The 71,256-nt window shown below is 43.9% G+C and overlaps 1 protein-coding gene across 4 annotated transcripts; it reads left to right on the top strand.

Moving 5' to 3' along the window:
• Window positions 1-25,946: 25,946 nt before the first annotated feature.
• On the top strand, window positions 25,947-68,806 carry PELI1 (pellino E3 ubiquitin protein ligase 1). 4 transcript variants are annotated; one of them, XM_071424638.1, is made up of 8 exons: window positions 25,950-26,228; window positions 38,320-38,482; window positions 60,825-60,966; window positions 61,209-61,338; window positions 62,853-62,954; window positions 64,938-65,135; window positions 65,248-65,436; window positions 66,390-68,806. In XM_071424638.1, the coding sequence occupies exons 2-8, from the start codon at window positions 38,428-38,430 to the stop codon at window positions 66,954-66,956; spliced, it is 1,383 nt and encodes a 460-aa protein (XP_071280739.1). In that variant the 5' UTR covers window positions 25,950-26,228; window positions 38,320-38,427; the 3' UTR covers window positions 66,957-68,806. The 4 variants fall into 4 exon arrangements, with proteins under 4 accessions (XP_071280768.1, XP_071280739.1, XP_071280749.1 ...); XM_071424667.1 differs by lacking the exon at window positions 38,320-38,482 and having other exon boundaries at window positions 25,947-26,081; XM_071424648.1 differs by lacking the exon at window positions 38,320-38,482.
• Window positions 68,807-71,256: the final 2,450 nt, after the last annotated feature.

The following is a 71,256-nucleotide window of genomic DNA, read 5'->3' as shown; positions in this document are numbered from 1 at the left end:
CCAGATAACCTGCATGTTACTTCTGTTTCCCAAAATTCTGAGTAACTCTCTTCATTCTGGGGGGCTGAGTGGATGTTTCTCTCCCTGGAGGTGGTGGTGTTCTGCTGCTCACCCACTTCCAGCCATCACGGGAATGCAACATGTACCCTCAAACTTGCTTCTTTTCCCACCGCCTCGCGGCCTTTTTCCTTTCTGCTGGTGGCAGGGTGGGAAAGAGACAGGAGCACATCCCGGTTTCCCCCTCCCCAAACCTCTTTCTTCCCAGGACTTTTCCCCTTTGACACCCATCTGGCCAGTTATGGATACAGGGACAACACAGAGATGCTGAGCCAGGCACCAAACTCCAGCATGGTAGAAACTCCTGCTGGTAGCAAAGCCTTGGAGCTGGCTGAGGACAGCAGGGACCAAGACAGTTTTCCTAAAATATTCCAAAACCAACCAATCACAAGAGCCCTCACCAATCCCATTAGCTGCTGGTGCTCAAAGGCACCGCAGCTACGTTGGGATTGGGGATTTGCTAGTGATCCACACTGAAATGGAGTGCCATGGTGGCTTTTCTTCTGCTTGGAGACAACCTTGAGGCAGAGTGAATCTGAAGTCATGGTGAAAATATCTTTCTGGATCAGATGTTTTCTGGGCTGCTGGGGCTGTGCACCCCCTTCTTGCATACAGGCAAGTCTGTGGAAATCTGCTCTTATGTCAAGACTTATTTTGATCACAGTGAACTTTGCTCCCTCTTGATTTCCTCTGCAGGAAGCAAAGTCCCTTGGGTCAAAAGGTCTCCTTGTTTTACGCAGGGGAAGTCTTGTGGCAGCGTAGATATACAGCCTTGCCATGCAGACTCAACTGTTTTTTTCTTGGAAAAATGATTGATACTTAAATTACATCAGGAGTCTTGCGTTAGCAGCTGAGCCTGCCCTGAAGTTGTTAAGGGCAAGATGAATCTCAGCAGTCAGTGATGACTGAAGGCAAAGGCTGCTCAGCCCTTTAGGTTGGGCATTTTCTGCTCATGGAGATGCCTATTTCAAGCCAAGTAACTGCAGAAATGTCTGTCATGTTACAAAACAGCAAAAGGTGCACTTGATTTTTCTTCCAGACTGGACTAATTGGTTTCTGCATCCCAGAGGGTGACAGGAATCTGCTGAGACAGCAATAAGTGCATTTTGAGGAAATTGGAAAGCACAATTTTCTAATTTTCCTAGTTGACAAAACTTCTATATGTACTGGATATATGACCTTACCTCTCCTCCTTACCCCAAGCTGTCCCTCCAATGCCTGGGACAGGTTTGTGGGGTGCCACCATGGCACCCTTGTCCCAGCCTCTGTCTTGGTCAGTCTTTCCACCACATTAAATAGGCTGCTCTCAACATTTTCCTTGATTTTAGGCAGAATTGCAAAGGCATCAGAGTTCACCCCATTCCTAGGTCTCATCCCCCAGAACCTCCTGTGTCAGATGGGACTCCTGTGCCAGCCTTTCAGGAGAGGTCATGCTTGAACGTGATGGTCAAAGAAGAGTTTAGGACTCTTTAGCCTGACTCATTTCTTTTACCTGCTCCTCATGAATCAGATTTAGTTCTTTTTGCTGTGGTGCCTGAAGCTGCTGTGGGCTGAGGTTGCTGCAGAGAGCTGGGCATGCGAGCACTTGCCCTGAAACTGGGGGACCTTGATGCCTCCCTGGGTGGCTGCCTCCTGCACAGCACCTTGGGCCACACCAGTGGTGCTGTTTTGTGTCATCTCATTTTAACACACCACCAAGAGTCTCTTCTGGCTGTGTCCTGTGGAGACTGGAGGCAGAGGGAGGCTGGCTTTTGCCAGAGGGGTGCTGCTTCCCACACGGGCAGGTCAGTGCAAGGCACTGGTGCAGCCTGGAGGTGCCAGAGCACCCCGGCCTAGCAACGTCTCTGCTCAGTTACTGGGATGCTTCAGGGAGAGAAGCTTGCCCCTTCACTTCTTTTGCCTGTTATCCTCCTTTTGTGAACATCTATGGAATCTAGACAGAGCTGGGACCCACACAGAGAGCTCCCCTTCATTTTTAGCTGTCTGGATGAAAGTCATGAGTGCTCCATGACTCACCTTGCTCCCTTGCATGAGGAGGAAACTTTCCTTTATGGCTTCCCTCTGTGATATCTTCATGTAAAATGAGTCCTCCTGGTATACACCAAATCCCTGTTTCATGGGATATGCTGTGTGGGGCATCCTGCAAGCTCCCTTTGTCTGGTTTTCTTTCCCCCCTGTTGCATCTGCACCACATCTCTGCTCCATAGGGGCACTGGAGGCCACGCTGTGGTACCAGTGTTGCTGGAGTTTCGTCTGCATCTGAAAGAGAAATCAGTTGTAGGAGTAACAATGAAGAAGAAGATGAAGAAAAAGGAGGAGGAGAAGAACAGCCACAACAATGAGAAGGAGAAGAATACAAGAGAAAGACCTGGCGTGAAACAGCGAAGGAACACAGCGCACTTGGGTGAAGTTGTGTTTTAGCCCCTCTCAATTTATCCTCCATCATTTCTATTATTGATCTTGGAAAGAAAAAGAGGAGAAGTGTGAATCTGAATTTGAGGTGCTTTACAGGAGTGACCTGCTCAGTGTGCCCAAAAGCCTGGTTTTCATCAGCTCTTTCATGTGGATTCTCTGATGTCTGATGTGGGATGGGGTAACCCACAGCCAGAGCCATCAGCAGGATTATTTTTTAATTTTATAATGACTCACCATTCTTTGTGAAAAAACTATGGAGTCTTAATAACAGTCTTGGAGGGTTCTACCCTCTGAAATGGCCTGCTGAAATTGGGAAAGAAGTGTCCCTACTCAACGGAGACTGCAGGACTGTGCCATCCAGTACACGCCAATAAACAAATCTTAAAAGTGTCACAGTCCCTCCTAGGAAAAGTAGAATAAAAGAGTCCAAACTCTAGGGGTTTTGGGCAGAAGTGGATTCAGCAGCATGGTAATGCCTGATATTCATTACAACTTTAAATCAGTGCTTTAAAAATAGGTACTGTGATGATGAAACATGCTGTCAGGAAATGTCACTCACCTTGTGACATGGCAGTTGGAGATTTATATGGTAACACCTAATGATTTTAAGGGGTTCTGCCTAAAATGGGACTTGGTGCTAAAATTCAAACTGTACAAGGTCACAGCAAGTGTTGGGCTACTGCTGGCAGAGCCCTGTGAACAGAGGAAATTCTGTGGTGAGCACTTGGCGACAGCACTGAGACACTGCAGCAGTAAAACCTCAAAGCACATCTCCAAAATGCAGTGTGGGGCTGTGCATGAAAGACTTCAGGGCTGTCCTGGGCAGGATGAGCCCGTGGCACCCTGAGGGTCTGGCATGGGGACACGTATGGCTCCCATTCCTCCAGTGATGTTGCAAAGAAAGGATTAAGAAAAGACTTATTTTGGTTGCAGACAAACCACTAGCAACTGAAAATAAACAGGCAAGACATCAGCTCCAACTGAGCTTTGAATAAAATGCAGGATTTGAAAACAATAGTTGTTTGTTTCAAGCACAGCTTCAAGGAAGGCAGAAAAACCTTTGATCTCCTGAGCCCCTCTGCTGTGTAGCTTTCAGTTTTAGATGTGTGTCTTGTTGGGTGCAGATCTTAATATAGCTATTATCTTACAAGTTGGATGAAAAAAAGAAAAAGCTTGCTGGTCATGGCTTTTGTGCAAGACATCTGGGTGCCAGAGAGCTTGAGAGGTGATGGAGGAAGTGGTCCAGCAGCACTCAGGAATTTTTCCTTTGAGACGTGTTGCTTCACCCCTTCCTACCCTCTCTGCACTTCCCAATGCCTTGGGAAGCTGGACCCTCCAATGTCAGGGAGCCCTGACACCCCTAAGGACTGATTTTCAGAGGAGAGACAAGAGGGATGGATTTTTTTCCAAAAAACTTCTGGTTCAAAGGGATGCCACTGAGCAATGGAATAATTTTGAGCTCAGTTTTTTCTCTCCTTCTAAATCTCTGATTTCAAAGCCTTTGTTTTTCCCTTTAAACAGACATAGATAGCTTTAAAGACAGAGCAGTATTTCCCTGCTTGGCTAATTAAAGCCCCAGAATCTGCCTTTGTGCAGTGGGGCTGTCTGGTCCTCAGTGAGCCCAGAGATAACTCTGCTGCAGCACTTTGATCATGCCTGGACACAACTGCACCTGCTCCCACTGCCCTGGAGCCACTCCAGGCACCCAGGGAGGGAGAGAACCTCTGGCACATAAAAGGGATCCCACCTTGGTTAAAGGGTGTGGTGGGTGCAATTCCTGCACAGTTGGTTGGTGGTGACCAGCCCTGGGTGAGCAAAAGGGAGCTGGGGGAACGTTCTGCCTTGGTGGATGGAGGAACAGGTGATCCCAGCTGGAATGCCACCAGTCCAAAGCTGCACCTTCCCTATTCCCCTTCACTTCCTACCACGCCATTCTGTGCATGATTCCTGCAATTTCTCCTCCCAAACACGCCTCCTGTCTCTCTACATGTGATTTTTTGGGGGTGACACTCTTGAGAAAAGGGTTCAGGGTGTGTAGCAGTGCCATCTGTACCTGTATGCTGAGAGCACTCAGGTTTTTACCCAGCAGGGTAGGAGACAGAAGCAGATCTGTCTCAGCTGAAGGGATAATTCCTTTGGCCACAAAGAATGTGAGTTGTGCATGCCCAAGGGGACATGGCATGTGTGGGACCTCAGGCACACCTCATAACCATATGGAGGAGGAAGAGATGTGGATGTAATGGGAACAAGGAAGAGGGAAGGTGGCAGTGACAGGTTTTAGGGACCTGGGTGGTTGAAGCTGCAGGTGGAGTGACCACAGTTCTGTGTTTGGGTTGATGTCATAAACACCACCCTTCAGACATCCATCAGCAGGGTTAGACCATGGCACCAGGGTTTTTTGGACAGGAGGCTTTAGTGGGGAAAAGAGGAGCATGTAGAGGAAGGAGGAGAGTAAAAAAAATTGTTGCATGAAAAGAAATTAATGGGGATAAATTAAATATGACCTGAAGAAGTCACCAGAAACATTGTCTGAGGGAGCTTCGAGGGTGGAGGGATGAGACAGAGAGCCCATCACTGCTAAAGACAGCACTGAGGGAGCAAGACTTTGGCTTAGCCCTCTACAAAATCACTTTGCACCAGGACTTGCCCTGACTGGCTGTGCTGAGGCTCCTGGTGTGCAGAGAGATGCCTGGGTCAATAAAACAAGAAAGGTCCATGGACACCTCTCTGTCCTGCTGCTCCTTGTGCCTGCAGCACTGCCCCAGTTTCCAGCCCGCAGTGGTCATTTCATGAGGCCCAGGTGAGTAATTCATTCATCAGCCTTCAAAGCTCCTCCCCGGCCTGAGCCCACATCAGTGGCAGCAAGCAGAGCTCAGCTCCACATCACCTCCAGCTTTTCTCGCTCCAACCCAGTCTGGTTTGCACTGATGCAAGAAAAAAGTTGCACAAAGTTGCTCAGAAACAGGCCCCTCCGGTTATTTCCAGCTCCTCCAGAACTGTTTGAAACCCTACACCAAGACCTCCCAGTGCTGCTTTCTCCCTGTGCTCCTATTCTTTTGTCCTTGCCTCCACCTCGGTGGCTGAGGTTTCTACCCAGCCACACACCCAGAGCTGCTGGGAGGAGGCAGCAACCACTGCAGCCCCAAATTCCCACCCAGCTCCTTCTCAGCCAGGCTGCAGCACTGGAAGTCGAGCCCTGTAGCAGCAGTGCCAGCAGGGAGGCAGCAGTAGCAGCTGCTGTACCTTCAACAAAAATCAGCAAATTCCCTGCTAAAATGGAGAATTAGTTCCCCCTGCTTGACTGCTTCTGTCAACTATAATAGTAACAACATATTATCAATATTTATTATTACTATTAAGTCCAAGAATGATGTCACTTCACTCTTGCATTACTACCTGTCCCTTCACAGCATCCCTTGGTGTTGCAGGCACCTCTCACCCCTCCCATGTGAGCCACCTCTGGCGCAGCTGGTGGATCCTGGGAGCTGTTTTTGGGGTGTCTAAGCTAAGAGCTGGCAGGGCCATGAGCAGGGCTTGCTGCTGTGGAGGACAAGCTGCTGCCTCCAGGGTCCCCATGGGGCGATGTGTGCGTGCTTGGGCTGGGGTTGAAGATGCTCCAGTGACCACAGCATCAGCAAGGCATCCAGAAGAAAGCTTCACCACTGGCTTTGGATTTGCCTCTGGGTGCCTTCCACCTCCCATCCTGCCACTGGGTCTGAAAACTCAGCTAAAATAGCTGTAGTTGCCCACCAATGCTTGTGACTCAGTGCTTGGCAAACTTGAGCACTGGTTGCTGCTTGTCTCTTGAGGAGTCCCAGAACCTGTGAGTGGGGAAATCTGCATGATCCCATGTACCAAGGGGTCTCCTTCCTTCACTAAGGAGTAGGAAAACACTCATAAAAAAACATATGTCTGATGTAGGCATAAATTGTACAGATGCTTTGTGCTCCCTCTTTCTCAAGCCCCTTTATTCTGGAGGTTAAGAAATACTGTGTTATAATCTTCTCTGCTGTCTTCTCCCTCTCCTTCTTGGCCTCAGACCAGCAGCCTGCCCTAATAAATAATGTAACATCTGAAGGGGCAGTTTGTGATCTGATCTTATCTGATGGATGGTGTCAATGGAAGGGCTGAGCCAAACCTGCTCTGCTCTCTCCCACGTGGGAGATCTATTCCAGTGTCCCCTGGGAGAGGTGCTCTGTTCAGGTATTGATCCTGTACCAGGGCTATCAGAAGGCTAAAGCAACATTTTCCTCCTCTGTGCAGGAGCATCCTGGCTCAGCATGTGGAGAAAGTGTACATGGCTTAAGGGAATAAAAGCTCAGGGATTTAAGTATAGGCCTAAGGTTTTACAAGTGCCTGAGTGTGTTCCTGAGCTGGGGCCTGAGGGAATGGTGTTATTGTATTACCCAGCCTTTATGGGATTGCCATGGACTGGTGGGAGCAGCCAGGCAACCGTGGAGATTTCCTGGGGCACTGGGCACACGGCCCGTTTGAATTCCCTTCAGTATTAGCTGGGTTGGGTTGGTCTCTCAGGACAAAGAAAGCACAAGGAAGCCTGCACTAGAGATCTTCTCATGGCCAGAACTGTATTGCATAAGTCAAAATCTTGCCTTATTTCCCAATGCTCCCTCTGTGGTCGGGGGGAAATGGACTCACACCTGCATCAGAGCAACAAAAATCATCTTTTTGGGCTGTGTTTGAGGAAATGCAAAGCTGCCCCTATGGCAAAGGTGTATTTTCATATAGGTGGGGCTCCTTTAACAGGCCTCTTTACCTATGAATTCCCACTGAATGCTGAGAGCCCCCTACTCCCAGCCAAAAGGACACCAGGGTCAGGTCATAGGATTCAGTCCTAAATTTCAGAAACGCTGTCTACAAAATAAATCCTTCTCACCTTGAGAAAGCAGCAAAATTATGTACCACATACACATGGGCACATACCCCCTGTGGGAGAGGAAAAAGCCATCTGGGCTCAGAGGGCTGGAGGAGCAGAGGAAACCCCACACTGGCCAGGCTCTTCTTGCACAGGACTCCCCCAAACCTCCATACTCCTCCTCCTGTCATTTGTGCCTCACAGACACAGCAGCCTTCTTTCCAATGATGCACAACTTATACTGATAATTTCCATAATAAAACAATCTTGGAAAAAAGCCACCCCAAATTATCAAAATAAAAACATTTCTAAACAGTTGAAATATTAAAAATATTTCTAAATAACTTTGCTTTTGAAATTATCTTTGATTTTAAAAATTACTTCAGTCCTAATTGAAAATGAGGAGTAAGTTTATTTTCAAGAGTTAAATGACTTGGAAACAGAGTGAAACAACTTTGCTTCAAGTTGTCAGGCACACAACTGCCTGAGCTGAAACAAAAAAAAAAAAAAAAAAAAAAAAAAAAAGGAGGGGGAAGGGATTGCATCCTAAAAACTAAACTAAGCCCAAGATGGGAATTGTGGGTTCTCTTCCTGCAATACCAGAGGAAGAGGAGGAAGGAGAGGCTCCAATGCAATAAACTCCAGTGGCTGCAAACTCAACTCAACTCCAATCACCTTTTAAACATTTTATCTGCTGTCCTGACATGCATCTTTTGTTGCCAGAGCTCTTGTAAAAACGTTTTTAAGCCTATCCTACTGAGCAGATCACCAGCTGAGTGGTTCAGCATTGTGGCAAGAGGAACACGTGCTCGTGAGCCCTCTTAAATCCATAAGGAATATCAGCCCTTCCTCTGGAAAGGCTCTTTTGGAATCGTTTCAGTCTTCAGCAAAGGCAGGAGGAATGGGAGAATTGCACATGTGGATATCTCATGGCTGGACAGATCTATTTAAAGATCTATTTATTAAGATCTAAGAGCAAGAACAAAGTTCATCTTGATCCTGTCTCTCCCTAAAGGGAAGGGTGAAAATCAATCACACCCCATCCATGGTGAAATGATGGATAGTGTTTGTGATAGCTGTTCTTGTGAAAGTCATTTGAAGTATCTCTCCTTTTATTGCAGCTGAGATCACCCCAATGGCTTGAGCTTTAAATTCAGTTCTGGAGCAGCAGCAAGGCCCTCTCAGGACCCACCAACCTGTGCAGGGACCATCTTCCTGGGGCCACAGACAATTTTTTAAGTCTCATCTGTTATTACACAGCTCTTCAATCCTTCCTCAGAGGACATGTTTGCCTCAGAGTACTCAAGTTTTCCTCCTCACACCTGATGAATTATTTTGGCATCCACAGCCCTATTACCTTCTAGTGTTTGGTGGCCTCTGAATAAGAAGCCACCACCACTGCTTTGCAAGTCCTTTCATGCTCTTTCCACACATCAGGCTTTCTTGTGCATGCAGCATTACTGGGCCTGCCTGGCCTCCAGATGCTTGTGTATATTAATGTGTATGAAGATGTCTCCTTACTCAGAGAAGAAAGTGCAGCAAGAAATACCTGTTCTGGCAAGCTCTGAGCGCTTCCTGAGGAGCTGTTTGAGGAGATGCCACACGAGGCAGCACCAGACTCTTCTTCTGGTCCTTGTCAGGATTCTCAGTGGCTGTGTCAAGCAGGAAATATTTCAGAAGCATATGAAAATGGTTCCTGAAACTTCAGTGCATGCTTGAAGCATGTGATTTTTCCTACCAAATACTTTCCTCAGCCACCTCCTCTTGAAATGCCAGCTAATCCTGTCTCCAGGCAAAGCAACCCCCTCCCGCTGCCTTTTGCAATGGGAGGCAGATCCCTGCCTGCCCTCAGACTTCCTCCATTACCATAACTCCTCTCTTCCCATTAAAGCTGTTTTCTTTAAACACAGTGAAAAAAGCCTTTGTGTTTGGCTCACCCATCCCTCATGGTCAGTTTTCCCCAAATGCTCATTCCCAGGGAGTCAGAGACTGCTCCATGCAGGGCATGGTGGCCAGGGACAAGGGACTGGCTGGGGACAAGGGACATGCTGTGTCCTGCCATGGTGCACCAGGTGCTCCTCAAGGCTTGGCTGAGGCTGCTCAGTGACTTCCCTCAGTGGTGTCACAGGGCTTTGAGAAACTGCCCAAAGAAATCTGTGGGTTTGGGGACAAAGTGCTGGTGGTGTCAGGCAGGAGCACACCTGGATGCTCTGGCTGCAGGTTTTGTAGGTGTGGAGATAAATACAGGCAGCCTGTTGAGCAATGCCCATGTACAGGAATTCATCCCTGGGCATTCACACCGTTACCCTGCCACGAGGTGTCCTTATGAACATGGTGTATTTATGGCTTCTGTCAACCATTTTCAGAGCCATAGAAGAAATTGTTTTGGGATGCTTCAAGCTGAAGTCTGCTTCTCCATGGTGATAATTTCACATTCCTGCTGTGCTCAGTGATCCTGCCTTTGAAATTATCCCAGTTTCCAGACAGAGGCTCCCTGTGTTTCTATCTGTGATGGGGTGGGTTGAGTGTGTCCTGGTGGTGCTGTCACCTGAGGGATGAGTTTGGAAGCTGTGCTCTGTGCCCAGCTGCGAGTGCTGCCACCTGAGTGCTGCCCCTTGAGTCAGGTCCTAGCTCGCACTCAGCTCAGTGGGATTAAGGGTATCAGTGTTGTGGTGCATTGCTCACTCAGAACAGTGAGTTGGGCACCTTGCACAGCTCATGAGAAGATGCAGACCAAGCCTTGAGGAGGTTCCACTCTGCAGCCCCAGCTTTGCTTGGTGTCAGCAGCTACCTGCCATAATTTGGCTCACTTGTCCTGCTGAGAGGACACCGGACTTTTGCTAACAGACTAAGCCTCCAGGACCCTCAAACCTCCCCAGCCAGGCAGATCTGCACCAGAGATACCTCTGGGTAAACAAGACAATTCCTCACCCTTAAAGTCCAATGAGCACCAGGTGTCTCAATCCCAACACTTCCACTCTTGGAGAGCTGGCACTGGGAGAGCCACCAAAGATCAGTGTCCCTATGTCACACTGACAGAGGCTCACATGCCAAATCCCTCAGAGGGTGTGGTGGCTGTGCTCCATGCTGGAGGACAGGCTCCAGAAAGAAGCTGTACGTGAGTGGTGTGACTTGGATCATTCCAGTTCCTTCCCCCTTCCAGCTTCTTGGAGCTGCATTAGCACCCCTGGATTTCCATGTCGTGACTCTGCAAGCATCTGCAATGACAGCTGCCAAGCAAGGTGCTAACTAACACGACTAAAGGAATTCATTGCTGGCCCTGGGATTGCCAAATCTCTGCTTTTGACTAGAAACATGTAATGTTTTTCACCAGTGTCATGTGCCCATGGAAAATATCACCCATAATCAGATACTTCAACCCCTTCTTGCCCCTCCCTCACCAGCCTGTGAGGATTTCAGGAGCCTTGGGACTCAAAAGTGGCTGATGAAACCCCAGGAGCATGACCTAAAGCACAGGCTGTGGGATGCTGGGGCTGTATTTGCAGGCACAGCACTGTGGGGAGGGGGAAGGAGAAGCCAAACAGCCCAAAGTCAGAGCTCACCCACTGCTGATGGGCTGTGCCAGGCTGTGCCGTGCAGCCCCTGCTCAGCTGGGTGCAAACAGAGAGGTCTCCTGCTCCTATGCAAGAGCATCCTATGCTCTCATGCATGAGCATACAGTGAGCCCCTGCTTTCACATCCAAAGCAATTTGCACCTGAGTGCTCGATTCACTTGCACATGAGCAGCTGAACAACCTACACATGAGCATAAAGAGTCATTAACAAGTGTTCTCTGCAGAAGGTGGGCAACCAACCCTTCCTAGCACTGAGCTGGAGAGCTGGAGCAGGAAAAATGAAGTTGGTGACTTGGGACAGCAGAGCTCTGAGAACACAGATGGAAAAATTGTTACATTTGAACTGCCCTAATGTTCTTTTCTTGCAGGCACAAGGCCTGACATTTGTAATGGGTGCAAGGGCTGGGGTTTGTTATTTTTCAGACTGCTGTGACCTTCCTGGCTAAGTGTTTTGCAGGTATGAGTGCTTGCAATAAGTATTGCATCCAGGTTTTTACAACATTAATTCCTCCAACCTTGTCCTCGGGGACAATGGGTGAAGTCACAAGTACGTATATTTGGGCTTTGATAATGTTGACCCTGTTATTCTAGTCCATGGTGTAAGGGGTGGAGTTCATAACATACAAAAAACTGGGGTTGTAATGTTGATAACTCCCAGGCTCTCTGGTCCCCAGGGGCAAGGAGTGAAATTTTAGTGCATATGCACACATTGTTTCAGTATTAACCCCTCTGTCTGGTGTGCAGGAAGCAAGAAAGGAGCTTGGTATTAGGATTGTGATGATGTTGAAGGGAAAGTTGATAATGGATTTGTGTTCAAATGGCTTTTAAGGATGATCTTCAGGGAGAGGAGTGAGCTGGGCATGAACTGCAGGGGTTACTGCACGTGGGTAACTTGCTCACAAGAACACCCATGGGTTCTAGTGAGCTCACACAGGAGCACCCAACAGGTTCCTGCCTGAGCAGCTGATGAGCGCCTGCATGAGCACCCTGTTAATTCATGCATGAGTTCCCAAACAATGCCTGCCGAGATCATCCCTGGGCAGCACCTCCATGCCCCATGACTGCCTGACCAGTTCACACACGGCAAGCCCTTCTGTCCATGCATGAGCACCCACATGAGTCACGCAGCAGCGCCTGGCTTGCTCACACATGGGCACCCAGTTAATCCTTGGAGCAGCACCAGGTTCATTTATGCATTGTCACCCAACCGGTTCATGCCTGAGCACCCAAACAGCTCAGGAAAGGGTGAGGAGAAGGTTGTGTTCCCTGGTACTGACAGAAATGGAGGCAGAACTCCCCAGGCTGGGACTGTTTCACCTGCAGTGCTGCTGAGTTCCTGATCACACAGCAGCAGGGTCACACAGGACCTGTCTCTGGGCCATGGGAGGGAGCTGGAAGGAGGGAGGCAAGGGCAGGTTTTGTCCTGTTGGTGATGCTGAGATCATTGCCTGACATGCTGTGTAAAGGGACTCCTACAGCCCCACAGCTGGGGACAGGACCTTTGGGAAAATCCCCTTCTGTGTGCTTTTTTTTTACCCCTCTAAGCAGCTCCCAGGAGGAGTTTTGTGGCACATTCTGTGGTCTGAAAGGCTTTGCCAGCCTTCTCTGTCTGGACTTCTAGGGGAGTAGAAACTCCACCTGCAGGCAAATAGTATGTTCTTCAGACAAAAGCTGTGGGGTTTTCTGACTGCTGACTTTTAATTGCTTTTCAGTGAGCACATCAATAGGGGATAACCTGTCACCACCCAGCCACTCAGAAACTGGCCACTGGGCTAAGATCTGAGTTTTAGATACTGTGGTTTCTACCTCACAGGGCCAGAGCATCATGACTGTGACTGCCTCTGCTGCCCAAGCATCTTATGGGTGTTGGGGATTCCACCTGGGGCTTTCTGCCCAGCAAAAAACACAGCACAGGATCCTCCACCAAGGCAGGGGTTGGGTCAGATGGCCAGCCACTTTCTCATTCTCTGCAGGCACACAGAGGGTGAAACTGCTGGCTCAGGCAAATGGCCACCCACAGCCAACCATTGCCTCTATTCAGCTGTTTGGGTGTTACTGCAGATGCTACTTATTTGGTTGTCTTTTTGTTGTGCATTGCATGACCCAGCAAACACAAATAATTGACTGTTGCAGGGTTGAATGACAAATAATAATCAGGTAAGCACAGGCATATTTGCACAAGAAAGAGACAAAGTAGGTGGTGCCGGGGTTGGAGGCATTAAATCAGTTTAGGAACAAACTCAGCAGAAATCCCCACTTATTTCCTTTACTTCCACATGGACCTGATTTCCACTGATCTCAGGTAACTCAGTGAAACCCAGCTTAACCTTAGCAAAGCACGCACAGATCTTCACAGGACAAATTTCAAAGCTCACACCTCCAGAACCACGGAGTGCTCATTGCACACATGGACCCTGGAGGCCAAATCCTTCTTTGGACTTTGCTCCTGGACAGGGAAAACCAGTTTGGTGTGGTTGGGTCTGTGAGTGTCTCTGCCAGAGTGCCCAGCTGAACACAGCAAAGTGATGGAGTTCATACAGGGGGCAGGGGGTGTGGGGGTGATGGCCACTCTGAGGTGTCCCCAGCCATCCATCCCTGCCTGGCCATGGATGGAGCTGCCTTGCCCTGGCATGGTTGTCTTGGGACTGGTACTTCAAGGGAAGATGCACTTAAACCCACCTGGCAAATGGAGGTTGACACTGGGAGGATGGGATGGACTCAGTGCTCCTCATCCAGCTCAAATGATACATCCATCTCACATTCTGGGGGGAATTCTTCTCTCACACATCTGCTGCCCACCTGGGATGCTGGAAAAAACTCCACTCTTTTTCTCTGCCCTTTTCTAATCTTTGTCATAGGAGAAAAAATGTGACTTCCAAAAAAAGGGGATGGGGAAGCCTAGCCTTTAGAAAATATTTAAAAATAAATATAAAGAAAAAGTTGTTTTCTCTTCCCAAAGCCTAAACTACAATGCTTTGCTGGCTTTTTTGTTGGTTTTGTTTTTGGTTTTTATTTGGGGGGGGGGGGGGGGGGGGAGGGAGGGGGAGGTGAGCGAGGTAATTTTTTGGTTTTTTTTTTTTTAATTTAGGCAGCTGCCCTGTCCCAGATAGACATGAGCTGGCCACAAGGGCTGAACTACCTCCCACAGCAACTCCTCAGCACCAGGATGGAGCCTGGGCAGGCAGGAGGCTCTGCTTTGCATGGACACCCCGGTATCTGCCAAACACCCCTCCTATGGCTGAGGTCGAGCAGAGCCAGCAAAAAATTTTCTCTTCCTCAATCCAGATTTGCAACTGCTCTGCTCCAGGTTTGCCAAGCACCATGGCAGCAAGAGCTGGCAAACCTTTCCCAAAACAAAAGCTCCGTGGGGCTGGGTGAAGCTGAGAAGGGTCCTAAATTAATAAATGTAAAAGTAGAAGAAACCCACACCAGGGCAGTTACTTTAATGGAAATAAGCCTCTTGATTTTGCCCTTGAAAGTTTATGGCGTTTGAAACAATTGTAAACATGTCAGTGTACATGGATACGGTTTCTATAGCAGCACAGCAACAGTTAAGGGCTTGCTCCCAAACATACCCCAAAGGACACTAAAAATAGTGCGTCTGTTGGATCAAAATCTGTATACATATTCGGGAAGACATACAGAAACTAGGATTTGTGAGCCTCCATTGTTTTTTTCAATTTTTTCCCTTATTTCCTCCCCCGTTTCTGAAGGCGCTGGAAGGAGGGTGCCGAGTTGAGCAGCAGAACGTGGGGAGGGAGGGGTGTGCCCAATGCCGGCAATCCTGTGCCAGTCCTTCCCAGGCGCTGCCAAGCCGCCAGGATGCCGTGTCCTCTCCCCACCCTGACACACACAGACCCATCAACCGGGGCTTGAGGAGATACCTCCTCCTCCTCCTCCTCCTCCTCCTCCTCCTCCTCCTCTCCCCTCTGCTCTGTCCTCACGGTTGCCTGGTTGCAAGCAATGCCTGCGTGTTCCCGCTCTGCCGCCGCCTCTGCCGCAGCCGGGAGCCAGCGGAGCTGCTGCTCTCCCCTGGCAGCTCCGAGAGCTCCAGGGACATGCGAACACCGCGTCCCCCTCCCTTCCTGCGGCGGGGCAGGCTGCAGAGAGGGTGCGATCCTGCCCATCCCTGCTGCTGGGTGTGAGCTCGATTGGATTTAGGACTCGGGGAAGTTTACTCCCGCCTTTGAAGCTGATTAAAACCAGCTCAGGAAGCTGGATACTCTGCAGGGCAGGACCCTGCTGGGGCAGAAGTGCCTCCTTCCCCAGCCAGCCTGGCCCAGGCACCCGTGTCCATTCCTAGGGTGGCTTTTGCCCACCACCATCTGCTCTGGCAACCCAAGGCTGCCTTTGAAGCAGAGGGAGCTTTGCTCATGTGGTTTGGCAGTGGGAAAAAGGCCTTTCTGGAAAGGAGGGTGTGTGCTCCTCAAGAGGAGCATTCAGAAACACTCCTGTGGCTGCCTGGGAAGGGCCTGCAGTGACAACATCCTTCGGACAGAGAGTGCAAAAGTCCATTGTGTTCCTCAGAGATGCGTGTCACAGCAAAAGCCAAGATGTGCAGCAGAGAAACCAGCCAAAATATACAGCAGATACAGCACAACAGAGCCAGCACTGAGAAATCTAGCTTGATGCAAAACAAGGACTTTCAGGGAACAGGAGGAGCACTCAGGACATGCCGTGGGCAATCTCCCTCCAAAGAACAGGGTCTTAATATTACCTTTTCTTCAACACACTTTCACACTCAGGAAAATGCCAGTTATAAATGCTGACTGAAGGAACACTTAAAATCCCTTTGAAGTGTGTCACATCTTCCTTATTCTCTTTTTTAAAAAGCATCAGTCCTCTCATGACAAAGCATCAAAGCTCTAATGGCATTTAAGTGTTCAGCTACCCCACGGCAGGAGCGCCATACCCAGTGCATTGTTCATAAATCCAGCATCCCAGCAATGGTTTCAGGAGGGATGCAGGCACAGAGAGCATTACTCCTGTCTCTTATCTCAAACAGCTCTACTCATGCTAAAACGATGCTGCTTTTACAACATAAAAGTTTTATGCATTTTATTTTTTCTGAATTACAAACAGGTGCCTTCCTGTGTTTTGGACATGTTGCATGCTGCAGCAGTTAATGAGTGACGGGTCCCTGCTAATAAAATCTGCACAAGTGGATTTATTGTGGGCATTAGTTTGCAAAATTATACCTTCATAAAGAAACATTGCAGGGTCAGTATTGGGGAAATTGCTTGCTAGCAGGTTGACATCATCATCCTGTTCAGTTTTTTGGGGCTGATAATTGAGATCTCTCAGATAAAAGTGAAAAATGGCATTTAGCATGGCTGCAGCATCTTTAACTACAAAGCAATAGTATCTCACCTCTCTCTCTGTTTTTGTTCTGCAGAGCTCAGAGCTCTGTTTTGACAAATGGCATCGCTGAAAGTTCTGTCTGTGTTCCCTGAGCAATATTCCTAGTAAAATGATAATCACAAGCTGGAAACAGCACAACAAACCATAAGGAAGGAAAACCGAAGCAGCTGCATCACAACACCTAATTGTCTTTGTGATCTGCCTGGGACTTTGTGATTTTCCTACATTTCCTCTGGTTTAAGGCAAGCAAAGCACACAGCTAGCAAGGGCAGCGTGGCCACAACAAGGGCCTCAGAGCTGTGGGACAGGGTCCAGCTGCTCTCTGGCTGTGCAGCCCTGTGCTTTGAAGGATGGCTGTGGCACCACGTGTCCTCCTGCCTTTTGCTTTGTCCTTCCAGCTGTCCTGTCCCCTGACTTTAGGATATGACTACCCTCAGTGTGACCTGAACTGCTGTTTGTTTGGGGACAATGGGCACTGGGGCAAAAAAACCCTTGGACTGAAGCCTGGCTATGGCATGAGCTATTTGTTTATGCAACAGAAGGTGTAGTGCTGACACCATTCCCAAGGCAACTGGGAAGATGGTGCCAGGGTCTGGACCTCTTGACTTCACTTAGTCTTTCCTTGCACATCACCCCCACTCTCCCCTTCCACTCTGCCATTGCTCTCAGTGCCAAAGAGGAAAGGTCTCCCCAACCCAAGCCATCAAGAGAAGGATCATGCCTATGCTCAGCCAGAGTTAAACTGCAGTTTTGGCTTCAGTCTTGCATTCCCAACCACCTCCATGCAGGCTATGCCAGAGGAGAGCCCAGACACACTGTCTCCCAGCTGATTTTACTCATGGGTTATTTAAAGCAGACATTGATAGCTCTGAAGTCGCAGCAGCTGAGCGTGGCTGCCAGTGGCTAATGAAGGTGAATGTCAGGAGTCATCATCAAAGTGATTAGTATAATTAAACTGAGCTGTGAAATGCCAGTGCCAGCAGCAGGGAAGTCCCTCTGAGGTTTACTTCACTGGATTGAAAACTTGGTGCTTCCTTTGGATCCCCTGATGCACTATCTGGTTTTCCTTTGGTTTTCCTTTGCATCAGCTCTCCAGTTCTGAGGCAGTTGCTGAGCACTACTCTCATGTTGGCAGCTGCTTGTGCTGTGACTACAGACAAAATGCTGCTTTTTTTTTTCTTGTGGTCTCACTTCTCAAGCTGTAAAGCACAGGTGAAAATATTTAGCTGCCTACCTGACAAGGCTGATGTGCAGATTAATTAGTATTTCTCAAGTGCCCTGAAATTTGCCAAGTATTATTGCTACATAACAACTGTTGCTAAGTAGTGAAAATTGCTGCCACCAGAACCAGGCGTGGACACCGCACCTACATTTCCTGGCCTCACAGGGGTCAAAGCCCAGCTTTGCTATGAGTCCGTATCCAAAAAAAAATCCTTCTTTTCACCTCTCTGATGCTTTGCTCATGTTGCTTCTGCAGTTTTTGTCATTCCCTTTGGTTTGTTGGACAGTACAGGACAACACTAGCGGGTGCCTCTGGGTGCCCCATCCCGGAGCAGCACAAGGGATGGGATGTGCCAAGGCCAGGGGTGGGCAGCAGCTGGTCCTGGCATGGCTGGGCTGCTGTACCCAGGAGCAGTGTCAACACCCAGCCCTGAGAAACTGCTTGGCTCCAGCCGTGGAGGCAGCAAGGCAAGGGTGGATCTGTCAAGCTCTGTGATACCACACCTTAGTGTCTGAGTGACTCACGAGGCATTCCATGACTGCTCCATTTCTCTTCCCCTTTTGCTCAACTGGGGGATGAGGTTTTAAAAAACAACATGTTTGCCCTTCCACTTTCTAGTTTTCCTCCTGGGAAAGCCTTGTTTCCAATGGCTATGAACCTTGGCTTGGTGAGCATCATATTGGTTACTCCTCCCGAGGAGCATCAGTGTTGCTAGCACTGAGGTGGAGCATGAGCTTGGGTTACACCAGTGGCTTTTGGGCCATCATCAAGCCCCAAAGACAACAAAGATAATAAATAATAAAAAATCATAATAATAAATCAAGTGTGTTGTGCATGGCTCCTCAGTCCTGAGTCCAGCTGGCAATGTCTTGCTGCTGTCAAAGCTGCTGCAGCCCCAGACAAGGTAACCCCATCCAAAGTGCTGCCTCTGAGTGGTCTCCAGCTCACACCACTTCCTACCCATGTCTGGTCAGTACCTGAGGTCACCAGCCTGCTCAAAGTGGTGCTGAGGCACTGGAATGGGTTATTTTATTGTCATAGACACAGCCACTATGAATTAGGGGCCATTCATCACCAAGCCATTAGAGGCCATTTGGTCGTGGTGGGGTTCTGGCAAAGACCACCAGGAGTGGGTTGAATGCTGTTGCATCTTCCTCAGGATGATGCTGGACACAGTGGAGCCCCCAGAGTCGTGGCTGGTGGGCAGGCAGAGCTGAGCACTTGCTAGGAAGGTGGGATGCTGGCTCCTGCTAGCGAGCCTGTGCTTTCACAGCTCTGATTCATTTTGGGTTGCAGCAGGCTGCCATACCCCAAGCCTGCAGGCATCTTCAGAACAGGGCTTTTTCCTCTACAACACCCCAGTGATTTCCTTCAGGAGAGCCCAAGTAAAACTGAGGGGCTGAAGGGGGGAAGCTTTCCCAGCTGAAAGGACAAGATCATGCCAAATGAAGTTCAGTGACTGTAAATACAAATTAAAGAGCATTGCCAGGAAATGTTTTGATCCTTCTGCTGAGAGCAAAGGGTTTTGATATCAGTCATGTTAGTCCAGGAAACATGGCTATGAATGGCCAAATACTGACTCCAAAATCCAGCAGTATCCTTAAAAGCAAAGAGAAACTCCAAACCATTTGGTAGGATCCAGATGCAGGCCCCAGAGGAGGAGCAAACACAGTGGACGCTGGCAGGTCTAGAGAAGAAACATCAAGAGCTGCTTGTAGCCCTGTCCCATAGGACCCCCAGTTAAATGGGGAACATGAGAGATTTGAAATGCTCAGAATACAACACTGGAAGCTCATTGCCCAGCACCTCTGTAGTTGGTAGGAGCCTTTCAGTTCCTCCCCCAAAAATGTTACCCATGTCACTAGTGGTGTCCAAGCCTCCCTTTGGGTGCTTCTGGAGCTGCCCAGGAAACACCAGGTGAGCCCAGCCACAGCCAGGCCACTGTGGGACTTGCTGTAGGCATCTCACAACCCTCAAAAAGAAGGGTTGAAGGTGGCTGTGCCAGCCTGGCCTCAGGGAGACTTTCAATCAGGTCCTGGCTGCAAATCTCCCTGTAGCAATCATTAAACAAGCCTTGTTTTGACAGAGCCCATGGTGGCCTCCTTCCCTTTGACTTTTTCCTTGGATTGACAGACTTAAGCCATCCAGAAAGCACTGTGTTAATCATATTGTTTGAGTGAGAAAGCCGAAGGAAAAGTATTACTCTGTTACCACGCAGCCAGCTCATGTGGCTTAAATCATTGCTACAACAAGCAGGCCTTTTGGCAGATGAGTTCTCAGGCAGAAAGCAGAGGATTTTTCCCATGACATGCAGAGGGGGAGAAAAAAAAGACAAAAAAAAAAAACAAGAAAAAAGAAAAAAAGATATCATTGGCTGGGTAAACTGAATGCAGGCAAAAACTTATATACATCTGTGGTTTTGTGAGCTTTCAAGGACTCGAAATGTGTTTTGTTTCTTCAACCAGCCTATAAACTGGACACATCCTGTGGGTGCTGGGAGCACTCACATGCTGATTATGTACTGATTTTCTTACTACTTCACCCCCCAGACTGATACAGCAGCTGTAGCGAGCGACGCGTGGTGTTTTCATTTTGCCTCATTAAAGGCATTTCAATGTGCCTTGCTCAAGTAACACCTGCCTTCTATATTTTTCAGGCTGTGCTGTGGGTTGGGTGAGGGGGAGATGCTGCCATGTCCCCCTCCCTGGGAAAATGCATGTGTCCTTCCACACGACAGCTTCAGAGATCGTGTTTTAGAGAACAACAAAAGAAAAAGAAGGTGGGGGGAAAGACTTTAATTTTGAGACTGGATATCTGGAAAAGCTGGGATGTGTGTTCACATGATCCATGGGAGGATAGCTGTGATGCTGAGCAGCAGCCATGCACCTTCTCTCACCTGAGCAACCCAAGAGATGCACCTGGGAGCTGCTGGTGGAGGTCTTTCTTACTGCACCAAGTAGGGCACAGCTGGTGGAGAAATCACTGCCAATGCTGAACAAACTTTCCCTCTAGATCCACATTCAAGGACAAGCAATGAAATATATCCCAGAGCCCATGGGGTACAATCCTGTCCTCAGTAAAGGGACAGCAGGAGGCTTCATGTTCTGCTTAAGCCTCCTCTTTTGCAGTTGTATTCAAAGGGACGTCCTCTGAAAGGACTACAATTTTTGTTCCACATAATTAATTAATTCATTTATGTCGGGGGGATTGACACAGGTCCATCCAGGTGGCCACAAAATTAATTCATTCACTTATGTCAGGGAGATTGACACATATATCCATCCAGGTGGCCGACTCCTGTGACATTCCAGCAGCATCCTGACTAAACACTGTGCTGGTACCACAGCTCCTTCCATCCCTCCCTCCCTCCTCGCTGCCGTTGTGAAGTGCCCCTTGATTTTACAGCTCTGTAAATACACTTTGAGAGGGTAGATGTTTGCTTATTAACTTAAGGCAAATTGCATTTCTAAGAACTGGTGGAAGAACATAATTTAATTGGTGCACACGATCGGCCTGATTGATTGTGGATGATTGCACAGCCCCCCTTACTCTGCCTGAGTGCAGTGCAGGTGCCAGTGCCCACCACTGGGCATGGAAAAGAAAGAATCACCTGGAGGCTCAGGGTGCTTCAATTTTTCTACAATGGCTTGATGATTAACCCCTGATGAATCCAAGGCTGAGTTTGTGACAAGGAATTAGCACGCTCCTTTGGAAAAGCCCAGCACCTGATGATCAGGTCTGCGCTCGGGGTGACAGCATCGTGTCTTGTGTTTGACAAGCTCTGATCTCGTGTCCACCAGAGCTAAATATTAATTTCCTCAACCCTTCCAAGAAGGAATTCAGCATCGACTTGTAATCTCAAATATTTTCACGCAACTGACTAATGACTTAATCACAGCTCGTGGCACTGAGCCGCGCTGATTACCCACGCAGGCAGGAATTGCAGCATGTTGTGGCACCAGCAGCTGCCCAGCACCCTGTCATCATGCTCAGTCCCAGCAGCATCAGTCCCCAATGAAATTTGCTTGGGTTTGAATCCCTTGGAATCCCTTGGAACGCTACAGGCTGGATGAGCTTCAGTTTGGTAACCCAGGGAGGCAGCTAGTTTAGAAGTGGAAGGACACCCCTTGGAGACACCCATTCTCCCCCAGGAATGAGGGGCCTCTCCAAGGTTTTGGAGAGTGCTTGGTGAAGTATCCTGGCCAGTTGAACTTGGCAGCCCATGTCTGGAAAACGATCTGGGCATGGCCAGGAGATGCACTGAAGAGTCGTGGCCTGGTCATGGTGCTTTAGCTCATGGATACAGCGTTTAGCAGCATGGCCCTGAGCCCAGCCCAGCCACTCTGGCTGGGGATCATTTTATTTAATGATATAGACAGGGGCAGTGAGGTGTGAATGAACTGTTGCTGTTGGGGCCATATGAAGTTAAGAGCAGCACAGAAACCTGGGCAAGAGCCTTCACTGTTTCCTCTCTGCTGCAGTGAGATCACAGGACGAGACGTGCTCTGATGGGAACATTAGAGGGGACCATGTGTCACTTTATTTTGCATCTGACTCAGAGAGCCTGTTCACACGAACACTGGAACAGTGTGTGGCTGTCAGAAAACAGAAAATAGCTGTTTAAATATCAAAGATTATTTCAGAGCTCCAATTGTCTGAGTCGCAGCTCCAAGTTTCAGTGCTGGGAGGGGAAAACCAGTGTGAAATGAGATGGGACAGCAAAGGTGATGCTCTACCTACCTACCATTCCTTCTCCAATGAATTATCCATGCTACTGGGTCACCTCAGTCCAGCTTGACTTCTCCAAAATATTGAGTATTTTATGTTTCAGTTTCCTGCTGTCTCTCCATGTAGTGGTACAAGCTTATGGTACAAGGGTACATGGCAAGATCAGAGGAAAAAGCAGCCCCCAGGCTTCCTGCCAGCAAGGAGCTGAGTTCTGAAGCCCAGTTTTTAGCACCAGCTTCTCCAGAGGAGAACTTTAAGCCATCAGTGGTGATTGCCCTTTTTCCATAGCAAGGAACATGTGTTAAATATAAGGAAATACCAAAAAGAGTCGCCAAACTCAGCTGTTTCCTTTTTGGGTTTTTTTATAGTAAGGAGAGAAAAGCTTTCTGAAATTTTTTCTCCTACAAGAGGAATGCTTTGTAATGCTGATTTGTCTCTTAAGCTTCCTCTGAAATGTCTTTGAGAAAGAAATGAACCCTGAGGCAGGATCGACATGAAAAGGGAACCGGGAGCAGTGCTGAGCCAGGGGGTTGTGCAAAGGATAAATGCTTGCATGGATATTAGAAGAGATTGGGCCAATTCATGAAACAGAAATCCATCATGGAGGTGCTAATTTAGAGTTAAATAAAAGATGGTCCCTCAGCAATGGGACACAAGCCCTGGTCTGGCCGCAGGTGCTCTCCCAAGACAGGGCCAGGCTCAGCACTGGCATTGCTGGCACCCAGGACTCATCCTGGAGGCAGCTGGGACAAGGCTGCAGCAGGGATGCTGGGATGCTGGAAATCTCTCACTGTTATTTCATCTTCTGCAGAAGGGTGGTATGGCCAGGCAAAATCAGGAAAGAGCCTCCCAAGGGGCAAAGTGATAAACAGATGCTACAGAAGAGCACAGCATGTGACAGCAACCTGGAGCAGCTCTTGGGAGCTGAAGGGGACCCCATTCAACATAGCAAGAGGGATTATTTATTGTGGCAGGACACAAATGCTAGGGGCAAGGCTCTATACTGTGAATACCAAGCTCATCCTGTCCCCCCAGACTTTCCTCACCATATTCCGTGTCTGCTTCTGCCATCTGCACCTAATTCCTATACAGCTTAGTAAAGTGAGCATGGGATGGCAGCGTGAGGTCCTCTGTAATCTGGTCTCAGTACGCCCCAGGCATAATATTCACCTCTCCACACCCCAGTTTCCCCATTAAATTGGATGATGATGAGATCTGTTGCCACTGCCGTGTTACATCACACGTGTGGCGAGTGATTCATTGCACACAGAGCTCCGAGCGCGTCGGGCAGCACGCAGGGCCCCGGCAGCAGCCGCTCATTCCAGCACCATGCCTGGCCATGACTGCAGCCTTTCTCCACCTATCCCTCGCCTTCTTCCCCATCCCATTTCCTTCAGCTTTTGCCCACCATCTCTGGAAAGGAAGCGCCTGGTCCCTGGCCCCTTGAGACATGACTTCCTGGCAGGCGGGACTCCAGGCAGGATTTCCATGTCAGAGCTGGAGCCTGGAGCTTCTCCGCCCATGCCTCTGCACTGCTGTCACCTGCCACCCATCTGCCACGTGCCTGCACGTGTGTTCCGTTCTCCCTGTGCCTGAGTCCCGTGGGAACCTCCAGCAGCTATGGGGAGATGCAGGACATGCTCCTGCTCAGGGGTGAGGGTCTGACTCGCTCCATAGCGAAGGATGCTGGGATCCAGGAACTCAGCAAAGAGGGACTAAAGTGCGCCCCGATCAGAGGGCTGGAAATACCTGGGTTGGAAATATGGCAGGGAATAACGAGCTGCTGAGCATGGAGCACAGAGTTACAGCAAATCCAAAGGCAAACCAATAAATGCTCTGAGGAGAGCTCAGTTTTAACACTGGGCTTTGTTTACAGCATCCACCAAAAGCTGGGGTGTGGTGAATTTACCATCAGGACTATTTTTATCTCAGATGTTTTAAAAGAATACTGCCTTTGAGGAAAAAGCTGTTTCTGGGATGTGCAGGGTTACACCAGAGATCATGAGGGATGATCATCCAGGCGCCTTTTGTTCTTATAATCTAGGAGCTTCAAGTTACATCTCTTAATCTCTTCTTAGAAACCCCAGGGCCAGTGAAACTCAGGTTAATGACTGGTAGAGTTTACACACCCTGGCACCACAAATATTTCTGACTCTGGATAATTCTTCAACAGCTCATGATGGAATGACTATGAAAGCATCTCCATTGATTTTGTGTGTTGTGCCAGGGCAGGACCATGTTGTTTTCTGAATGATGTGGTGGTAAAAATTCCCATTTCCCTTAAAAATCTGTTTCTCACCATGTATTAGAAAAAAATTGAAGACCACATCAAGGATGTGATTTCTCGTAAGCTGTGGAAAATGTAGAGCAAAATCAATTAGTACAGTCTTTATGTGGCTAGAAGGGTCTTTCAGTTGAAATAGATATATATATATATATATATATATATACGCATATATATATGGGCATATATACATACATATGTTTTTCTATATCTGTATGTTGTATACATACACACACATGCACAGATGGAATTGTAGAATTGAAGAGTGGTAAAGATTTGGAAAGGACCTAGAAGATCATCTAGTTCCAACACCCTGCCCTGGGCAGGGACACCTTCCATTAGACCAGGTGGCTCAAGGTCTTCTCCAGCCTGTCTTTGGACACTGCCAGGGTTGGGGCATCCATAACCTCCCTGGGCAGCCTGTTCCAGTGTCTCACCACTCTCACACTAAAAAAATTCTTTCTAATATCCATGCTAAACTTCCTCTCTTTCAGTTTGTACCCATTACTCTTTGTCCTGTTGCTACTCTCTGGCTCCTCTGAAGGTTCCCCTTCAGGTACTGGAAGGTTGCTGTGAGCTCTCCACACAATCTTCTCTGGGCTGAACAGCCCCAACTTTCTCAGCCTGTCTTCATGTGAGAGGCACTCCAGTTCTCTTATCAGCTTCACAGCCCTTCCCTCGGCTTGGTCTGACAGTTCCATGTCCTTCTTATGCTGGGGACACCAGAGCCATAGGCAGTATTCCAGGTGGGGTCACACAAGAGCAGAATAGCTGGAGGGAGCCTGCTGGCAACACTCCTGTAGAGGCAGCCAGGGACTCTGTGGGCCTTCAGTGCTGAGCAGCGCACAAAGAGCAGGAAAGTGGACACACACCTGCACACACACCTGCACACACACACACACACACACCTGCACAGACACACATCTGCACACACACCTGCACACACATACATCTGCACACACACCTGCACACACACACACACACACACACACACCTGCACACACATACATCTGCACACACACCTGCACACACACACACCTGCACACACACACACACACCTGCACACACACACACACACACCTGCACACACACACAGACACACACACCTACACACCTGCACACACACACCTGCACACACACAAACACACACACACAGACACACACACCTACACACACACACACAACTGCACACACACACACCTGCACACACACACACCTGCATACACACACACACACCTGCACACACACCTGCACACACACCTGCACACACGCACACGGGCGCACACACACCTGCACACAGGTGAGCGGGCACGCAGGGACTGGACTACAACTCCCGCCATGCCCCGCGGCGGGTAGGGGGCGTGGCCCGGCTCGGCCCCGCCCCGCCAGTGTGGCGCGCGGTGAGGCGGGGCGGGGGGCGGCGCGCGGCAGTCGGTGTGAGGGCGGCGGAGCTGGCGGCGTCCATCAGCATCGCCTGCTACTCGGCGGCCGCTTCTCGGCAGCTGCTCCCGCTGCTCCCCGCCTGTGGCTCGCAGCACCGACCCGCCGGAGCCCTGCCGGTCGGAGGTGAGCTCTCTGAGGCTTCTCCCCTTGTCGCCCAGTGGGAACTATCGCCCTCCGCGCGGCCGTGAGGAGGCTGAGGCTGCCCCTTCCCCCCCGCTCCCGGCCTGCCGGCGTGGGGTGCCTCTTCTGCGCGTTTCCTTCCTCCCCGCGGTGAGTATCGCGCCTGTCGCGACACAGCCCCATCCGCGCGCCGCTGCCGAAGGGGTGGGGGGCCTGCCCCTTCCCTGCCTCCCCTCCCGCCGCCCTGCGCGCTTTGTACTGCGCCTCGCAGGGCTCCCTTGTTGTGGTTGGTCCTAAAATAATTCTCCGTTCATTTCTTTTTTTTTTTTTCCCCCACCGGGGTTTGGGAAGTTCTTGTCTCCTTTTGTTTTATTTTGCCTTTTTTTTTTTTTTTTTTGGTCTTTTTTTGTTTAATCTTTTTTTTTTTTTGCTTCCCACCCACCCGGAGTTCGCCCCGCTCTGGGGCTGAATGTGCTGGGGAAGCTCTTTGTCATGGAGCGGCTGCCGAGCCGTCTGCCCTCGGGAAAAACATCACTTAAAAAAATAGGAAAAAAAAAAGTCGCTCCATACTTGAACACGAGGGTTCTGTTGAATTCGGGGGTGGATGGGGTTTTTTTTGGCGGGGGCGGTGGTATGTGTGTATTTTTTGGGGGTAAGAACGAGTTCTCCCCCCGCCTCCCCCGCCAAGTCCATTGATCGCAGGCTCCCGTGCCGGAGCGCGGAATGGGAGCAGCACGCAGGCGGGTGACAACAAAACAAAGGGGGATTTTGTTTGGCTGCTGTTAACCTGAAAGATCTTTCTGGGAAAGCTTGCTTCTTTTTCTTTGGATTTTTTTTTTTTAATCCCTAGCTCTTCCAAATTTGATGATGTTTTACTCTGGAAAAATCTAGCTGGGCGGTGGGTAAGTTATGTCTTTAATTTTAAGATTCTTGGGGGAATTGCAGGTTTTCTCTCCCATCTCTTCAGCCTTGGCTCTTTTGTGAGCAGCCCGCCGTCCAGCGCAACTTGTGTCCGGTTTTTCTTTTCACTCTTGTTTTCACCTAGTTAAATAATATGTTTTCACGATCTAGTACGAGGGGGACATTTCTGCCTGCAACAGCTATAGAGAAGATATTCAAAAGGCAGGGAGAGAAGGAGCAGTTGTGTTTTTAGCTGAATAATTTTCCTCTGATAAAGGGTATATTTTAAAGCAGTTACGTTTTTATACCGGAAGCATTTTTCTTACCCCCACCCCTCTTGTTTTTGTTTTAAATGCCACCTCGAAAACTGCAGCTACTTCACCTCTGCAAAATGCAGCTTCTGGAATACATGCGAGCAAAAAGCAGTCTAGCTGTAATGCTGGTGTTTCTGGCCTTACAGGCCACCCCTTTTTGGTATTTTTTTCTGGGACTCCTCTGTCTTGAAAATACTCTACTTGGTAAGGAAAATTACAAAGCTTTTCAGCTAGCTAGAAGCTGGCGCTTCTACATCTGAAGGACGATAGGGTTTTTTTTTGGTTTTTTTTTTTTTTCATTTTGAACGCATATGGGAGGCGGGGGGAGACCCGGGGAAAAAAAAGGCCGTTTCCGGTTTCTGTTCAGCAGCGTTTCGAATTTTTTTTCCCACAAAGAAGCAGCCAGATGACCTGTTGATGACACATCTTCAGTTGCTTTTTGTTCGAGAAGGCGCCTGTAGGTTAGTGGAGATGGACAGGCTGCCCACATCTTCGTTTGCACGTGTTGTTGTGTGGTCTGTGCGGCTTTGTAATGTTTTAGGCCGACAATTTTGGAGTGAGTAATGTGGAGCCAAAGTTTAGACGTCTGCCCAGGACATTTCCCCCTTTCCTCTCCACCACAGTCCTTTCCCCCATGAAAAAGCATGGCTTGCTGAAAATTGAGCATTGGTAGTTGGAAAATTAGGCGCTCTTGGTGCTGTGCAAGAGAAGTGTCCTAACTCTTTGAAGTCGTGTGAATGGCCTGGCAGAAAGCTTTAGGAATGCATTTTGGTTGTATGTAGGTTGCTGCTGGGTACCTTAAGCTTCAACATCTCCTATTTCAAATGAATTAAACATGTAGGAGCACCTACTGTTACGCTGAGTAAAGTCGGCTGAGTAAAGTCGTGTAACGTGTGCCTCATGAATGTTTCCATTCTTACTAAACACTGGAATGTATTTCTCAACACAGCAGGTCACCGTGCTAGTGTTCATCTTAGAAATTAACATTTTGAGTAACTACTAGGGTAATTCCAGTTAAAGAGAAATTTAATATACTACCTTTGCTACAACCGTTTTGTATTTTGGAGGCAATATTGGTTTCTTAATAAAAACCAGGCGTGGAAAACAGGATCCTTTCACTTCAGCATTTACAGCTAGTGGCTGAGTTTGTAGTTACAAAATAGAGGATCATGTGCTTGGAGCCAGTGGTATTTTAAACTCTTATTCATTTGAAAAGAGCTAATTACAAGTATTTTTTGATATAAAATGTCTTTTCAGACAGGAACTCTGGAATACAGGAAAGTGGAAAACCCAAAGCTGTTTGTAGATGCTAATCCATGCCCTGAGCAAAAAAAGGGAGAATGAGGGTATTTCATAAGAAATCAGTCACCTTTAAGTGCATACTTGTAAGTGAAATTACACAGCTGATTAGCAATTCCTGCTGGATGCCAGTAATTGGAGGTACTTGTTGCTGGCTGGTCACCGTGCTCCTTGCTGGTTAGATTGTAAAAGTTTTGACTGAACATCAGGATGAAAAAGTCCAGCTCCTTTGCCTCCCAGACATTCATTCCTTAATCTCCAGATTCGCAAGCGTGCTGACAAACTGTCAGAGGAAGTGACAGCAAAGACATGGGATAGGAAGTAGGTCGAGCACCGCTGAACGCTGTTGAGTTTCAGTGGAAAAAAAGTGAGCATGTTTCCATCTGATCTTGTTTCTGTTTCCTTTCAATCTACCGGTTAGCAGGATGCACCAAGAAGTGTCACTCTGCTACTGAGGTTCCCCAGTCCTACTGAAATTAATATTGCACCTCCAGTCAGGCCCAGTTAGTCTACCTGGGTGAAAAGATTCATGGGAAAGAAAGTCAAATAGCAATTTAGTTATGAAAAATCGTGTCAGGCAAAACTGTAGTGGCTCTGTGCTCCTCAGGAGGTGGTGGGCAGGTTGTGGGATGCATTTCCCTGTCCCTGTGCTGCTTTAGGCTCTCCAGTGGTTGCTCGGGGTGGGCTGGGGCAGTAGGGTAGCATCATGGCACGTTTGTTGTGGCCTTAACATTTTGTGATGGCAATTAGTAGTTACAAGTGATTGTGATTCTTCTTTAAAATGTTTGAATGTATGTATTAAAAAGCCCGCCTTTCAATTTAAAAAAGATGGAAGCTTTTTCCTGCTAGAAATCCTCCTGAAACTTAAAAAAAAAGAACGCACTACTTGTTTCTGCCTTCTGCTAAAAGCAGTAAAAACTCTTTGACAATAACTTGATTTGCAGAAAAATGAGTCTTGCACACTATGAGTATGTTGTCTCACAAGTATCCTGTATTTTTATTAGTTTGAAAATAAGCTTTTTCTTCAGGTAGGCAGAGGTTCGTGAGTGCTTTGCACGAGTGAGTGCACAGCTTTTGGGCTGCCTAGGTGAGCCCTGTGGCATGGCCTTCTTTTGCCGACCCATGTGACGTGATTTGGAGCACCAAATGTTCTAGCTGCTCAAAGTGACCTTTCTGGAATAACCCGGTAGTGATGAGGGATTGTGAAATAGTTGACTGGAAACTACAGGGTTTGCAGGAGAAAGCTGTTGTCCCCTGCTGGCACCCTGTGCTGTAGGTAGGTGCTCATGAGTACCAGTCCTGCTCCAGCGATGTCTCCTGGCTGGCGTGTGAGGTGGCATTTGGGGACGTGGGCTCAAGTGTGAACGAGTCAGCAGCTTGTTTGGTTGAGGCTGAATGCAGTGCCTGGGTGGGAGTGTTTGGTTAAGGATTGATGGTATCCTCTGGAGCCTGCCATGCAGGAGCACGGCTCAGTACAGGAACAGGTAATAAAAGTTAATCTGCTGACCTTGGTTTTAATCCATGCTGCTGGATTTAATCACAGTGACTTGAATGCCACCCATGGTACTTATGTAAATGCTGAATTTTGGGCTTGAATCTCATACTCGAGAGCAGAGTGGACTAAACCTTGCAGTGAGTTTCTGGCTGTGGTTTCAGGAGTGGGAGTACCCTATAATTTTACTTTTCTAATTAAAGCTATATTGCAGTTTTTTTTTTTTTTAGATTAGATGCGGTCAAAACCTCTTACTCTGGTCCAATAATTATATTCCTGTCAGGAAGAGGATTTGTTCAATTCACACTCACTTTCCTTGTTCACCTGTATATGTTGTAAAAGACTTGGGACGTGTATTAATGCTGGCTCAAAATGCTCTTGGTCTGCCTTGATGTTGGCTAGACAGCCATGCCAACCAGATGGTTTTCTATGCCAACCTTGTTTGTAGAAGTTAATTGCATAAATGTGTTTTTAGAAGGGAGAAAAGCATTCCTTGTGAGAAGTTTTTTTTAATAGTACAGAGATATTTGGGGCAGGGAGATGCTGGTCTGGCTACATCAGGGTGTGTGCATATGTGTGAACAGCAAGGAGGGTATTGAAAGACTGTGGTTAAAAAGGCCCAAACCTGGAATTTTTTTTTTTGTTATTATTAAGGGTGGTTGATAATATGAATAGCTACTAGATAATATTTTGTGGATTTATTGAGGTTTTGTGTGACTGGGATATATGAATGTGTAGGTACTTGCAGGTTATGGGTTTGGAGTAAGTTAGTAAAGTAGGATTCTGTAGGGGATAGTTTGTTGGAGCTGGGACTTGAAGATACAAAACCAGAAAAATATCCCAAAGCAACCAAAACCCAGAAAAGTAATAAAGCACAAATCCCTGCCTAGCCAGAATTTTCTTTTAAGTAGACCACCATCAATGGGCTTTTTCCTTCCATTGCCAATTGATTCATCTGTCTGGATGTACTTAGCTGCTTGTATTTCAAGTTTGTAATGTTTCTGTAACTATACAACCCTTTGTGTTTTCTACAAATGCTTAAAAATGCTCTTTTCTGAGCTGGGGTACCTCTGTTCCTTACATTACAGACAAGGTAGGGAATAGAATGTGAATTTGAGGGCACCAATTTAGTTTTTGTTGAGAAGACTGTTGAGATTTGACATTGGTGGAGCTCAAGGCCTGCAAGAATTTGTGAAGACATAGTAAGAAGAAACTTGGTGATGTGATTTGTACATCTCACACTGTCCTGCTTGTCTGTTCAGTGTTTCTGCTTAATTATCTGAACCATGCAGTGAGCAACTGCAAAGTTGCAGCTGTTGGGTTAGTTTGTCCCTTCCAGCTTACCCCCATGGATGGTAACCCCTTGATCTGGGCCAAAACCACGAATGGCTTCATTGTTCTTTGGGTCAGGGCAGTCAAACTGGCATCTCTGGGTTAGGTCTAGCTGAAAACATTTCACTCAGCTGGTCATCTTTGGCCAGGAATTCATCAGTGATGTCTGGAACAGCTTGCAAGGCACCTGGGTAGAACTGTGGGCTTTAGGAAAGACTGCTCCTGTGCCTGTGCAGTCTGCACATAGCCTTAAACATCACATCCTTTGGGACACTGTAAGGCAAGGTTTAACTAGTCTCAAAGTTAGGCTTAGGCTTCCATATGTTTGTAGTTCCTTTCCTTGTGTTGAGATCTTGCCTTTCTGAAATGCCCACTCTCTCTGTTCCCACATCCTTCTGCTTTTAATAGTCTAGCAGTATTAAACAGTAAGGACTTGATTTGTAAAATCATACAAGCTTGGGTACTGCATCTGTATTTTCTTTGTCCTAAGACAAATTGTTCTTGTTAAATGATAAAATGATAAATTTCTCCTAAGAAATCTCAAGGTTCCTCTTCTCTTTAAGTGTTAATAGGTATACTTAGATTTTTGTCTTACGCTACCTTAATATCCTTTCCACTTATCTGAAGCAGTTGTAGTTCCATGCAATATTTTTACAAGACTAATTATTGTCTTAGTCATGATTTAACACAAGTTTCAACAGGGAAAATAAGCAATGATCCTTATGTCAGATCATGGAGCTGAGCTGTTTATTTGGTATGAGCTTAGAGGTAAAAATGCACAATTCATCATATATGGAGGCTTACTATAAGTCATTTACTTTTAAAGAACTTGTTGCTCATTTTGCTTTTTTAATGCACCTCTTGGGATAAACTGCTATATTCTAAAAATGTCAGTTCTGTTATTTCCCACTAGTTTTTTTTTCTTTGTTTGGTTTGATTTACTTTTTTCCTGAGCCACTTCCAATACTCTGAGGAGTGCTCAATGTGGAAGAAAGTAAATGCAGGTAGATATTTGAGTTGCTGTGTTTAGATTGCTGCTGTACTTTAAGGTTAGCAGAAGATGACTTTAAACTTCTGTGCTGCAGCACAAGAGAGTAAAGTGGCTTTGGCCCTTACTAATATTGGAGGTAGGGTATGTGCTCCCTCTTGGATTTGGATCTGACTCCTTTTTGCTGGGCAACTGCCATCTTTTGAATTTAGGAACATGCTACAAAATCTTCTGATAGAAGCTGGGAGAGTTCCTCCTTGTGTCAGAAACTAGAGTAGTTGACTTAATATTTGAGAAGCCAGAGTTATGGACTGTTCAACCAATACTGCTATTTTAATCTTCATGATCAAGCTTTTGTGGTAATTAGGTTTCAGATTTAGGATGCTACTTTCAGTAGTCCACAAAAAACTGTATCATGCCCGCAAGAGGCATGAACACACTGTGTGTGCAGTTGAATAGTTACAAGGGGAGAAGATAATACTCTAGTTGTAAATCAAGCCATTGTGGTAACACCTAATTTCAGCACCCACTAATTTTTGGGGTATTTATTTAATGTACTTTCAATAAAGAGCTGGGAGACAACCAGCTTGAATGGCCTGAAACTTAGAGACAGTCAGTTAAAAAACTGCTTTTTAACAGGGCAAAGGTGTGACAGTTCTGCAGTAGGTAATGCAGAGAACCAGAAGGCCCAAGAGCAGACACTTAATGTTTCATTTGTTCTTTTTCTCATGTGATAATGTTGAGGCATATTTGTGATGGTAGTGCTGACACTTCAGATAAACACTGCTTCCTGCTCCAGTCTGCTGTCCTTGTGTCTCTTAAAGTTCAAAGATTGTGTTTTAATACACACATATATACACACACACACACACATATCATATCATATTTTTTATAACTGCACTTCATACCCTGGGATTAGCAGACCAAGCCTTAGACAAATTACATTGTAATGCATATTAGTCTGAAGACAGGTGATCACCCCTTTGTGCTTAGATGACTTTCATGGCCAAGTCATCATCTCTTGATTCCTGTAGTAGGTGGATCCATCATACTGGGTTTTTGGTTTTGTTTTTGTTTTTTCTTTAATAATAAGGTAATTGCTATGCTGCTGTTAGCCCACATCAGTTGTTTTAGTACTTATTAGGTGCTGCATTTGGTGGATGTGAAATATCATTCCAGTTGAGCTTTCCCTTTTGGTGCAGCGTGAGCTGTTGCCTATTGGGTGAGGTTTCTGTAAGCTGCTCAAGGTTGTTCCTGAGGGCTGGAGTGTACCATGGTGAGAGAAACAGCTTTGTGGGGGTTTTTCTCTTTTCTATTTTGAAAGAAGTGATGTATTAATGTATTAAGGCTGTCAGCCACCTGCTGAAGTTGAGGAACTGAACTTGATCATGCAGGCAAATAACTGCAGAAATAGCTTTTATTTTTATTCTTTTTTTTCCTTGCATGTGTGCATATTTATGCAGTCAGTATTGTGGCCAGTATTTTAGCTTTGTTAGAGAGTTTCTGAGCAGCAGATGTGAACATAGGGTAGGTTCTTGTACCTCTCACTGCTGGCTGAGAAAGGTCAGTGTGCTCTAGTAGAAAGTGTGGGCTTACAAAGCATTTGTGACTTAGATACAGCCACTACTTTTGAATTCCTGTGCCAATATATATATATGGGCTATTTAATTTTTTCCTCACTGAAATAAGTATTCATATATCACTCTTCTGAGATGTGCATAGACAGCAGGAGGAACCTCTGCCTCGAGAGGAGAAGCATTACAAAAAGTTTTATTGTCCTTCTCTTACTCCCCCAACTTTGGGGAGGGACTCATTCAAGTTGCCAAGTATAAACAGGAGCAGAGAGAGGAGCCTGATCCAAAAGGTGAGGGAAGAGTTAATGCTTAGGTTAAAGCCAAGAGAGATCAGGCATGGGGAGGAGTGAATATTATCATGTAAATAATCATGTGTCCGATGTCTTTCAGTCTCTTGAGTCTTACAGTCTCCACAATAGCAAGTATTGTAGAAATTCTGCTATTATTTTACAGCTGTTAATGAGGAGGAGTAAAAGTCACATTTATCTGACTGCTTTATATAGTTCATAACCTCAATCACCAAGAAATAACAGCTTTAAAGATTCAGGTAGCGCTTGGCTAACATGTAGAGTGAGATGGCATGAGTTTCTTGCCTCACTTTGGGCTGGTGTCAAGTGTAGCATTGCCTATTTCTTCTTCTCTTGCTGCTCCAGTTTCCCAAGGTAGGGCTGTGGCTGAGCCATAACAAAGCTGGAATTGTGCTCCACTCTCCTGTTCAGTTAGCAAAGAGCACAGGACATGGGAGATGGCAGGGAGAGGAACCTGTGTGCTGAGATGGTGCAGGATGTCTCCAGAGCCCCAGATGGATGTCAGGCTTGTCTCTTTTTTGTCCTTATTTTAAGAAAGGTAAGGAACTCACAGGTGTGTTGATTCTTAATTTGTTAATGTTTGGAGTCTGCTACAGAAATGCAAGTAACTCTTCAGCTGCTAAAGCTACAAACCTTGCTCTGCTTTGAGGCATGTAAACTAATGAAGTACCAACAAATGGGAAGGTGGGTGAAAAAATGATAGTGCAGCCTGAGTTCCCTCAGTTCAGGCTTCCCATTTTTCTTCTGCTTTTTCACTGTGTCAGATGTTCAGAAGTGTCACCATGACTGAGGACCAGGCTGAAAGCTTACGTGAGGCACAAACCTGATACTGAGCAGGAAAGCACAGTGTTTTGGAATGTGGGGAGGTCTAACATCTGTTTGTAACCTTTTGTCACAAGTGGAAGGGATTATAGAATGACAAACAGTGATTCTTTGCCAATGGGCATGAGTTCCATTCAGCATTGCACAAAGCATGCCAATTAGATTTAATGCAAATGTTCCCTCAGAAAGATCACCTTGATTTAATTTTTTTTTCAGATGCATAAAGTAGAAAAGTAGAAATGAACTGAGACTCTCTGTTTGTTCTTTAAAAACTAAGTACTGTATTTCTGGCTCTTGGCAGACATTGTCCACAAGTACTTCATGTTCCATTGGGCTTATGCCAAATTTAATGTACCGTGTGTACTGAAAGCATCAAAACCAGACATACTTTAATTTTAGATTTTACAGTTACTGTTATTGATTTTTCTTAGAGCTGTTTCATCCAATCTGCTATCATCTTAATTTTTGTCCCTACAGGATTTTGGGGAAGAACCATGACAGTCATTATTTGTGCGGCTAGAGAGCGTTCATGTCAGTGAGAGCTGTAGATGAGACATCTCTGCAGTGGCCAGACTCTCTATTTGTAGAAGCTAAATCAGCACACTGCTTTATTTGTGAGCTCTTTCCTTCAGTACTGACTGATATGTTGTGACTGAGGACAGTGTTAAAAGCAGAGTCTGTCAACCGTCTTTCAAGAAACTTGATTTTAATAAAATCCTGAGACAGGAAGCTGAACATACCAAAAATTGTAAACTTTGGTTTTTCAGCACTTCCATGCTGTATGAATAGAAAGAAGCCTGAGAGAAAGACCTTGAATTCCGAAGAGACAAAAAAGGATGAGGTAGGGGAGAGAAGCAGAGCACAAGTAGGAATTGCGGTAGGTAGACAAAGAAAGGAAGGAAATAACTGAGGGAAAGAATAGGATAAAGTGCAAAACTTCCAACCAGTATGGGCTGGAGCATTTGTAATGCTACAGTCCTTAGGTCTGCCTATCCCTGCCTGACAGCTGTGTCTGCTGGCTGCAAATTTTGGCTCTTCATCTTTTTATTTTCAACCCTCGAGGCCAAGTAGATATGCATAAGCATGGCTTCTGGCCAGGTGGCTCCTAGCACTCAGAGTGGAACAGGATTCCCCTCCATTGTGTTGATGTGGAGCAGCATGGCATTCAGTGAAGCCTGGGTTTTCCCTTTCACTCCTCCTGCCGAGGCTGCTTTTATTAAGTGGCAGTCTGGTTTCTGCTTTGCAACTTTAACAACTCTAGCAGCAGGTAAAAGTTGCTCAGTGCTTCAGAGACCTACATCTGAGTGGGGAGTCTCTCTTGATAGAGACTCAAAATCACAGTGTTCTACATTCCCTGTTAATAATAATCCTTGTAGTTAAAGTATGTGGGAATTCCAAGTTAGTTTGTATTGTAAGCTTAACCATGGCGGTTTTTCTTAGACCTCACTCTTAGGCTGAAGTACTAAGCATGGGTTTAAGTCAGGTGTCTAGTTCTCAGCCATAGTTAATATTTCAGACTTCATCTCAGAGATACTGATTAGTCTTTGGGAATGTTACTTAAGCTTTGACAATCTTCAGATATTATCTCACAATCTTCAGAGACTGTATTTTGTGACCTACACCTGTCTTCTCATTCCACTTCCAACAGTGTACTGGAGTCTCTGTTGGGGGCTGTTCAGTTTCTGCAGGTTATCTTTGCCAGGCAGTGTCAGAAGATGCTTTCCCATCATGCAACCAAGTGACCAGTTCAGAAGAATTGTTGGTGGAAGAGTTTTCCAACTGGACCATAACCTGTGTTAATGTTGGTGTATCCCAGGTTTTATTGTAGCAACTGATTATGGAGATACCTTGCATTAATGTGAGCAGACAAAATACTGCCATGGGAAGAAAGAAGTGTACAGGAAATGACTAAGCCTTGATGAAGACAGAACTATAGATTGTTCCAAGTGTGTTTTTGTAGCTGAGACAGAATTTTAATTTTTTTCATTTGTTGCTGTTACCGTGCTTGTTTTCAAGCTTAATTTTACAACATCCTTCATAAAAGCTTAGTTTTAACTCCATATGCATGCTAATAAGATTATTGCTGTACTAAGCAGTCTTTTACTGATGAATATAGATTCTGCTACTTAAAAGAACAAAAGTTGAGTAGAAGAATGAGTATACAGAAAACAAAGTTAGCTCTAGTTAAAAATGGGAGTAAACTTTCTTTGTTTTTCAAGATTTAACGTAGCTTTTAAGTACTGTTCAGAAATAAATTATTTCCTGTTATCTCACTATTAATTAGTCCATGCATTTTAAAATGCACAATTTTACTATTTTTCTGGAAATGAGCACACTTATGTGAAAGGTGGTCCCAACTCTTGGTTCCCGTCATCTGTTGAGGTGCACTCATCACTGAGTAAATCTAGTTGAGAAACAGTCTGAAGGGTGGGTATGTGGAAATCATGGTTGAGTAGAACCTTGTGCCACGTAGCTGCTGGGCCACAGGCAGGCCTGCTGCTTTTGCAGGCAGCAGTGCTTTGTGCCACCTTAAAATTGTTTAACTGCAGAATGTGTTCCTGCTATACGTTAGCAACTAAGGTCAGGCATTCTGCAGTCATGGAAATAGGTGATAAATAACAGCTCTGTGATGCAGGGCTTCTGTCTTTGCATGCAAAGCTCATGCCTCTGTGGTAGTGGCCAGGTTTGTCAATGAAGGGAAGAATTTAGAAGGGAACTCTGGAGTTCATCTGGTCCAACTCCCCTTACTCTAAGTAGTTTGAAGTTAAAGCCAGCCCTTTCATCCCTTTATTTTGCATGGTTTTGAATAACACACAGCCGGGGTGTCTGCTGACAGCACTTGTCTAATGCTTATCTGCAACTGGCAGTCGACTGTAAAACCATAACTTATCCAGTATAATTCCAGAACATATTCTTAAATTTCAGTAAATTCTGAGCACACCAACTGGCAACTGAATTCCCTCAATAATGTTGAAGAACTGAGCATTTGAGTTGCTTGGCACTAGGAGTACTGACTGGAGAGAAGGGTGTACGCTGTGTTCAAAGACATGTTTATTCTGGGAGACACTGAGCCAACCTCTAGGAAATCATTCTTTACAGTGGCTGTGAGTGACAGGTGGATCTCCTACCTGTGCCTCTGCCAGCTGACAGTTCTCAATTGCTGATGTGGATGGGGCTTAACCATATGGTCTCACTCTGGCTTTCTCTCGCAGTGTTGAAAATCGTTGTCCTGTCTGCACTAGCAGCTAGCTGAGCTCAGCTCATTCTGACAGCACCATCAGCAGCAGGTCCCCCTCCCTCTGCGCATCGGGCTTTTGGTTATGTATCGTAAATCCAAGTGGAAGCGCGGGTACAATCTCGAGGGGCTTGGACACGGTGAGTTTGCATCTGCACAATTGTTCTACAAGAACCAACTTTTTTAATTGCACATGAACTTCTTTTCAAATTTTTCATCTAGAGAATTTGGTAACTACTTCTAGAGTTCCTTTCAAATAGAGTTTTTATTTACCTCTGGGAGATTTTGATTGAGATAAGCTGCTAAAAGTACAAGTGTGGAACAATGCAAACTACTTCTATTGTCTTGCTTTAACTATCTGTAAAGGTATTTGTTCTCTAATCACTATATTTTTTAAAAGAAGTGGAAGAGAATGCTTTAATTAGTTCATTGGATAATATCTCTCTACCACAACCGTAGCTTTTATAAAATGCAGGTTATTAGTGACATGCCTTCTAAACTGTGCCAAATTTACTTTCTCATCCCCTCATGTTGGATTTCTACCTGAGGTTATTTCCAGAGGCTCTGATACAACATTTAGTGCCTGATGAGAGTGATGCCTTCTCCATCTCATCTCTCTGGACTGTGCACACACATGCTCCCCCTCCCCAGATATGAGCTATGCAGTCCTTGGCCTGTCTTTACTCCAGAGCTGCTGACCAGAGTTTCTCCATGAGCTGAGTTTTCTCACTAACTCAAGAGAAACAAATTAATTGTGGGAGTTTCCTTAGAGGTTCAGGGAGTTGTGCTTCAAGTTTTGTTATTAGACTGACTGTATATCCTTCTGATGTGGTAGGCTTAAAATTCTTGCATTGCTTTCTGTAGCTTTGCCTGTGAATGTATCTGTGGCTTGTTCTCTTTCCTTGGCCCTCTGGTTTGAGGACAACAGCTGCTGCCTTCTCTCAGTATTGCTTGAACCAAAGTAGTAATGTGTTGTGAGAACATCAACTTTACCTTGCTTAGACCAGTTTGAAAATGGAGTTAATGTTAGTGAATTTGAGAGTATAAAGGCTGTGATTAATAGTGAGAGGACTTTTGGCATATAACTTTGAAAATGTTTATAGTTTTATTTTACATCTCAGGGGATTGGAGCAAATAGGCATGAGATGCTAATCATAATAATGTTTTTCATGATCAAAGCTATCAGTACTTCAATGGCTGCTATTTCTGTTTCAACTGCCAAAGTCCTGAAACTAGTTATGAGCAGTCAGTATTGGTGGTTAACAGCCTGAAACATTTTAGGTATGGGAAATACCACTTCATTATTCAACATGAATTTGCTGACTTGAATTCATGCTGCATATTTATTTTAGTTTCTGATCAGCCCTGTATTTCACTGTGCCTCTTGATTTTCTGTCAAGTTTCTATTGTGAGTGAGTTCTTAGTCCAAAATTCCTTAACTCTGTCAGTATGTTTCAAGGGGAAGCTCAAGAGATAGTGCAGTATGGTCTAGACCTTTAAAAGTAATGTAGGTGTTACAGCTTTGTTTTATAAACTTGAGAGTCTCATTGGAAAATGCATTTGGAAGAAGTTTCTGCCTAATGAAACATGGTGGTCAGAGAGGACTTGCTGTGTTCAAGTACTTGTACATAGGCCAAAAACACTTGGAAAAACTCTAGGAAGAGCTGTGAAATAATGTTGAAGCTGGTGGCTTCAGAAGCTGGAGAGTACCTGGCATTTATGTGCTTCATGTCTTCAGAGAAGTCGTACACAACTTAAATACTGTACCTGACAGTGAACATTGTCTCTGACAGCAGTGTAATTATTTTGAAGGTCTGGGCTTATCCAGAATCAGAGGGGTGAATTAAATTACATGTCCAGCCAAGATTTGCTCTAGTGGAGTCTTGCATAGGTAGGCTGATAGTGATCTTGCTTATGCTGCTGAATTCAGTTGCCTTCAGTGCAGCTGAGTCCTTACTGAGCTGCATAATTGGGCCCAAGTATCAGGTTTGGTGAGGCGACCTGGTAGATGATGAAAAATAGAATATGGGCTTCAATTTCTTAATTTCTTTTCCTTACTTAGCATGCCTTTTCTAGGGTTTTTTTGGGGTTTTTTTGGAACAGTATACTTAGAAACAAAGTCAGTCAGTACAATTGATCATCTGCTAATCAGATGAGGTCCAAATCTCAGTTTTATTTTTGTGAAACATTGGGAAGGTTTAATATAGTAATAAAAAGAGAGAGAGAGGGGACTAAGCCTGTTGCTGTGACAGGCAATAATCCTTTCCTTGCTGACCAGTACCTTAGCTGTTCCAGCCATGGCATGATGTAGTTTTATTTTTTTAATAATGGCTTTATTTAGATTATCCTTTTAACTAATGGCTTTGGCACGCTTTAAAAAGACACTAAAGGAAGAGTATCTTATTGCAGAATTCCAGTCTGGGCTAAACTTACAGGCTGAAAGTATTTTTACTTTTTAAAATTTAATTAGAGAATCTTCATTTGTGACATGGCAAATCTTTGGAGCATGATGAGTTTGCAGGCAGTTACCTGAAAGGCTGAAATTCTGTCAAAGAATTTGGTCTTCTGTATGCTGGAGCTGGTTTGGATTACTCTGTGCATTTGTGGTCGAACAGAGATTTCATGTTGCTTTCAATTAACAAGAAAGCTTTTCTTATGATCTTTAATTTCAGTTGGCTGCCACTTCTCTGGGAGTTGTGACTATAATATTTCAATGCCCCTTTGTGTTAGGCCTTCTGTTATCTCTGCTTAACTTTTGTATTCTGGACCTTTTTTTTTTTTTTTTTGTCAGTAAAGATAAATCTTGCTGCTTCAGTGTATACAATCACAGTGGTATTGTTTTGGGGGTGAATTGCAGCCTTTCTTTTTCTTATACAATTGTTATGGTTTAGGTAGACTTGTATATTAAAAGTTAAGGAATAAGCACCATGCTGTGTCTTTGGGAAACAAAGACATTTATTTAAATGTATTAATAAAATAATTAGTAAGTAACGTGTAAGGATTTTCATATTGCTGAATGAGGGAGGATGACTGGAAGAGACAGGACTAGCTGTGAAAAGAAATCCAGTTATTCCTCTACTCATACCCCTTCATGTTAGGCTCAGTCCTCTTTTTAAAAAGAAGGACCTAGAACTAGCCCTGTAGCTGGGCTTTGGCAAATCCTGGTACAGCAAATGTGAGGATGCTTAGTTGTAAGTTTTACTAGCAGAAGCAGTAAAATTCAGGTCACTGACACAAAACTGGGAATGTGCAGCTGTTCCCAAAAGTGGTGCTTTGCTCCATGGGCACCAAGCTCTAACTCACAGTTCTTGTTGGGCAAGTTTCAGGGCTGAAACTTTGTGTCAACAGTTACGTGTCTGCATTTTGCCCATAATATTTACATCACTCTTTTGAGTAAATGAAAGAAGTGTATCTTATTTCTGATATGAGAGAACTACTTTAACTGTTAGATTTTAAGCTTAGGCCACAAATTGGTTTTAAAGTGAAGACTTTTGTAGAAAATAGGTTTTTTTGTGCTTACCTGTTTTTATTGGTTTTGGGTTTTTAAACATTTTTCTGCAATTTAAGTGCCTCCCGTCTAACAAGGAAAAAAAAGCCTCAGCTTGGAAGTGATTACTAAAATAAAAATACTTCACCTCAGAAACTAATAAAATTATTGGAGCTGATATACTCCTCATGTTGGTTTTGTAACATTGTATAGTGTTGATAACATGTCAGAGTGGCTGACCTTGCATCTTTTTGTCCTAGCAGTCATGTTTGTACACAAGGAAAACTATTATAAAATTGAGGAGAGCAGGCTTCTGACAGTGCTCTAGTTATTTGTATGGTTCAAGGTTTATTTTGGGGACATTTAATCCACACACTTCCATAAGTGAAATGCTAGAAGTGTAGAATGACTTCAGTGTTTTAAGAAGTCGAGGTACAACAGTGGCTGGCTGCTAAGCCAGAAAAAGTGTTTTCTTTCCTTTATGTTTAGAGAATATCTGTTCTACAGCTGGGGTTGATGTTGGTGGAGTGAGACTGAGCATGCTTGAAAATTTGTTCTGACACTAAGTTGCATTGAGGCAACCCAGGGTGAGTGCTAAAGGCAGCTCTGATGATCAGCCTGACAAACTTGTAGTTTTCATCAAAACTCACCTGACACTTCATAAAGTCATGCTGGGTGTCTAGGGTTGAATTGGCTTCAATAACTTTGCCATATTTGAATAATTATAGTTTGAAGTTCTTCAGGTTTTATTAGTATTTCTGTTGAATAGTTAATTACATAGATGATATTCCTTAAATGGTTGAGGGTTTTTTTAGTTGTTTTATTTTATTTTGAATTGGCATTGGTCCGGAAGATTGAATGTATCAGACATCATTGACGAATCTGGGTAGTGTCTTCTTAACTTGTTCTAAGGTTGCCCATGGCAGTTCATTACCTCTGAGCCTTCTGCTCTCCAAAGGGATTGCAGGAGGCATCGCTAAGCACAAGAGTAACAGATGACAAACAGCAAATTGAATGTGAGCAGCGTTTCTACAAACCTCTCTGAATAGGTGCGAACGAGGCACCACCGCTGAGCTGTGAGTTACTATTAGCCATTTGTAACAATGTTCACAAACAGTATCAGTCCAGATAGGGCCAATCTACCCCGAAAAGCTTGCAAAGATCACTTCTGAAAAGCCAGATTTCTTGGAATGAATCGGTCTGCACGGAATGGCTGAATGAAAAGGGGCAAGTGAAATGGCTCCTCCAGACTAGACTGTTACTGTTAACTTTCTGTGCTAGAAAAACAGGGCCTAAGATTTCTGTGGAAGATACCCACACAGGCAGTGTATGGGTTAAAGTGGAGGCTTCTCTTAATCTCTTTCCCAAGGTTCAGAAAGGAGGAAATCTGTACTATATTAACCAGTCAATGTGTTTAATAAATAAGTGGTGCTGTAAATCATGTGAAATTTATTTCCAAACTCTTTAAAGTACTGCTGCGTTCTGAATCGTCTGGTACTGTTCAAAAATCACTTGGTTGTGGTGCTGTCAAAACTGCTGGGTTTTGTGGCTGTATGCACTTTTCAGTGTATTTGCCCAACAATGTTTCTTATTTCCTGAATGGAAAAATCCTTCTTTGAGAGAAAACAAGTAATTCTTTGCACAAAGCCTGCCTCTCAAGGCGTACAGGTACAAAGTGCAGAGCAGAGGTCATTACTGGAAGTGAGCTTGCAAGTGTGAGGATACTTCTGCATGTCAGAAAAATGCCTGAAAGAGAAAGAAATGAAGATTTTATTTCATGCTTGCATTAGTTCAAATCTAGCTCCATCTTCAAGTGTTCAACCTTTTTTTTTGTGCTTTGGAGGCTTCTCCAGGTAGCTTTGAAATATGAGCTGGTAAGTACAGAAAGCCAGAGTCCTGACCAACATAGAGCTTTAAGCATGGGTTTTTGTTTAGTGTTTTGGGGTTTTTTTGGGTTTTTTTTTTTTTTCAGAATAAATTGTTCAGCTGTTTTGCTTGAACATTTTATGTCAAATAAATAAACTGTCATTAGTTGATGAGAAATATGCTGAACTTGTGTTCTCAAACCTCAATTTTAAGAGTCTTAATTTCTAGGCCAAATTTTGAACGTTCATATTCACACAAAATTTTGCTGTGGAATTCTTTTGGATCAAGGAAGAACATTTTTTGTCTTCAGGAACACTTTCTTTGGTGGTAGAATTACAGAGTCAAAGTGCTGCCTTGCTGATGTAATTGCATTAGAGTTTGCAATGTGACATAGCAAATTCATTGAAAATGCTGGAGCAGTCCATGAAACTACAGCTGAACTTTCTAACACTGCCTCACAATGGGTGCATCACTTTGGCAGTTGCTGGAAAAATGTTCTGCCACAGTGCCTGTCACTATCCCTCTACTCAACCAATCTAAAATTACTTTTGTCTTCATCTGCTGAATTTTGTCTGACATATGCTGAGTAGACAAGAAGCAATACAGATTTCAAATGCCTGGCTCTTTTGAAAACAAACAGACCACTCTTTTAGTACCAAAATGCCTTTGCTTATCTTTTATGGCCCACACTCTTGGGAAAATTTCTTCTTCCAGTTGTAACTGAAGGCTGTACTAACTTAAAGTTCTCATATTGGGCTAGATACCTTCCCTTATGAAAAAGTAACATTTTTCTTTGGACATAAAAAATTGAAAATTTGAAACTAGTAATAACCTTGAAAACCTGCAACTGTAAATCAAATGTGAAACATAATGATTTCCTTAGCTGTTAATTAAAACCTGACCATACAGTCAGACCAAAGTCCTTTGGGTCCCTATAGAAATTGTACATCTCCATGGTTGAGGTATTCTCTCCTGGGCTTTTTTTGCTGGGTATATATTTGGCACATTAATACCAAACATTGCAAGTGACAGGAGCCAAGAGTAGCTACCAGTTCTCCCTTGTACTTCTAAAGAAGTAACTGTATTTCTGTCTCAACCAAGGAGTAGAATTTAGGGATGGCATCTCTAGCACTGAACTGCTACTATTTGGGAATGACCTTTTTTTTTTTTTTTTGTTAGGTGTTAGTGCCTGCATAGAGGTAAAGTGCAACTGCCTGTTTATTTTTATAAGCAATAAACCTCTTAACCAAATTGGATTAGAAGTGTAGGAAGTAAAGTATTGTGCCTGTATATGCTAAATCATGCATTGCCTATGAGATTAGAAAGGAAAGAAAAAGACCTGATCAGCTGGCATGGGATTTTTTTTTTCATTGAGCATTAACAAACTGTGAAAAGGCAGGAGGTCCAACACCAGAATGTATTGGAACTGTATTGTTTGAATTCCTGGTTGTAGCAGGTGATGCACATGAGAACTAAAGTGTGCAAAAAGTTAGTTTTGTGTTTATGTCTAAATGCAAGTTGTATTAGCATTTCACCTTAGTTTTTAAGGGGCAGCTTTTAATGTATCAGGACATATTTCATTATTTCTCTATTAAAAACCTGTTGCATGTGACAAATAATCAATTCTTGTTCTCTTGGGTTACTGCCTAAAGTAACATTTGTTCTGTGCCTGAGCTCATAAAACAGTATTTAAAGTATTCCTGAGAAGATGTCCTTGACAGTCAGAAGTACAGGAAGCAGAGGTGCTGACCCCCGTGTGTTGGTACAGGGCTCTGACAGCTCCAGCAGGCCTCTGTGCAAACCTGACCCTTGGCTTGCAGGGAGGAGGCAGCCTTCCCACAGCTCTCAGAGGAATAGAGGTCATATGCTTTCATGTGCAAATGCTGGAGGTGATATGTTTAGAAAGGACCAAGTTTTGTACCTTGTGTAAGGACTGTCTAAAGTTTGAAGTGAGGGGGAAGAATATAGTAAGATGGCTGTTTAATAGCAGTGATTTGCAAAATATTCAGGTATGAACTACGGACTTGAGACACACTGTTGTAAGGAAGTGAGAGGAGCTGTTTTGAAGTTATCCAGCCCTTTTTTTACCAGAACTGCAGAGGCACTACAGTCAAAATGGTGAGTGTCAAGAGTTTAGTAAGTGTGGTTAGGAATTTAGGATAAAGCAGAGGGCTGTTGGATAGATTTGACTTTTTTCTTCATGATCTCTTTGAGGGTAAAAATGTTTGCCTTCTTGTAAGATATCCATTTGTGTAATGTGGAAGTTGATTAGAAACTGTACTGAATAGTTTTTAACTTTGTCCCTCTTAATAAGTTTTCTCTAGAATGTGAGTGTGGAGAGATAGCCAGTTATAGCTGAATTTCTATAATTGAATACTTCTCCTATCTTTTTTTTTGCTAATCTGAATGAATAATCTAACATGAAATATTTTTCATCACTGAGATAAAGATGTTTTTCAGAACTGAAAGTGTTACTACTTCTAGCAACTATCGTAGAATTCTCTGTACAAATCCATGGTCAAGTGATCTGGCTTTGTGGGAATGAAAAATTTCAGGTAATGCAGGTTCAGCTAGTTCTGCTATAACCTTAAAGGCTTTGCAAGTACAAAAATCATGTCTTGGAAATGAATTCAAATTGGGCCTCCCTTTTTGTATTTAGGGGAAACCATAATACCTGAAGCTCAGTGAATCTGTGTTCTGATGCTGAAAGTTTGCTGAACAACATCTAAAAAATTCTTTAAGGAAGTGCTTGTGCATAGCTAAGATTAATTGAACCAGAAATGATCCTAGAGAACTTAAAAAGAAATCTTTTACAGTAGCTTTTTCCAGGTACCTCGGAAATTAAAGTTTACTGTCTTGGAAAGAAGCCTGGTGCAGCTACATCTGTATGGCTCTGACTTGGCAGATGACTTGCATCAGTTTGACCTTTCTGGAAACAAATGTGCTTTCTTCAGAATTAGGCTTTGCCTATCATTCTTTCATTCTTGAATTTTTAGGAATTCAGCACATCTGATGCTTCAGGTGGTACTTGAATCCAGGTGAAGAACCATCTGTCCTGGTTTCAGCTGGGATAGAGGTAATTTTCGTAGCGGCTGGTACAGTGCTGTGTTTTGTGTTTAGGATGAGAATAGTTTTAATGCACTGATGTTCTGCTGAGCAGTGCTTACTCTGAATCAAGGACTTTACAGGGTTCCATGTTCTGCCAGCCAGGAGCTGCACAAGAAGCTGGGAGGGAGCATGGCCAAGACAGGTGACCCAAACTGGCCAAAGGGTTTCCCATAGTGGACATCATGCCCAGTATTATAAACTGGGAGAGTTGGCTGGGAGAGGCTGGCTGCTGCTCATGGATGATCTGGGGATCAGTCAGTGGGGTGGTAAGCAACTGTGCATCACTTTCTTGGGTTTCCTTTCTTTCTCCTTTTATATTGTCTCCCTTTTCCTTACTATTACCTTTTTTTCCTCCCTTTTACCTTTTTTTCCCTGACTCTCTTGCCTTTAATACCAACCAGGGGAGGTGTGAGCAAGCTGCGTGGTACTTGGTGACTGGCTGGGGCTGATTAAACCACAACATTGTTTAAAGAGCAGCTTAATCCCCAGATGTCTTACTTGGGCAACAGTTGCTGTGTTGAATTGCTCATTTCATTTCTCTTGTGGAGGACTTCCCTGGTGCGGCTGAGGAACAGGCTCACAGAGATGTAAGGGTGGAACAGGACTTCATAAGAAATGCTCATGAGGTTTGTCTGATGGCAAAGTGTGACTCCTGTGATGAAATGCCTCTGTGCAGTGTGATGACTTGTTGCCACTCTGTATAGGCTACTTCGGTCACAAATTGCTCCACAGCTGCTTAAGGATCACCATGGCTGGATGAGCAACATTTTAGAGCTGGCAAATGTATTTGAAGGAGACTTTGTTGTGCCTTAAGAATTCAAGATCCTATTTAGATCTTTTACTCAGCTGTCCTGCAATTTTAATTAATCTCTCCTACCCCTTCCAGAAGTGGTCAGTGTAGAAGAGTTCATAAAGTACCATCTACCCTTCATGTCACAGAAACTTGAGATGCAGAAAAGGGTTCTTATCTGGAAGCTGTAGCTATAACAATGGACCTTTGTTTTCTTGGCCCTTGTAAGAACTTTCTTACTTCTTGCCATAAGCCACCGCACAGTAGTGCAGAGGATTAGGTCATTTCCTTCCCTTCTCTTCCTGCAGATTATTTGATTAGCATTTCTATTGTATACTCTAAATAGCATGTTCTTGGCTTCAGGCTGGTCCCCCCCTCTATAATCTCTTTAAAACACCGTAGTATGACTTTTTATTAGCAGCGTGACATGGGAACTCCTTGCACAGAGATTACTTGTGACGTAACACAATAAAAGATTAATGAGGCTGGTAAGTCAGTAATCTTCCCTTCTTTCTTCTTCCCTCATGCACCTGAGATTAGGCTTCTGGGAACCCCCTAACAGTGCTGATGCCTTAGAATACATGAAATATTTTTCTTATTTGGGTATCATTAGCTTTGATCAGAGTTCAGCCCCTGACTTCATGGGAAACTGAGTTCAGGTTGTGTATAGTGTATGTTCAACGTTCAGCATTGAGTGTACAAATATACCTCCCCCGTGGGATCATTACATGTCCTGGTCTTCCACCAGGTGTTTTGCTCCCTTTTCTCAGTGTTTCCTTTCCTTCAGTCTCTGTTTTAATGTAGCCTATGTGCAGTAATTTCAAGCTCTTATGCTGCATGGGGTTTTTAGTCCACTCCTTGCCTGTTTCATTGAATAAAATTATCAACAGGTTGTTTAGAATGTCAGTGTTGAAAGGCAGTAATATACTGATAAGGCTGCCTCCAGCATGAAGAGTTTACCATTCAGGCTTCTTGTCAGTCTGGACACTAGAGGCCATAGTGTTGCCCATTGCCCCTGTCTGTAAGGCTGTTAAGCTCTTTTTAGCTGGAACTGCTAGAAATGCATTCCTCTTCAGAGCTCATGGTGAATGTCATGTGAAATCACGTAATTGTATCAGACTGTACAGCATCTGTTTGTGAGTCAGATAGAAGAACATGACGATAGAACCCTTTATTTCTTTAAACTTCAAAGAAAGAACCTCCCCTGCAGTTCAGCATCACTTTGTAAAATTAGCAGTGATATCTTGGGCTACAGATTGCATTGTTTTAGTCTGGCATGGTATCTGTACTTCAGGAGAAATCAGCTAGTTCGCCTACCGACTGCATGCTGGAGGCATTTCATTCCAGTCCTCAAGGCATGGTGTAGTTCTTGTGATTCTGTGAAAATCATTAAACCTCCTCATCATAAAAGTGAGGGGCAGTGCTGACACAAGAAAAGCTGAGTAGAGCATGGCTGTGAGTAAACACAGGCAGGGAGACAAAGTGGTTCAAACTTTGTTGGGTGAGATACAGAGGCAGCCACATAGAAGTGTGCCTAGGGGCAAAATAAATCCTCAAAAAACCTGGATTATGATGGGGCATGATTAGCTATAAAAAGGACATTGTGTGGTGTTGCTTGATTGCTCCAGAGGGTCACTAATATGAAGGCTAGTAAGGATTGTTACCTGCAGGAGGCTGGTTGGGTGGTAGAAAGCAAATCCACCTGCAGCTGCTTCTTAGGTGGCTGCAGCATAAAGTAATCTACAAGCTTATTAACCTGAATTCTGAACATCTCTGCATCTGAAAAATAAAGAATGTCTGGGAATAAAGGAGTTCTAGAAGGAAATTAGTCTACAAGTTCTGCTTTTCAGGATGTTCTGAAGCGGTACAACTCCAGTTTTACAACTTTTGTGAGAAAAGTAATGCAGATTAGAAGTGGTCATACAAATGTAAGTAATCACTGTGGTTAAATACCTGAATACAGAGCACCTTTTGTACTCTTGGTGCCATATCTGTGTGTTAAGTGATACTAATGCAGTCCTGATGTGGTTTTCTTTTTTTTTTTCTTTTAAAACAAAATCACAAAAGCAACCCTTAGCCCCGATTAAAACAGCATTCAAGCTGCCAACTTTGTATAGGCTGGGACAAAAAGAAAATACTTGAAAATTATGGGGGAGGTGGGGTGGTGTGACTCCTCCACCCCAGTAAAAATTGCCATTTTAAGGATCTACATGTTACCAGTGAAAAAGCTGGGATTGTATGCCAGTGTCATGAGGCTTTTGATTTTTGGCAGGAAAGAGGATTCCCTTAGAACCTAAATCTCAAGATCAGGCTTGATGAGTCTCTGGTGTTGCTGTTGAGATGGATGCAGAAGGTCCCTATCTCTTCATTTGCATTGGTATAATGGGATTACACAATAAACGCACAAACAGATAAGCAAAATTATTTGGGTTGAAATAGTTGAAGATTTGTGTGTGGTTTTGGTTTTTCCCTTAGCCCCTTGCCAGTTAGTCATCTGGTAGCTGTGATAATGACCATAGCATTTCAGAGCAGTCCTGTGGTGTTTTTGTCAGCCAGAAGGGTGGAAACGAGGGAACACCTGTACATCAGTTTTTATCCAGGCACTTTCCAGTGTTCAGCAGCTGTGGCTCAAGCACTTCTGTGGAGCAAGTTGGTATCTTTGTACTTAGTAATCTATGGTAGGAGGGGGAAAAAGTATCTTTGAGCCTATGTATAGTTTTATTATCCAGAATAAGCTCTATGACAAGGTATTCTGCAGCTAAATTTTCGGGTAGGTGACAAGATCCTGTAACAGGACAGCTGTGTTGTATTACTTAGGGGAAAGTTTGCTGTGGAGGTTGAGAAGAGAGAAAACACAGATGCATTCACCTTGTTCTCAGCTGTGGAGCTGCAACTTATGTTGTGTTATGGCATTATGAACAGAAAAGCTGTTTTGACAGTTCTTAGGTTGGAGTGTTACCCAGTGGTTATACCGTAAGGTGAACTGGAGAACAGTTCTGTTAAAAAAATAACAGAGCAGATAAACCAACTTTGAAACATTGACAGATCAGTCCATAAAATTGTGTTTAAAAGATTGAGGTCGCAAGCCAAGGAGGGAGCAGCAGAAACAGGAGCGGCAAAAGTCACATGTACAACATGGAGATGTGAAATGTCAGGCTCTATCTACATTGCTTGAGCCAGGGTAACCATCTACCCCCTTCTTCACCCACTACAGCTGTGATGTAAAACTTGATGTAAAGGTTAAGCTGCTGTGTCATATCATGATTGCAGCAGCCTCACAGCATTTGCATGATCAATTCCACGAAGTAACTTGGAAGCTGTGGTAACTTGATCACCACTTTATGGCTCAGACATTTAAATTATCCCACCCACTGGCTTGATGCAGTGATTTTGGTGTTGGTGGAATGAGAAATGAGCTCATAACCTGGTCTGGCACATGCAGATTTGCCTTTCTAAATGTGCATCCTACAGGATTGAGCTGTTTTAGAATCATTGGCCGTGACAGTCCAGTACACACAGGTGGCATCTGCAGATGTGTCATGTGTCCAGTCCTACAGTATTAGTGAAAATAGAGATAGCAATGCCTGAACAGTTTCTGCTGGTATAATTCTCAGTGTATTAAGAAAGTACTCTTTGTGTGGGAGGTGAGGAAAGCTAGCTGGGCTAATAAATTATGGTTAAAAAAAAAGAAAAGGTATAGCATGCATGGGTACAGTTATGTAAGAGAAGGAAATAAATCAGTGTTTCTCTGAGAACCTCATCCGCAGAGCTGCCAGGCAATTGGGCTGCAGTATTGTTCTCAACACACCCTCTGCTTCCTTTTTTCCTTTTTGGGGCCAGGGATGGATGAATTGATGGAGCAGGAGCAGGATGCTGGTTCTGCCTCCAGCCAATGCTGTGTGGTGCCGCGGTGTTTACCCAGCTTACGCAAGGCGGAGCCGGCCCCTCTTGAGGCAGGAGGTGCTTCCCACGGCTGAAGTAAAAGCACACAGAGCAGTCACTCAGTCTGGCAGTTGCTGGGGGTTTAAAGGAGTTGGTGGATTTCGGCTGATTTTAAACAAGATCGGAGGGTTGGGCTTTTTCTTCTCCACTGTGTAGGAATACTGCAAGGACACAAATACCCTGGTAAGTGCTCTGCATGCTGTCGCTTTTCCCTTCTAATGTGGTATTCTTTCAATCTCTCTTCAAAAAATCTCCTCAGTTGCAGTGGTTTTCAGTGATGCAGTGGAAAGGAAATCTGAGAGCAGGCAGTGTGTCTGCAGACTCCCCTTCCACCTCAAAGAGACAGAGATATTCAAAGTGCACAGCATAGTAAGTGCTGTTTGATCATAAGAAGTGTCAGTCACTTCTCATTTTTAGGGTGTAGAGCAAGGTGCCTTAAAACTGCCATTACCTAACAGAATTGTACCAAGGACAATTTCTCATGGAGCTCTTGAATATTTCTGTTGTCTAAACCGAGAAAAAGGCTTTAAATGTAACTGTAGCTCCTATTTTTGTAAGATGATATAGATGCTATTTGAAAAGTCTTTAGTGTAATACAAACAGCTATTTAGCAGATAGCTTGGTACATGAGCTGCCTTATCAAGAAGTCAGAGGCTCATAAAAAGCAAAACTGTGATGTTTGGGCATGTCGAACAAGAAGTCATTGTGGTTTTCTGCAAGCCCAGGCTCCTCAGCCATATATTCCAGTACAGGTGCATCAGACAGTAGATTTTCCTGGACTTGAAAAGCTCTATTGCTTTGTGTAAGAATAAGATGCCTCTGCTTTGGTCTAAACTTTTAGGAAGTTTTACTCTTGTGGCTGACTCTAAGTGAAAGTTGGGACTGCCTTTTTTTTTTTTCTAAAGGTAATACTGTGTAATTAGTCTGAAGCAGTGAAGGATAATGTTAAAGGTTTCCAACTGTAGAGTTCTCTGCAGCAGAACTATGCTTCTGTACTAGTATTGTACGAAGTTTTTTTTCTTTTCTGTTTGTATTTTTGCAAGGCACTCTCTGAAGATACAAATAGGTATGCTGTGGCTAATGAGCACCTGATGTTCTCCCAGCATGCCTCTATGTAGTATTATTTTATGGCTTTTTCGTATGGGTTACAGATTACAAATAAATTTCATTTGATAATCTGAGTGAAATTAAAATAAAATCAAAACTATTTTTTTTCAGCGTAGTTTGTACTAACAGGTAAAGTGCAGCCAGAACTTCAGGGAGAAAGCTGCAAATGAATGTTGTGAAGCAGCTTGTGTGAGTAACTCCAGCAGGTAGTTGAGCTGATGGAGCAGGGACAAGCTGTGGTTGGCCCTCGCGCCAGAGGCACCGAGCCCTGTGCGAGGCTCCGCGCGTTGTCACCGCTGTACCCGAAAGGGGCAAGGGAGGTCAGGCTGCGTGTAGATGGAGCAGGTTAACTGGTGAAGAACTTTCTCAGCTAATTAAGGATACAGATAATGTTGCAGTGACAGCTTTAAAATAGACACCTTGTGCTAAAAGACAAATGTTTTTGGCTTCCCACACGCAGTCTGAATTACATCATTTATAACCCGTAGGAGGTTATCGTGGTTTCCTCAGGGGAGGATCAGCTGTTACTTTTCATAACTGAAAAAAATTCGGGACTATTTCTTTTTCCAAGGGAATATTTTCAGAATTGATTTTTGTCATTCTGTTGGAGTGGATCATTATTGATTACATAAAGCTTCCAGTTTTAATAGACCCAACCACATTCTCATGTCATCAATGGTAGTTCAGAATAAGGGAACTGAAGTTAGCAGAGGTCTGACTGAAATCAGAACCCTGTGCTTAGGTGGGTTTTTTCAGTCTTCTGAAGAGGAATGCTATTTTTGAGTACTATCATAAAGTACAGATTTTCATATAGGTGCCTATAATAGAAATCCTATTCTAAAACACTTCCCTTGTTTATTGAGCAAGGTTGCTTGTCCTCAAGGCGCTGTTCCTGTCTTTCCTGAAATTGCTGAGAGCTTGTCAGACCTGCTTCTGAGGCTGGAACAGAACTTGAAGCAGAATGCTAGACACCAATTCAACCAAAACTGCTGTTTCTTAGACTGGACAAAATTAGCTGTGGCCTTAGAGCAAAACAGTAGATTTTCTCTTGTCTATCAAGTTAATGCCCCTTTCAGAGTGTCCACAGACAATGGATTTTTGTGTGCGTATATGCTCTGACTCAAATGACTGATTTCCAGGATGACCAGCCCACTAATGGGAGGTGTTCATGGTAAAAAGATGCTTTCATTCTGTTTGTGACAACAAAAAACTCTTCTATTGAGATTTTACAGATGTTCTCAAGACATAGTAGTAGATAGCTGTTGCATTGGTTTGTGCATGATGTCCTGTGCAGGATCAGCTGCTTGCTCATTTCAACTTGACCTCATTGTCTTGTTTTTGATTTCTTGTTTTTGTCTTGCTTTCATATCATAAGACACTTGTGTGTTTATAGTGGATGACTAAGCTTATTCTGAGTTACAAAGGAAAAGGTGTACAGTATAGACTAAGGAAATAATAAGCCATACTAAAGCAAAAGGCTGGACTGATTCTCCATGCTCCCAAGGCTTATTCTTGGGGATTTTGACACTGAAAAACTCCCTTTTCTAGAAATAAGAAAATTAAATTTCCTTTCTAAAAAAGGTAGTGTATGGCTATTGATCTAAAGTGATAGGCATTTAAATTGCACTAACAGATGCATCACTATAACTTTCCTGTGCATCTGTAGTGAAGGATGCAAGCTGTATACAGAATGTGGCTAATCTCAAAAGTGGAGTCTAAAACCTAATGGTGGTAAAATTGCAGGTGTGTGTGGGAAGGAAACGTGAGCTTGTTTTATTGAAAACTGGGAGAAGTGTTAAAATTGGTAGATAAACATATGTTCTCTTTACCCAGCTTGCAAAACTATTTATAGGAAAAACAGTTAAAGGAGAATAACTTTCCAGTGGTGAACATTTCTTCACCCATCACGTAGAAGTGATTTCTCAACCTTTGTCTCAGCTTTCAGAAACAGTGATGCAAGGACCTGATTCCTTGTTGCTTGTACCAGTGCAGATCAGTAACATTATTGATATTGTTTGTGAAACCTGGCAAGCTGGGCTTGGTGGGAACACATACTCAAACAAGCAGTCGGTCTGCTGGGAGTTACTGTGGGGTTTTGGGTTTGGGTGTTTTTTTTTTTTGTGTATGCGTGGGTTTTTTTGGTTTTTTGGGGTTTGGTAGTTTTTTGTTGGTGGTGCTTTTGCTTGTTTCTTTCTTTTTTTTTTTTTCCTTCTCTCTGATTACCTATTGCCTCCTCTTTCAATGCTTGCAGATACCTTCATCTTGAGACTAGAATTCTGTACAGCTTGTTTGTGTCTCTCAGTGACTTAACTTTAGTATTCTGGTTGTCTAAGTCTGGAAATCAAGATTTTTTCCTTTGAAGTGGTGAGATGTAACCATAGAAGAGAATATGCAGTGCTGAAATACTGTATGTGTATTCAGAGGATTTTGGTTTCTGATCTTGCAGTCACAGACTTGCCTAGTGGAAACTGGAGTGATAAAGAGCTTAAATGTGTAAGTGAATATTGGCAAACTTAGGTTCTACTTGTGTATTATCAGGTATTGTCACACTATTCAATGTGAATTGTTTGTTTGCAGTAGGGGGTTTTAAATCCAAATAAAGCTGTAGACACTAACATGTAAATCTTGAGGGGTAAGGACAAAATCTTGTTTCATTGGTAATGGAGTTACTTATAATTTATGTCTAGCTGGTCAAAAGTGCACTTCGAGTGCGTATTCCAGTTGCTTGATAGAATTGTGTGGACTTCTTAAAATTAATTGTATTCCTGGAATAATTTAGGCTGGAAGGTTGTCTGATTCAGTCCCTGGACTCAAAATGGGACTGGGCTGCCTTTGATCCGGCTGTTCAGAGCCACATGCAGCTGATCTCCAAGGATGGAGATTGCATAGGCTTTGTGGACTGAGGGTTTCTCCCTTCCATGATAGCTAATCAGGATTTTCTGTGTTGTAGCTTGTTTGTTGCCACTTGTTTTGCCACTGCACACCTGTCAAAAGGACTAGATTCCATTTTGTCCCCATTCCCTCTGCTTTAGCACAGAATTGCTCAGGGAAGAGCTGTATGTGAGAACTTCAAGGGTAGTCAGTGCAGAACTGCAAATAGTAAAAAAAAAATAAAACCATCAATAGATGAAATGTCTTGTGCTTTATTTCTAAAAGAAAAAAAATCCAAACCTTAAAATATATAGATATAGAATATAAATATAATATTATAAAAAGGGAGGGGGAAGTTCCCATTTTTTGCATCTGAATCAGCATATTTTTATTTTAATATATTCGTTGACAGAGGACTTCTTTCTATACTGTGTAAGTGGTTTTCTGTGCAGTATTTTAGAAAAGGGCTAGTCTGGCACTAGCTACAGTTGCTAGCAGCCTATAATGCTGGCTCTGTGTTTAGAAAATGACGGTAATTTATTACAAAGAGACTTTTATTCTAGTATTTTTAGCTTTCAGCCGAGTGTTTAATGAATCTCTGCCTGGGCTCATTGAATTTATATTCTCCCCTCCCCCACCCCATTTTAACCATTAAGATGCTGCTGTTCTTGCTAAAATTCCAGAAGCTGTACTTGGTCTACAAAATAGCAAACTTAATTCACAAGGTGCTGTGCCTTACTGCAAACAAAATCTGAAGACTTGCTGAAGCAACTAAAGACTGGTTGCAAGTGACTCTCATGGCCAGGAGAGGCAGCTGAATGGTTGCAAATGGCTGGTTAAGCTAGAGCTGATAGTTCAAAACCAACCAAAATTCATCTGTCTCTGTCCCCCATGGAAAATGATGTGCTCAAGGAAATGGAGCTCTTAACCTCACCTACTCTGAAGTATTGTTTGGGAGGTCTTCCTGGATGCAGGGACCAGTGTTTGCATCAGACAGGAGAGACTACAATGACTTTTCCTTCTACTGGAATGGAGTCAGAAGTGTGTGGCTTGCTTTCTCAACTGTAGCAGTCTTTGCCTTCTGTGGCTTTAGTGAGTACTAGAGAGCAGGAAGGCTTGTCAGAAACCAGACTTGCATTACTCTAACAAATTTTAAGTGCTTCTCTCAGTTCAGTTCTTGTCACTTTCCAGTCCTTCAAAACAGTTGCATGTGCTAGTATTGAGTGTTGAACTTTCTGTTGCTCCCAGAGGAACCAGTGTTGAGAATAAAAATATTACCTGTGCATGAGTTCTTCCTGTTCCAGTTTCCTATTTTTGACACTGAAGAATTTTACCTGGCACCCATTGTGATTTGGGGCTAACTGCAAACAGTTGTGCTTGCCTTTAGCCATGCAAGTTGCTTTGCTCTCAGTCTTTTCAAATCCATAGCGCAGGACTATGCAAAGATAAGCATTTTCAGGCTTTGGTCTCGTCTCTTTAGCAGAAGCAGAGATCTTGACATGAAATGTTTGCTGCTGCCAGTTCTATCATTTTTGGAAGAACATTGGGTGAGATGGAATCTTGTAATTGACATCTTATTCCTTATCAGTGTTGAATGTTCTTGGATGAGTTTAGAAGAGTCTGTTGTTCAGAGCTTTCTCCAATGAAGCCTGTTCCACTGATGTCTGGAAATGCTGCTGCAAGAAGCAGCAAAAATGTAATTTGTGGGTATTTTGCTCAAACTGTTGGTTCCTTAGCTATATACTGGCCCTTCAGAGCCAATTTGTCTTTTTAATTAGCCGTTCCTAACTTTTTGAAGAAAAGTAGTACTCTAGAAATAAAAACTGGTTAGGTTACACTACAAGAGAAGGCCCATTATATATTTTGGTGGATCCTTTTCTTCTACTCAACAGTTTTCCTTCAAGTAAGTTCTTCACTCAGCTTTAAATGATTCATAAGCCTGCACTATTTCAGGAGTGGAGATGTTATCCCATGGCAGATTAGGCTCATCTCCAGTGGGACAGCACTTGAGTTTTATTCACAGACATGAAATTTCCCTTGGACTGATCTTCAGGACCTCACTGGAAAGATATAATTGGTCTTTGTTATTTCTGGGGACAAAAATATTTTCCCTTTGGGTACAGTGCACCAGGCCAATCACACTGGATGAGAAGTAGTGTGTATGTTGGACTGATTATTTTTGTAGGAATACTGAATCTTGTATGTACTTGAGTTGAAGTAATCTGGGGGTGTAGTAGTTGTGAAATTTGTGTGAAGCTCATAAAGTTTCTGAGATGTATTTGAAAAAAAATGCAGTTCAAACATTTCAGCCAGACTTTTGAAAGGGGATGAGCAGGCTGTGTTATTAATGATGGCTCTAGATTTCTAACACTCAAGCCTTCCTTAAGTTTAGTAAGAAGTGGATTTCCATCACACGCGAAGTAAACTTGAGTGGATTTTTTTAAATGTAAAGCAAAAGAAAATGTTTTAAGGAGGAACTGAGCAATAGATGTTGGACATCTTTCCTTGTACTGAGAATTTCTGTATAACTCCTTGTATTGCTGAAGTCTGTCCCTGGGAACTGCTGACCCCTTTTATTGTTTCTGCACAGTTCTCTGGTCACTTGTGCAGGTACCACATTAGAGTCTCCTTTAACTGTTCACATGTTATTTTCCTGAGGCTTTGAAGTTTACTCAGACATGTATTTTTTTTAGTTTTCCGTTAAAATTGTTCCCTTGGATGAACAGAAAAAGAGGAGAAGCTGTACCAAACCTGTTCTTATACTAATGGCTAAAGTTATTTTAAATGTTTGCCTTCCCACTTTCTCTAAGTGAAAGAATTAGCTCTTTAATACTGTAATATGGGGTTTATACTATTTAAATCTTTGGTTATTGTGGCATGATGTTTCTTAGTTCTATGCTGTTTCCTTACAGGCACTGCTGTAGTTTCATGGCAGTATTTCTTGTGAGATTTTAAATGTGAAGGCAGAGGACAACTGTTGGCCAAGATGAAATTAGTTGTATGTGAAGAAGACTGAATTGCAGGGGGGAGGCAGTTCAGGAGATCAATATTCAAGTAGTAAATAGGTTAATCATGTGGGGTGGAGATGAGAAGATGAGATCTCTCAGAAGACACCTGTACAAGCAAGTATAATGCAAGAAGATCTTAACATAAAACAAGAAATGCTGATGTTGATTGTAAAAATACTTCATAGAAAATATATCTTTATTTTTATATATAGATAAATCATGAAGATTTATACTCATTTCAAAAGTAGAAATACTTCAGAAAGGAAATGTGTCTAAAGAACTGAGCACTATTAAGCACTAGGATCTATGTAGTTCAATATTAATGTCAGAAAAGCAGCCCTGAGGTGTATTCACAGGCACATAGCTTGAGAGTGGTGCTCCAAAGTGGGGTGTGATGCCAGGAGGTAAGGAGGGCCCTGGAAGACATGAAAAATGTGAAAAGAGTTAATATTGTAGGGCTCTCTTTATCAAATGGGGCAGTCTCCACTTCAATGTGTTGTGACTACTGACATCATTTAAGGTTACATTTTCATGGGATAAGTTTGCTTTAATGTCTTCATTTTAGAATTCTAAAGGCCAAACCTACAACAGTGAGTAACCTCACAATCCCAGGGGAGTTACTGCTGCACTTGGGTCAGCAATCCAGAAGGGCTTTGAGCAAACTATATTCCTTGACTCTCTCAGTCAACAGTGAACAGCACCAGTGCCACTGTTCCTGTGGGACAGAGGGAGACTGCTGGAGCAGTAAAATGCACTTTCAGCACCAGCTGAGCAATGGGTACCCTAAGGCATGAGCCAGGACAGCTGCTGAGTGAAAGTGCTCACTGCTTCCCAGGCAGCAGAAAGAGCTTGGTGTCACTCTTCTGGAGATGGGACACAGACACTTCACAACAGTGTTGAGCAAATCAGGTTTGTTGCAATGCATTCATCTCTCAGGGGGTCAGGGTACTGTTGTGATTATATTGTGTGCGCTAGCCACAAAGACAGGCTGCAGTTAACCTGTTTCAAGCACTATGAAATCTCCAACACTGAGCTGATTGCCAATGGCAATCAACATATGCATGCTGAATAGGAACTTGGAGATTTGAGAAAACATGTTGAAAGCCAAGCTTCTCTGTGAAGGAGCAAAGACTGGGAGAGATAAGGTCAGTAAAGGGATCTTTGCATGAGCTCCTGAACAAATGTGAACAGGCTGTCAAGCACTGCCACATCTTTTTCTCTGTTCTTACAACATAACATGGGGATAGATTATATCTGCATGATGACATCTTTTCTGCTAATAACCATGGTCTAGTCAAGGTAGAAGAAAGTGGAGATACAGCACTGTAGTTGTGATCAAAGTTGATGACAGGATTCAAAAAGTGCTGTGTGGGTCAAAAAGTGCATTTGCACAGAAGGCAGAATGTTAACCATCAGTACTAAAAAAGATTAGCAGCTCTTTGAGTTGGTATGAAAATTCACCTGGAAGGACCAAGGGAATTTTCCTATTTCTGTCAAAGAAAGCCTACCCAGCAGAGCACTTGCTTGCTAAAGAATAAAGCTGATGAGAGCCTGTTTGAGGCTTTCTCTAGAGGAAGGTCAGAGATCAGCTGCATAGGTCAAAAGTGTCTGGAAATGCTACTAATGAGAAGCTGTAAAAATACAATATGAACTGTTCCTCAAAGCAGAAGTCTGAGTAAAAAATGTGCTTCAGGACTGTTTTCATTAGGAGTTACATGGAACTCCCTCAGGAAACCTCCTTCAAACAGATGTTTATATCACTTCTGTCTCTGGCTAAACATGAACAATCACAATGAATACCCTAAACTTTTATGGCAGGCTTTTTATCGAATTGTCATACAACTTCCTTCCATCTGCAAATGCAGAAACTTCTTAGAAAGCTCTGAATTAGACACTTCACATGAAAACTTTTGCTAATTGGTTGGTCTTGCTTTGTGGGTTTGTATTTTTTTTCTTTAAATTTAATCCCTCTCTGGCTCTATTTCTCAACAGCTGAATGAAATATAATAAATGAAGCTATGTATCATTTATTCTAAAAACTAACATGGAGCAAAACAAGTGTGAATGTTTTAAGGCTGTAGTGCAATTTTATAAATGCATTTTTTTGGTGGTCTCGCACTTCTTCAAAGCAATTCAACCTTAATTCATGTGGCTTTATATATGTGTTTTTGAAAATTATTTCAGGCAAAATCAAAACATGGAAAACAAAATATTGTACCTGCAGTATCTAGTTGGTGTGCAAGTTTGTGTCATTGGAGTAGAATATTTTCTCTTACACTTTAATTTTGGTTTTATTTTTACAGGAAATAATGAAAAAAGTGTGCCACAACTCTTGATCAGTGACCTGAAGTTTGAGAAGTCATTAGCTAAGCTCATGTTTTCTCCTGATCAAGAAAATCATCCATCCAAAGCACCAGTCAAATATGGTGAATTGATTGTATTGGGGTAAGTGTTAGTGTGTAAGATTCTGAGGGTTTTCTATGCTGTAATCCTGTGGACATGTTTCAGTACTGTGTTAATCAATTCTTGGATTTAAATGTGATTAATTGAAAATCTGTAATTAGTAACACTATGCTAATTGAGAATACTTGATGCTTAGAATGAAAGTTCTTGTGGGTCTGTATCTCATGAGAAACTAAGTAATACAGGAATGATGGACTTGATTCTTTTTCTGTGCTTTTTGACAGGTACAATGGGTCTCTCCCAAATGGAGATAGAGGGAGAAGGAAAAGTAGGTTTGCTTTGTTTAAAAGGCCCAAGGCAAATGGGGTGAAACCTAGCACTGTGCACATTGCCTGTACCCCTCAAGCAGCAAAGGTAAGCTCCATTTCTCCCTTCAAGTCTGTCTGATTTTTCCTTGTGCCATATAAAGAGCTGTTAGGAAATGGTTTAAACAGCATAACTATCTGGCTGTGAAAAGAATGCTTTGTGTTTATCCAAAGTTTTTTAGTACCTGTCAGGGTTAGCAGGAAACAATTCAGCAAAGAAGATTCAGTGTGTAGTCCTTGCTATAGCCAGGAAAAAAAGGTTAGTTTTGAAACATGAATGTTCTGGGCACAGGCTAGTCAGCTGTTCTAGACTTTGTGGGTTTGTACTCACTGCTTTTAGGACTAATTTTGCTTCATGTGCAGCTGACTTTTAAATGATCCTTGCCAAAGCTGCACGTGCACTTGGTGCTCCATCCAGTGGGTAGGAGTTCCCTAGGGATCAGGACAGGTGGGTTTTGCAGGGTATGTTTCATAGGGCTTGTAATCAGTTCCCATTAAGAAGCAGAAAAGGAAGGGCTTAGGCCCTGAAGTTGAACTGTGTTTCACCAGTGTATGCCAAAACTAATACATCATCGCTAAGGTATTACCATGAAATATTGTGGCTATTCAAGTGCGTGTGCAATTGTGTTCAATAACTAATGGAGCATTTCTACTAAACGATGGAATTTGAGGATGCTTAGTGCTTGTTTAGAAACTGTCAGTGACAAGATCAGGCCTTTAAACAAATATGGTAGTGTTAAGTGCTTGACTCCCAGAATACCTAGACACTTAAGGGTCTTGACCTTAAATTCAGGGAATGGTATAAAGTATTCTGAAATCAGAAGCATTTTTCTACCAAAATTCTTGTAGTAAAGCTATATTCATAGTAGATCTATGAAAAGAACATTTATTTTTGCAAATTCTTTATGGTCTGGTAAATGCTGTTTAGCAGCACTTTTAGAAGTGTTGGTTAGTTCCCTAGTAGGTAATTGCAGAAAGAACATCTAGACTAACCAACTGAAACCTTTGCTACAACTTCTGCAACCTATGTTGAGTTTCTCCCTTTTACCCTATTTACCACCACTTTTTTATCTATGTATCTTAAATCGGTCATTACTGATCTTAGTATTAATTCAAATCCTGGTTTTAGAATGAAGTCTCTAAGTTTTTGTCCTCATTTTGCTGTTGGCCAAGTTCACTCTGAGATGGCCATGAAGGTGTTACATTAAGTTTTAGCCATTGCATTTGGTTGTTTTGTGCTTTTGTGTTCAGACCAGTGTTGCTTTAGTACAAAACATGACTAATAATATGCCCTGGTTATGTTTATTTAGTTGCAGCATGTGGTGAAGAGACCAGTTTGGTCTGTTGCTGAATCAATCCTGCAGCTTTTTTTTAGTGGCCAGGACTGGATTTTGTGAAGTTTAACTGTAGGTGTGTCATTAACAACCATCTGCCCTAATGCCTTAATTAGCAGAAGAGGCTGATGTTATATATATATATATATATATATATATGTATTGTCTGCTGCTGTATTCTGTAGAATTGTTGTGCACTGGTTCAATAACATTTGGCATTTTTCCATAGGCAATAAGTAATAAGGACCAACACAGCATATCTTACACTTTGTCTCGGGCCCAGACTGTAGTAGTTGAATATACTCATGACAGCAACACAGATATGTTCCAGGTACGTGAAGTAAATGTGTAAGTGTGTTCTCATTTTTGGTAGTTTCAAACAAGGCATCCTCTCAGCAGCCTTTTTCTCTCAGACTCAAAAGTTTGTGTGTCAGTTTCTGCACTCACCATTCAGAGCCATTTAATTCAGTTCATTCCCAGGGCCATCCTGTGAACAGGGCTGTGTGTCTGTACATCTCTTTTAAAAGACTTGGGCAAAGGTGAAAGTTGGGGGGTTTTGTGACTAATGCACAAGATTATGGTTTTGCCTTTGCTGCCCTGCAAGTCACATAATCTGTCTCTAGTCCCTCCTTGCAAAATGAAGAATAAAGGGCACCTTTCTCTTCAAGAACTTAGAACTTTGCTTCTGGCATTTACAAAGGGATTTGGGATCAGTCAGTTGGAGACAGGGTAGAAGAAATACAGTGTGGAAACATAGGAAAGCTTTTGGCACAACTAATATGAAAAATACTCTGAACTTTTTTAAGCAAACCCAGAAATGTCCAAAGCACTGGGGGATGTGAAGAGAGGAGCCTTCAGTGCTGATGTTGGCAGTTCAAAACAACTTTGCTGCAGTTCCTGTGTGTATGAGAAGGGACCACAAACACATCTGCAGCTGTGGTGTGCCCTCATATCTTTTAATTGTTTCCTGTTTTTCTCAAAAGGAAGGGGTTTGTTTTGGGGTTCTTTTTAATGTGGGCTTTGTTCTCTCTGATTCCCAGACTGTGATCTTCTGTAGTTTTTTTTTCCCCCTCATTGTTGCCACTAGTTTATAACAAGGAGTTTTGCTGTCACAGCATTTAGCTGTGACGCCACTGCAGGATCTAAGGAGGTGGGAGGTGTTGGGAAGTGGTGGAGGAAGCTGCTTTGCAACTGCAAATACAACAAGAGCAAAAGGACTGTAATGAAATCACTGCAGCATAAGCTATTGTTTGTGTGAGTGTTCTCTCTTCAGGCATGCTCTGGCATGTGTGCTGCTCTGAAATTGCCCCTGGCAGTCCCCGTTTACTCATGGGTTATCCTGCCTAAGAAGCAGTAGAAAAATAGATTCTGACAAAGCAGTTTTAGTCTCATGTAAGCTCTCCAGCCCTCAACAAAAAGCACCTCAAGCTTTTGGGTCTCTTGCTCAACAGTAAATCAGTCTTAATATAATCACCTATTTTCAAAGAGCCTGAGAGCTCTGGAAATGAGTGAGTAGTAGTGTGTAAGGGGGCTTTAAACCCAGCTGTATGGATGTTTGGGAAAGGGTTATTACTTTTCCTCTTTGTGACGAAAGATGAGTTGACTGGAAAAGCAGGGACACTTATGCAGTTTCATCAAACTCAGTACAGTTGTGTGGGACTGCAAGACTCACAGTTCCCTGCAGCCAGAAAAGGAGGTGCAGCTAGCAGCAAAACCTGATTGTAGTCAGATGTTCCATTCTTGTGTTCTGAGTGTGTAAATGTAGCCCCTCTCTGCCACGGCCACCTGGTCCCCGGTCTTTGACAAAAGGTTTGCTGCTTCTTGGTGCCCACCAGAGCTGAAGAGACAGCTCACATAATCTGATTTTCATACATACCTTGACTTAGTCTGGCACTGTTCAGAGTGTTCTGGGCATACAAAGTGACTGCATGTCACTGTTCTTCCCTCTAACTGCTGCTCCCTGGCTCTTTTGGTGCTCCTGCAGCTGGTCTGCCTGACCTGAGTGTAACCTCTCTGATGAAAAGGCCTTCAATGAGAAATCATCTCAGAACTGACTTAATTGCATCATTTTATTTCTCCTTCCTTCATTTGGCTGTACCCAGCTTTCAGAATAACTTTGATCATTTGGAGGCAGAAAAATTCATCAATTCAGATGAGGCTTTAGAAACCTAAATTGATAGACTGGTGGACAGGAATGCTTTAAACTGTAATGTCATGATTTTTGTATCATTGCTTTTACTTACTTTGAATTTAAATAGTCCTAGACCCAAAGACAAACTTCTGACCAGTTTTTTTTTTTTCAATACTTTTCCAGATTGGTCGGTCAACAGAGAGTCCTATAGACTTTGTAGTAACAGATACAGTTCCTGGGAGTCAGAGTAATTCAGATACACAGTCTGTGCAGAGCACAATATCAAGGTTTGCCTGCAGAATCATATGTGAACGTAACCCTCCCTTTACAGCAAGAATATATGCTGCAGGATTTGACTCCTCAAAAAACATTTTTCTTGGGGTAAGGGAATTCTCTTTCTTTTTTCCACTATAAGTTCATTGCACGCTTATTTTTTTTAATAATTCATAACTCCAGCCAAATCAAAGGTGCTCATTGATGTGATTTCTTTTAGGAGAAAGCTGCAAAGTGGAAGACATCAGATGGGCAAATGGATGGACTAACAACAAATGGAGTTCTTGTTATGCATCCTCGTAATGGATTCACAGAAGACTCCAAGCCAGGGGTGTGGAGAGAGATTTCTGTGTGTGGGAATGTGTTCAGCCTCCGTGAAACCAGATCAGCTCAACAGAGGGGGAAAATGGTGAGAGGAGTGACCAGTGTTTGATGCAACCTGTTTAAAATGGTGCAGCCATTAGGGGTATAGTTTGGGCATAGAGCTGGAATCTGCTGGAATTCCACGTAGTTGTCACCTCTGCAATTAGTTACACTGCCTCTTATGTGTTTGTCTGGGTGCACAAAGGTGTCTTGATGAACATGAATGACTGAGTCTATCTGCAAACTAGTACTTAATTGCACATCTAGGCTGCTCTCCTAAACTGAGTTTCCAGTCTACTCTGTATTTCTGCAAGCTCTCCTGCACATTCTACTAGTATTTTCCCAATTCTCCCTTGTTAGTTTATGCTTTTCCCACTTTTCCTTTTTTATAGAATAATGAAAAATAGATATAATTTTAATGGATATTCATTTCCATGTTGGCATTCTGAGTTTTCCCTCCTCCTTTTGTTTGCAAAGCATCGGTGACATTTCCAGGAGATATTTGGGTTCAGTATGACCTGGGATGTTTCAGCAAAAAGAAATGCTACATTGAACATTTTATGCAGCATATTTAGCTAGGAGTGCTAATGGGAGAAGGGGAAAGCCACGTGTTAAGGGGTGCTTTAATAAAAGTCTAAAATATGATGGAGGACTAAAACAGTCTTGTGGTACTCCTTGAGGCATTTCAAGTAACGTAGTTGAGAGTGCTATAGGGATGGAATAGAGAGTTGTTAAGATGGGAGAGGAGCTTTTCTTGACTCAGTGTGGTCTATTTTAATGCACACTTTAATCTCTTAAAATGCTGGGGTGGGGTTTTTCCAAAAAAAGGAGGGCAGAGAGAAGCTGATACTGGGCTCTCTATGGGTGTCTTGTGGACACAGTCAGAAGCTGCTTGAAACTTTGATGGGTCTTCCAGGCAGATTAGTATTGTGGAAGTGCACGTTGTTACTCTTCAGAGCCCCTTAGGTGACGGCTCTCGGTGTCTGTGTCCATGTCAAGGTTGAGAACGAGACGAACCAGCTGCAGGACGGCTCCCTGATCGACCTGTGCGGGGCGACGCTGCTGTGGCGCACGGCCGAGGGGCTGGCGCGCACGCCCACCGTCAAGCACCTGGAGGCTCTGAGGCAGGAGATCAACGCAGCCAGGCCCCAGTGCCCCGTGGGCTTCAACACCCTGGCCTTCCCCAGCATGAAGAGAAAAGATGTTGTAGACGAAAAGCAGCCGTGGGTGTACCTGAACTGCGGCCACGTGCATGGCTACCACAACTGGGGGAACAAAGAGGAGAGGGACGGCAAGGACCGCGAGTGCCCCATGTGCCGCTCCGTCGGCCCCTACGTGCCTCTGTGGCTCGGGTGTGAAGCGGGATTTTATGTGGATGCCGGACCTCCAACTCATGCATTCAGCCCCTGTGGACACGTGTGCTCAGAAAAGACAACTGCATATTGGTCCCAAATTCCTCTTCCTCATGGTACTCACACTTTTCATGCAGCCTGTCCCTTCTGTGCGCATCAGCTGGCTGGTGAGCAGGGTTACATCAGGCTCATTTTCCAAGGGCCTCTCGACTAACACAGGTGTTCCCAAGGACTGCAGTAAACTGATAAGCTAAGCGATTCTCATTTTTAAACCAACTGTTTTTCGTATTCTCTGGGCTTTGCTGGTTTGCATTAAGATGAAGAATTTTTTGGTTTTTTTGTTACAACAGCTAAATCCCTCTTTATTGAGAAAGTCTGGAAATAGAAGAAATGGGGGGAGAAGGGGGAGACCTCCTGCTTTTTTTGGTTAATAACTACTTCTGAAGAGGTGAAGGAAGTGTTGTAGAGTGAACTTCAATGCCTTCAGTTTAATGGTTTTTGAATCACATGCCCACAGTGTTTGAAAGGTGTTTCATTCTTTTTGTATATGGAGGGTAAATAGTTCAAAGAACATTAGTTTACAGCTTGGATGCAAACATTGTAAAATATAACATGTATATTAACTCTTTTCTATTTATCTTTATTATTGAAAATATTTAGAATGTTTAGAGAGTAGCATGGTCATAGTGTGTTTACATCCAGCAATTGGATATGTAGAGTAGTTCTGGATGGAGAAGAACGTGGGATGAAAATGGTAGAAAAATCTTTTAATCTAAATTACTGAGTTCTTAGAATAGTTAAAATGCTTTTTAAACAAAGCTAATGCAAATTATGATGGCATAAAGTTGTGCTTTAACCATGTTGAAAGGTAGCTAAGAAGGACTCCTTAAATTGTCTTTTTGGTAGGACTGTACTTAAGATCTGGTTTCGAGAAGAATATTTACCAGACTCTTCGAATATGCAACTTAGTCTAGATTAAGGATTTTTTTCTCCCTTCACGCTAACACTTCTCTTTATTTAGCATTAGTGACATTTGTGAGGGTTTTTCCAATGTTAAACATGAACAGATCGGAAAGATGAGGCTTGTTCTGTTCCTTGCTGTTTGGGGGTGGGGGGCCGGGACAGGGGAGAGGTGGATGTATCTGGGCATGTGTGTGGGGAGCAGTTTGTGACCTGGCCACAGTCCCAGCCTGAGAGGGGTTTGTCAGCTGGATGCTCAACAGCCTCCCAGCTGCTGAGTGATGGGGGGGCCTCAGGCCTGGCCTTTGTCCCTCTGCCAGGTGCTCATCTGGGCCACACAAGGAACAGGTGGAGCCTGGTAGCCAGGAGATGTGTCCCTGCATCCTCGGGCAGCTGGGCACAGCTGGCAGTCTGTTGGGAGAGCTGGGACTGGGCTGGGCTCAGACCCTCACTGTGAGATGCTGCTGTGGGCTCTGTCTGCTCTCCTCTTCCTCCCCCTCCTTCCCCTCTGTATCCACCAGAAAAGACCAGTGTACTACATGCAACTCTGCTGCCAGCCCACTGTGTTTCATGGCAACCTGACCTTTTTAGCATTGATTTGAGCTTTTTTGGCCAGCTTTGTACATTTTTTTTAAATATGTACTGTATAATTGACAGTAAGAAAATTTCTGTACTTTATAGCAAAGCTTTAGCTTTTGTTTTTCTTTGAAGGTGTTCTAAAATTTTCTTTGTTTAAAGAGACCTTTGTTGCTTAGATGTCATGAATTACTTACTTTGACTGTCAATTATTTCTCCATTTTTAAAAAGAAATGGTATATATTGTTTGGTTCACTCAGGAAATGCATGTGTCAGGAAACCTGTACTATAAGTTCAGTTAGCTGTCATGTACAAGTAACTGCTGTTACTCCCTTTCCATAGAAATATAACTGATTTTGACATTTTCCAGATTATATGCATTAAGTAATGAAACTTATGCAGCAAGAAATCCCTGTATTGTAGTTGTTCTAATCATCTTATTCAAACTATAGTATACTGTAGTTTTAATTTTTATTTGCAAATTAATTTATTTAAACTACGTGAGTAAACACTTTTCAAAAACAGAAATTCTGGGATTGTGGCTTTGTTTCCAGGAGATGGGAAAGGGCTGGAGATGGCCCTTCTGTTGTCATCTCAGGTGTCACCTCTGTTCTGCACATATGGATTAAGAGCACAGAGAAGCAGCAGCTGTAAAGACTTTGGACGTTTTCCCTGGTAATGGCTTTGAACGGCTCCTTTCAGATGTGTCCTCTCAATGTGTTTTATATTTAACTCTGTGTTAAAGGTGAGATTGCTGTTTAAATGACACAGTTAAATGAGTAAGTTACAAATACTGAAGTGTAAGCAAAAACTGAACTAAGTTTTAAAATTACAAAGAGCTCTTGATTCTGTCTTCCACAAAATCAAATTGACATTTCTCTGGTCCTGATCTTGTTGACTACAGGAACATGAAAAACCAGAAAAGAACACGATGAAAGCTACAAAGCAGTATGAGTAACACAGAGCTGAACTGTGAGCACAGATGGAGCATGGGATGGTAGGAGGAATATGGGAAGTGCTGTTGGAGGCCCAGCTGGAGGCTGATGCAGAGCCAGGGGTGCAATTTGGTACAGGCACACCCAACTGCAGAGGGGAAGAAGAGAGGGTCATGCCCAATGTGCAGCCCTTATTAAAGCCCTACCCCATTTACGATGGTACATTATGCTTACACTGTACTTCTCTACCCCACTCCTCACCCCCTCAAAAAAAAGACATCCAAGACAAAGGTATCTGAGCAGAACTGGCTGTGTCTCTGGGGAGTGTTAGGCTAAGGTCACTCTTCAGTCTGCCCCACATTGCCCCCATTGCAAATTCTGCCTGGTTTGTACTTTTCTTCACCCAATTTGGGCTTGTTTAATCCCATTTTTAGAAGGGTGGAACATGGGCATTCAAACACTTGAGACAGGGAAGTCCTCCCGTCAAAGGCAGAAATAGCAATGTTTGAGTAGTTTGAGGAGCAAGTTCCATCATCAACAACAGCATCTCTAGCTCTGGTACCCTGTTTGAGTACCCCCAGGCTTCTGTTCTTTGATAAATGATTGCAATAGTCCTCTGTAAATGGTAAAGTGAATTTCAGATTAAAAGTACTCAAACAGATGGCTGAAGCGCTCTGAACTTTAAGGCCAATCCTTTTGAACAAGTTTTGTGCTGCAAGAGGTGGCACCTTGCTGGTTTTAAGACAATCACAGCTCTACTTGTGACAGCCTAAAGCAGCCCCTTGCAGCTGCAAAGACCAGCTCCAGGTGAGATCTGTGGCCTTCACCTGCTTTTAAAGGTTTGCTGGACTGGCAAGAAGCAATGGTGATGCAAGCAGCAGATGGGACAGGACTGTTCCCTGGGATACCACTGCAGGTATAAGGGATTCAGTGGGAAAATCACATTAAGTGTGGGTACTTTTCTAGTCTTAAAGTTCAGTGAAGCTCTGCAGAAGTGCCTTTGGATATGAGCAGCCGGTTTTCTGGTTTGTGTGTGGCTGCCCTGATCTGGGCAGTGCAATGTGTAAAGCAGGTGATTTAATGAACTAATTTGCCTTTCAGCTGTAGGAAATTGCATGGATTTAACACTGCCAGAAAGCAGCAGCTGGCTAATAAAGCCCTTTTGTTTTGTTTTTGTGTTTTTTCCCCAAGCAGAAGTGGGGCAGTGCAGGGTGCTGGCAGGAGGGCAGGAGCATAGACAGGGAGGTTGCTGTGGCTCTCCTGGGGAGAATGGAGTGCTGTGGTTCCTTTGCTGACTTGGCCACTGGGTTGGAGCAGCCCCAGGAGTGCCTGGTGTGGCCCTGAGCAGTGTGGTGCAGGCTGGGGATGAGGCCTTCTCATCCCAGCTGTGCAGGGCTTGTTACACCTGCAGGAATGAGCCTGGTCTTCTGGACAGTTTAACATGAAGTCACCTCAGGAGACTCCTGTGTTGGAAGGTGCTCTGCAAATCCCATAGTGATCCTGCCATGACATGCTTGATCTCCTCCTGAAGTGACACTTTCTAGGCTCAATTCTAAAAATACATTTCCAGTTTTGCAATATAAATCTACCCTCATGCCTACAGCTACTTGCATGCTGTCTTTCAGCCTGGATTAGGCCTGGTTGCTGTTGAATTAGACCAGATTTCGTGGTCCTTGTCTTGGCTCATCCCTTTCTGTAAAAACACTGGTAGAGCTCGTCTATTTTTAATTGTAGCACTTGGCTTTAACATAAGGGCTGTGATCATCCTAGAAATGCAGTTTCTAAGGCTCTTTTGTGACTGTGGCAGATCACTTTTACCTGCAGTGTTGTGCATACTGTAAAGAAGATCTAGGAAAGCATCTCTGCAGGAGCTGTGATGGTTCCTGTGACTTGGACCAGGGATCCTTGGCAAGTGTCTCCTCTGCAGGGCCAGCAGCAGTCCTGCCCCTCCCCAGGTGCTGCTTTCAGGCCAGCAGCAGGAGCTCAGTCTCCCATTTCCTCCTGGAGAACAGCTTTACATCACTGTGCTGTTGGGAGGCAGTA

This window comes from Agelaius tricolor, unplaced genomic scaffold, assembly GCF_023055355.1.
Source record: "Agelaius tricolor isolate 1412-34295 unplaced genomic scaffold, bAgeTri1.0.p SCAF_1, whole genome shotgun sequence".
In the NCBI taxonomy this organism is placed as follows: Eukaryota; Metazoa; Chordata; class Aves; order Passeriformes; family Icteridae; genus Agelaius; species Agelaius tricolor.
Note: the sequence above shows the minus strand (reverse complement) of the source record. Positions and strands in the feature narration are given on the sequence as shown.

Coding starts and splice junctions, on each gene's coding strand:
- PELI1 (XM_071424638.1), top strand. CDS start 38,428: ATGTATCGTAAATCCAAGTGGAAGCGCGGGTACAATCTCGAGGGGCTT. Junction 62,955..64,937: donor GCAACACAGATATGTTCCAG/GTACGTGAAGTA, acceptor ATACTTTTCCAG/ATTGGTCGGTCAACAGAGAG. Junction 65,437..66,389: donor CTCAACAGAGGGGGAAAATG/GTGAGAGGAGTG, acceptor GTCCATGTCAAG/GTTGAGAACGAGACGAACCA.